Source organism: Cryptomeria japonica, chromosome 2 (genome assembly GCF_030272615.1).
Source record: "Cryptomeria japonica chromosome 2, Sugi_1.0, whole genome shotgun sequence".
Taxonomy (NCBI): Eukaryota; Viridiplantae; Streptophyta; class Pinopsida; order Cupressales; family Cupressaceae; genus Cryptomeria; species Cryptomeria japonica.
In genome coordinates, this window is record NC_081406.1 from 485,780,925 (window position 1) to 485,853,013 (window position 72,089).

Genomic DNA, 72,089 nt, shown 5'->3' on the forward strand with positions numbered 1-72,089 from the left:
TGGATAATCTTTCCTGCGCAACTCAATTACACATTAGTAATTTCAAATAACCTCATATAATATTAAAACACATGAATTAGAATACACATCAAACACTTTGCATACAATTTACATTTAAACAAATCAATATATCTTATATCCAAATAAATCCACATAAGAAATTATCATTATCTCATAATTTTGATCCATACATACACATACATCCTATTTCTATCATCATAGTAAAGTCCTACAAATCCAATAGTGGCATATATCATTTCAAATTTATCCTATTCTAGAATCATATTGAGTTCTATATCATAAAGCATATAAATGAAGCATCAACATTCATCAATGTTATCTAAATCATGGAATCATATAAGTTCTAAATCCAGACATAGCTGACATACGTTAGATCAAGATTATTCAATCAATGGATCTTTTAGGATTTCAAATTCATAACACATCAAAATGTACACCACAAGGTGCAATAACTCTATAACTTGGTTCAATTACTTTTCTCACCAATCTATCTGTCTAACACAGTCCATTCTATTGAATTATAAAGCATTTATTAATAGGGTCAAACATGGTCAACTCAGTTAATCAAAGCTTGGTTTGGGGAAGGCCTTAGATCCTCCTCCCCTAGAGTTTGACTTACTCCTGGAAGTCGTGTGAGTAGGATTTAAGAAGTAGGGACATAACATTTCCCACAATTTCAATGAGTTACTCAAAATCTTAACTTGCCTACTAGAAGGATGAAATACCAAAATCAGCTTATTATTGTAATTAACTTACTATCTTCACAAGGTTAAATTCTTAGTATTTTTATTACATTTCCCTTCGATCTCAGGTAGGTGTTTGCAAAGTTCTATCTTTCAACAACTTAGATTATTGCACCCTCCAAATCATAATCAAGGTTACACATATTGAGTTTTCTAGGAGTTCTACTTTGTTTAGGATTTGTTTAAAAGCATGTTTATCCTACTGTATTCTCGTCCATGCATGTTACTTAAGAAAATTGACATCACACTTAGCCACAATGATTCTACTTATTCTACATTCAAGGCACCTCATTAGGGTGTTAATACACTATTTGCTAAACCGTCCTAGGTGCATAATTTCTTCCACCTTTCTTAGGTGACAAGGCAAAATCAAATTTAGGTTCTTCAATTCCGCCCTTATATAGGGTAGTTTTCTACCACTAGGGATTAAAATGTTTTTATATTTCTAGGCTCCAAGGTTTAAGTTTTATAGAGAACATTATTCACCATTTCCAAACATTAAGGTACACAACAATCCCATTCTAAGGGAGTGATGGAAATTATTAATACTTATTTTAGATATCATCCATGCAATCATCTCCATACACATGCCAAATTTACTAGTCAACAATCATTACTTTCGCAATTCATTAGGTCTAGGTCACACTATTGTTATAAATTTTTCTCTTTCAGATTACTCGCAATTAATTTTACTTAGGAGGATATTCCTTCCTTTATCTTAATTTGATAAAACACATTCTTTGTTAATTCTTGTGCCTAATTTCACTCCTTGTGGTATTCTCCTGTGACACACTATCAATGGTTCAACGAACATGATAGACATTTACACAAATCACATCACTAGGGCTAGTTATATCAACCATCAAAATGACCACTTTGACACTTTACAAGATCAAAATACAAGTTACTTCTGCCCAATCCAATAAAAAGAAGAAAAATGCTGGCAATTGAAAAATATTAAAACTAGAAACATGGCAAGTGTTGTAGTTCATATAAAAACAAACATAAATTTAGTGATCCTCTCTTCATAAAAATAAATAAATAAAAGGAAAGTTCTAGCCCCCGTGTCACAATATACTTTTCAAAGAAAATCAAAATTAATATCAAATCAAACTCGAAACAAGATGACCATTCTAGCCATGCTATAGGGAGTAATCGCAGTACATCGCCCAAGATCACACGTCTTGAGTGTGTTAGGAAGTGATTATTAGACTCTTGAGATTTTAGATTCTTTATAATCCTTTATTGATTTATGAAATAAATTCTTATACACAAGAGATTGCATTCATTTTTATAAGTCATGTTCCATTTTAACCTCCACGTGCTTACTATTTCAAGCAACACTTTCCGATATAATCCACTATCTATTCAAGGTTATTAACATCCTTAATTATATTCTAATAGGTGCTTGCACTAACTCTACCATTCTCCATCCATTCCTCTTGCACTAATCTTTTTGAACACTTAATTATATGCAATCTATGCTTAATTAGAGGTTAAAGCTTAACAAGCTGACCCAATGAAACCTTAGGTCTCGATAAAAATCCTAGGTGATAGGATTAAGAAAATTACTAACATAACAAATACGATAACTCCTATTATCAAGTGCATCAAATAAATTTAATAAGGGTTGTAGACGTCTAAAACTGGTCAACGCTTGCAGAGTCACACTTTAACATTTGCGCATTGCCTTATTTTAGGGTTTTTGCGCTGCATTAACATTCCTCCTATGATTCGCACTTGGTCTTTATCATTTGCGAGCATCGAGTCCTTCTTCTACATTCCTCATTTTTCTCGCTTTCGAATTCGGTCTTGTCGATAACAATCTTCAGTCATGATTTTGGTCAATCTTATCCTGTCGCATCAATGTGCATGCTCATTTTTCATCATTTTGGACATCATCAATCCTAATTAGGGTTTTGTCCTCTTTTCAATCTTATCATCTTGCGATCGATTTGTCATCGATCGTTGTCATTTTCAATCTTGTCATCTTGCGATCGATTTGTCATCGATCGTGGTCATTTTCAATCTTGTCATTTTGCAATCTATTTTGTCATCGATCGTCGTCCTTCTCAATCATGTCAATTTGGATCAATTAGTCATTGTTCCTCGTCAATTGGCACATTTATCAATCAAATCGTCTATCAACATTGGTCCTTTGTCAGTCAGAATCATGATCAAATTGAATCGACATTAATTATCCTTCATCAAGACCTAGTTGTCATTCTTGCATTTTCTAATTCATCTTCTAGGGTTTCATGATTTATTCATTTAACCTTGTTTGTCATTTCTTCCTCTAGGTTAAATAATTTATTTATTTATCCTAAGTCTTCTTGTCACAATTAAATGTTTATTTAATTGGCTAACTAGTTCATCCCTCTTTGTGAATTAATTAATAAATGAAAAATTATTAATTAATTCACTTAATTCCTAATTTCCTCATTTTCTAAATTCCCTCTTTGTGAATTAATTAATAAATGAAAAATTGTTAATTAATTCACTTAATTCCTAATTTTCTAATTTTCCAATTTTCTAATTTTCCTAATTTCTAATTCAATTCTCTCCTATTTTTCTCCTAATTTCGTGGGAATGACATTTCAGTTTGTCATAATTTGTCATAATTGACAATCAATCAATTTTGACATAGAAATTTGTTATAATTTTGTCATAATTGACAATCAATCAATCTTGCATAGATAGTGCAAATTTGTCATTCTTGATTTGAAATTTCCATTTGAATCAAATTCATGCTAATTTTCTCTTTTCTCCAACTTGTCTATAAATTGGATGAATTTCTTCAATCCCAACTAATCACTTTTTCGAATCAATCCCTGGTTGAATCAATCACGCTTCTAGTATTCTTGCGCTATCGTCTTGTCTACTTGCTTTCACATCATGCTTATGCACTAGTAGGTGAGATCCACGAACAAAGCTATTTGAAGGAGAAAGAAGGACAATGGAGCCACATGAAGGAGACATCTGCATTTGGTTTGCTTAGTTTTCAATCTTGAATGTCTTGTTTTCATGTTTTCATTGAGTGTAATTAGGATTGTTATCATTGCATTTCAGTTTTCATGATTGAACTAGGCTAATGTTTACATTGCTTTGATGATTTCCAATTTCCTAGCTACAAGGGCAATAATAATTTCACTCAAAAGTCTCTTTCATTACAGTTGCATCTAATAGTACTTAATTAGGTCATCTTCTACTAAATAGACATTTATATAGTTACTTGGTTCAATATCAATTATTTTATAAATATCCAGTTTCCTCCATCATTTTAATACATCCTTCCTTAATAACTTAATTTATTATGGCTTCTATTAATTATCTTAATATGCTAAACCTTGATTCAATGTTACGTGGTAGCTCAAGTATCGACATTTTCATGTCTTACACACACGGTTAATAGTTCGGTACAAAATTGACACTTGTTTACTTAGAACCTCTTAGGATTTGAATAATGTAATCATATAATTTTACTAGGGACATCATTTGTTTTCTTAGCACCTAAAGCTAGCTCCTTATACTTTTACCTCTAACATTCACTTGCCTTCATTAGGTAGGAGCTTGTTGTCAAATTACTCACACTTAAGGTTAAGAGCCATTTGGGGTGGAATTATTGTCAAGTAAGATTGATAACGGTTGATAACCATTTCTGCCCACACATTTCAAGACATATTTCAAGCAACTCTGAGAGTGGACTTATTCTCTCCTACTTCACTTATGCAACTATGAAATCAAGGGGGTGTGCACTTGAAAAGTGACCAACACCCATCCTTTTAATTAAAATTTAGTAAAGAGGGAAGTTGTATCATTCCATATTACTTATTTATATATACTAACTAGCCATTTCTGACATATCACAACTTACGATTTCCTTCAATCCACAAAAAATAAACACCTTATCATCATAATATTTTGCTACCTAATTACGGTATAACTTAAGGGTGTCCAATAGCTACCAATGTCTTAAGACCCATAATTTTTTACGTTCTCCCCTGGCTAACCACATAATTCGGCTCCTTATCTATGTTCTCATAAAATATTTTATACTGCCAACTAATTCTCATTAAACTTTGGTATTATAATACTACTATACTATCTCTCTCTGAGCCATTACCATCTGCATGTTACTTCATCCATTCTTTATGTTTCCGCATACTTTCACACTTGAGTTGCCAAAATTTGCAAAGCTTCTTTGATTGTGCCTAGTATTTAAATTGTGTTACATATTGTCTTCTACCTACCGGCTAACCACGATTGGGTTGCAGTTTTCTTCTTAGTTTCCGAACGAAAACTAGTTACACATTTCTAGATTATAGGATCCTAATACTTTTACACTCCTTGAATTTCAATGGGGGTTTTTGTATGATTCTCACCTCAACTCTACTCTCTCTTTCATTATTTACTTTCTTCAAGATTATCTTCCCATAAAGGAACTAGTTGAGGTTTTACTTGCCTGTTTCCCCAATTATATAACCACGGATGAACTTAGGGTTTATTGCAAATACGTGTTTTCACCCAAGAAGTTCATGCCTCCTTTCTCCTTATTTAACTCACCTATAGTATTACTAGGGTTTTCTGACCAAGGGAATTTCCATTCATCAATTTGAGTTCTTATCTGCAGGGTTATCCAACTCTAGCTCCACTATATTGCTACCACCATTGTCTAACAAATGCTCTTAATAAGAAATCTAACATGACCACATTCTTAAGGTACCTAGTCATTAGGATAGGTCAATGCTTCTATCTGAGATAAGAGTTCCTTTTAACTCTTCTTCATTTATATCTTCTATGGCAGCCTTGATCTTTTTAACCTTCATAATTTTCACATAGCTTAAGATTCTAATTTGATCTATCTCGATTCTTATTTATCTTGTTTATGGTGCCTTCATCTAAGGTCTAACTATCTTGCTTGACTTGCCATGTCAAGAACATATCTCGATGGGTGGCATTTCTTTAGTTACCATCAGAGGTATTTTACTGTAGTATTTAACTCCTCGTACTTGATTTGATTAGGGCAATTATTGCATTTGGGTTCCAATTGAATGGTAACCTTATAAGTACAAAAGGATTAACTTTCATTATTTAAACACCGAAAATACTTCCTATAAAAAAAATTGAAAATTTTGCAGCCTTTTGGGGTTTTATTTAAGCCATAAATATTATGACAAATAAGTGTTGGTATTTTGGTAAGGTTTTGTCATTGATGTCAACACCTACTGAAAACAAGCACTTTGGAGATCCAGCAACATTCACCGGCAAGCAAGTAACTATTGCACAGTTACTGGTATATGGTTCACCGACAGAATATAATGTTTACCGGTACCTGGAATGATATGGAAGACACTTGATAATGTCGAAGACATCATATGGACACTTTGGTTTGAAGAATTGATCATTGGTATATTCATATCTGCATATTTGCTTTTACCGACAAATAGGTCTAGGGTTATCTAGGGTTACATCGGCAAGATTATATTTTCCAGATCAGCATGGCACACTATGGAGATGATTTATTATTGATATAAATGCATTAAGCTGACATGTTCAATCGGTTATTGCATCAGATATTATATTGTATGTAAAATGTTTTATTGTAATATCTTGTAGAGCCGACCTACTAAAATTGGTCTTAGGGTATGGTATAAATGTAAGATCTTATTTGTAAGATCAAGTGTGGAGTGCGAAAAAGAATTGAGTGAAGGTATATGTGAGATTAAGCAGAGGTATACATGAAGACATCATTTGAAGGTGAAGCTATTTTTTTGTAGAAGCATATCAGCATTACACCGGTACTAAATCTAGCATATGAAGATGTTATTTTTGTGTAGTACATTCTTATTGGATTTAACCATCCAATTGTAGTCAGTGTGACTCCCATTTTTGTGATTGAGCAGTGACCTCTAGGCTATTGGCCTTTCTGCATGTGCAGACCCCATTTATGTACACTTACTATCTGCAGTAATATCATCTGATTGTGGGTAAGGTTTCCCACTATGGTTTTTCCCCTTACAGGGTTTCCACATACAAATATTGGTGTTATGTGTTGTGGATGACTTTATGTTTATGTTTCATGCATTAATCCTTACCAGTATAGTAATTTACTATTAACACTATCTACCAGCATACTTAATTGGTTTACCGGTATTAAGCATTAAGTTGGTTAAATGGTTTTGGGTTTGAATTTATTAGACAACTAATTCACCCCCCCCCCCCCCCTCTTAGTTGTCTCTGGGACCTAACAATTGGTATCAGAGCCTAGTCCTCTTTTGCAGAAGTTTAACAACTTGAGGAGATCCAATGTCCACAAATTATTTCAGGAAGGATAGTCCTAAACTTGATGGAACCAACTATGGGATATGGAAGATCATGATGGAGACATATCTGAATTGTATCGGTAAAGACATCTGAGAAGTTACAAAGAATGGTTATACTGTTGCTGTAGCTGGTCAGACTGCTCCAACTACCTTAGCTAAAGATGAAGAGAAAGATTGCAAAGCAAGAGAAGCACTTTTGAGTGCATTATCAGATCAACAAATCATGGGATTATCAGATAGGTCTACTGCTAAAGCTATTTGGGATCATTTGGTAACACTAAATGAAGGAGATTCCACAGTTAAGATTGCAAAACTTGAAAGCTTCTGAGTCAGGTATGAACATCTGAAAATGGAAGAAGATGAAAGGATTTCTGCTTTTATGGAAAGAGTAAATGAAATTGTTTTGGGTATTAAATGTTGTGGAGGAACTTTGAGTGAGGATGAAATTGTTTCAAAAATCTTACTAGGATTTCCACCGGCATATAAAATGAAGGTTACTGCTATAAATGAGTTGAGAACAATGCCTAATACATCCGTAACTAGGGATACATTGATTGGAAAACTTTCAGCCTTTGAAATTGAGGAATTTGGTCCTGTTGCTACTATAAAAACTGATTTGGCATTTAAAGAATCAACATTATCTACTCCATAATTTGACAAATTAGATTGGAAAGCCTTTTATGCAAGAGAACTTGAAGAAACAAGGAAGGAGAATGAAGAACTTGAAGAACTTGAGGCACTATTTGCAAGGAAAATGCCAAAAGGTCCAGTTGGAAGTAAGTATGAAGGTAAAGCACCCTTTAAATGTTTTAACTATAATAAGATTGGTCATATGGCTTTGAGATGCCCTAATAGACATGCTAAACTAAGAGAAGAAGCAAAAAGGACATACAAGCCTAATCCTGAATATCAAAGATACAAATTTAAGAAGAATAAAGACAAATCTTGTTACATTGCTGATGAAGGTGTGACTGATGATTCTGATGAGGATCCAATAGACAATGGATGGGTTTTTGTTGCTATAACAAAGGATCAACTGACACCTATTGCTCAACTGGTAGAACAAGACCTAGCAGCTAAAGTTGAAGCAAAGGATGAATGGATCATTGACTTAGGATGCTCACATCGTATGACAGGTGACAAAGGTAAATTCTTGAACTTTCAAGAATACAATGGAGGTTTAGTAAGATTTGGAGATGACAAAGCCTGTTCAATCAAAGGTAAGGGTTCAATATCTCTTGATGGTAAGCATAACACTGACAATGTCTACTATGTTGAAGATTTAAAGCATAATATTTTAATTGTTGGTCAATTAGTTGAGAAGGGATTTCAGTTACAATTTAAAAATGGAAAATGCAAAATCATGAATAGAACTGGTTTGGAAATTGCAACCGGTAATCAGATTAGAGGTAATATCTTTCATTTGAATAATAGTGAAAAGGCATGTTTAATTGCACATATAGATGAAAGTTGGTTATGGCATAAGAGACTATGTCATGTAAACTTTGATTGCATGGTAAAAATCAGTACTTCTAAGGCAGTATAACTATTATATACTCATGTATATGTATATATGTATACATATATACATATATATATGTATATATGTATATATGTATACATATATATATGTATATATATGTATGTATATATATATACATATATATATATGTATACATATACATATATATATGTATATATATATATATATATGTATATATATATACATATATATATACATATATATATGTATATATATATATATTATAACATCAAACCTAATCACCATGAAAACCCTAACCTTCTTTTATTATAATTTAAAAATGCTTTTTCTTTTATTTATATATATATATATATATATATATATATATATATATATTTTATTTAATTCCTTCATTCTTTACTTCCTTCATTGCTATTCGAATACCCTAACCCGAACTAGGTTAGGGTTTCGAATTTTTTTATCCTTTTGTGCAGGGGCCAAAGATTTTTTTACCGAGGAGCGGCGGCCATGCATTTAGGCGAGGGTGGGGGTTGTGATGGTGGCGGCGTTCGCAGAGGCACCGTTCACTGTGGGTTTCCACAGTGGCGGCGACCACTGTGGCCGCCCATAGTGGCGGCCTTCGGGCCGCCCACTATGGATGCCACAGTGGCGCCATCCACTATGTGGACCACAGTGGTTCGGCTTTCCCGCCGGCCACTGTGCTTTGCACAGTGGGTTCGACTTGAGCCCTAGCCCTCTGGTTTGCCCTTTTTTTTTTTTTTAATATATATTTTAAAAAAAAAAATTCTTAGAATCATTAAAATATATTTTATATAAATATATATATATATATACATATATATATACATATATATATATAGATATATATATATATAGATATATATATATATAGATATATATATATATATACATATATATATACATATATATATATATATACATATATATATATATATATGATATATAAGTTTATTTTTAGAAAAAGAAAGAAAATGAATTCGTTTAAACTTAAATACCTATATTTTAACTGCGTATTAAACTTAGAGCATTCTTGAAAATCTATGCTGTTTTTATTTTTTTTGTATATTTGAAAACCATTTTAACAGATAAATCAAAGGCTGCAAATTTTAATAAATGTATATACATCTTTTTAATTTAATGCCAAGCAGCTAAAATTTAAATAAGATAGTTTGATGATCCCTCAGATTTACCCTCTGCAAGAAATTAAAAATTGACTGAAGTATATAAATTTGAAAACGCAGCTATTTAGATCTAGAAATTATTTATTTTCCAATAATTTGTTTAACCCTAGCTTTTATTTTTTGCATATAAACAAATGACAGTATTTAAATAAACTCAAACAGTCACTTTATTTATCTAGAAATTATTAAAATAAAACTATAGAGATGGTTATTTTAACTTTAGGCTTTATTTTCTGCAAATAAAAATAAAATCATAGAATTAAATAAAATGACTTTTACATTTACATGAATTGATCTAAATGCTTTTATTTTCAGCCTCCTACATGAATGCAAATCAAATTCATTTCTTTTCTAATATTTTGTTTTAAATGCATAAAAGGAAAAAATAAATCACTTTCTTATCAAAATATCCTAAAACACAACAATGTTATCTTTCAGAAATTTGGAAAACTAAAACCAAAGTTATTCCTTTCTTTTCTGTAGTATTGAATGAATAAATATTACATATCTTTAAAACATATTCCCAAGTCTTTATTGTCACTTTACAAATAGGTCTCTCCTTTCAAATAAGTGAGGACTTTAAAAGAATATTAATTACATTTACAACATTTTTCTGTAACAAATAACTCCAGCCATATCTACATGTCTTATTCCTTCCTTCCAACAACCTGCATTAAATCAAAAGCTATGACCATGGAGAGCTCACCCCCCAGCCTAGGCTAACTGGTAGCCACCCCTGATCTCGAAGAACCAAGCCCTAGATAGGTAACACATGCAAACACAAAAGACAAGAAAATATACAAATTCGAACACAACCCCAACCCAGGCTACACTGCACCACACATTTGTGATGTCTTTTCAAGGGTGGTAGTGGACCAAGTACCCTGAGGAGACTGCAAATATGGTAAAACATATAGCCACCTCATGGAAAACCAAATACATCAAGTAGAACAACCTCATATTCCTTATGCCCCCCAAGGCATTCATGCCTTATTTCCCTCCTTATGACCCCCAATGCATAAACAATCCATGCAGCAAGGGTGACATAAAATCCCTTGTGATCACTCTCATAACGAGAGCCTCTCACTCGAGGCCTATCACTTCTACCACCCACAAGACCATCCTCTCTCCCAAGAGTAGGAGGTCTTGATCACTCCCAAACACATACATTACATAAGCACCAAACACCAAATAAATTTCCAAGAAATACATGCAAGAAAACTAGTCTTATACACAAGCATTTCTTTCAAAACAACATGAAATGAGAAAACGTTAAAAGAAAGGTAGAACCAACCTTAACCTGCCCAAAGGTATGCTAGTTTTGTTGAGGATGAGCAGCCCAATTCGACAAGTCTTTTCTTTCTACACTTAGCCAAATTCTAAATCCCAAATCTATCTTTTTTTCTTTTCAAAATTCTTTGTCTCCAAAAATGGAGAGTGGGTGATTACCCCCAAAATCTCTCATTCTTGCTGAAGAAGACCCTAGTGAGAGTTCTCACAAGTTTCTAAAAACTGAAAAGGAAAGGTAGGAAAGAATGGGAAAGAGAACTCTCATTCAAAAAGGAAGGTTAACAACTTAGTCCAAGCCTTCTAATTTTCAATTTTCGATCAACTTAGGAAACCCACTTTTTAGGGTGTCTAAAGGGTCACATGGGAGTTGAAACTTGCCTAAAATTACTCCTAACCCTTAGGTATACCTTATGGGCTTTAGGAAACACTCTTAAACTACCCTTAGGTGTCCATTTAACCCCTTTTAAACCCCTCTGAAGTTAATTTTCGGGTCAAACTTAAGTTGACCACCCCTAAGATTCTCTACCTAAGACAATTATGGATTCACATTAAGTTAATTGAAAAAGCTATAGTTAAACAACTCCCTCCAAGAGACAAATTGAAAAACTCAAACATAAATCAACACATGTCTCAAGTGACACAAAGAAAATACTTTTACAAAATCATACATGAAATCTTGTCTCTTGTTGGATTTACACAAATAAACAAAATTCAATTTAACATTCATGCAACAATCACTTTCACGAATAAAATACGATACAAATGGAGTGTTGTCTCTCCAAATAGACAAACCCTGGTTTTACGAACGTACATAGGTGTAGGTTTGGTTCTCCATAATATTTCTGTGGTCACATGGATAATCTTTCCTACGCAACTCAATTACACATTAGTAATTTCAAATAACCTCATATAATATTAAAACACATGAATTAGAATACACATCAAACACTCTGCATACAATTTACATTTGAACAAATCAATATATCTTATATCCAAATAAATCCACATAAGCAATTATCATAATCTCATAATTTTGATCCATACATACACATACATCCTATTTCTATCATCATAGTAAAGTCCTACAAATCCAATACTGGCATATATCATTTCAAATTTATCCTATTCTAGAATTATATTGAGTTCTATATCATAAAGCATATAAATGAAGCATCAACATTCATCAATGTTATCTAAATCATGGAATCATATAAGTTCTAAATCCAGACATAGCTGACATACGTTAGATCAAGATTATCCAATCAATGGATCTTTTAGTATTTCAAATTCATAACACATCAAAATGTACGCCACAAGGTGCAATAACTCTATAACTTGGTTCAATTACTTTTCTCACCAATCTATCTGTCTAACACAGTCCATTCTATTGAATTATAAAGCATTTATTAATAGGGTCAAACATGGTCAACTAAGTTAATCAAATCTTGGTTTGGGGAAGGCCTTATAAATTTTGAATTGCTTCCTTTTCCCTCAGGATGCCTCAACCACTTCTACAAAAGCTCCTTCATCAATGGTGCGCGAAGGAGAATCATAATCCTTATCTTTATTATAGTTATATTTTTTCCACTCTCGCTCGAAATTATCATTGCTGGAAAGATTTCCTAATCCCACTTTGTTTTCTTTGACTTCCTGCCTATATCTCCACAAGGCTTGTTTCTTATCTTTGGGCCAGCTCTCCTCCTACATCTTTTTGTATAAATGGAGTGCTAATTTCTTGGTCAGGTCATACTTTTCTTTGATATTGTAGAATGATAACCAAGGTGGTCTTTTTTCCTTGGGAATGAGATACAGATTCACATATACTATCAGGATATCTTCTTGCGAGTTTCTCTATGAATCCAAAATAGGGCAATGCAGAATATGTATTATTAGGTTTTACCTTGAGGATAGAAATTCATTTAGGTCATAAATCCATTTATCATTAATAACTACTAAGCCTAGTTGAACTAGCTTTGAAGTGAGTACACTTTCTGCTTCATGTCTCTTGATGGAAACAATGGGTCCAATTATCACATTGTTCTTAAAAATGCCAATCCCATGCTTTCCTGACCCTATGTGTTGTTCAATAATGGCCAGCTACCTAAACATTTATAAAGACAAAGTGTGATCCAAGACGGATTGTGGGAGGTGAAAAGGTTCTTCAGTGAACCCATGAGTCTTAATGAAAGAAAAATCTGGCTCTATATACCAATCACATGGGAGAAAATTGGATTTCATCCAGGCGATTTACGTATTTGAAAAGTGTGTGATCCAATTTGTATCTATCTTAAACAAATCCTCCATTGTAGGAGCCAAGAAAGCATCTAAAAATGCATAAGCATCGTGTGTGGTAGAAAACAAGGGGGACCACACTGTTATCAGATTCTTTCTGTTCCTATCATCGTATATTGCAAGTTCCATGGATTCTTTAAAGAATTCAGGGTTCTAGTGTTGGAACATGTGGACAAGAAAAGAGGTGTACTTGAACCTATGATGACTTTTTAAGTTCGCCAGTTGTTCCACCATCTCATGTACCAAGACGTCCACAAATTCAAAACAAAAAACTTCCTTTTGTTTGCAAAATTTGAAGAGGAAACCCATCTAAAAAGGGTAAATATTTTGATCATCATCTAGGCCGAAAATGTATGCCAACATAGATGCAACATCTTTCACATCTTGATGTTTGAAAGCACCATAAGCTATTGGGAATTGGGTAAGCTTGGTGGTGGCTAGATCTCTATGCATCAAGTCATTACAAAAGCTAACAGTAGTGTCTATGTTCTTCCAATAACCCTCTAGAGCCTTTTTCTTAGAAATCGTCGTATATATTATTGTCAATCTGGGGAATACACAACATATCTCTAATGGATTCAACACATATCACTACCTTTAGATGTTCTCCTTCAATTAAAGGTGGTTCTAGGGTAGATTTCTCAGTGCACTTGTTAATGAAATCAGGGCAATGATGCACCATAGGAACCACATACTGTGGGAAGCCAGAGTGCCAAAGTTGAAAAGAAGGCCTACCTCAAACACCCTTCTTCTATCTCTGGTAGGCAGCCTCTCAGAGGGTCTTTGGCTGAATGCGAAGGTCTGGGTCAAAAACATCTTTGAACCTATCTGCAACCATGGTTGTATCCTTGACATGTGATAGAATTATAAAGCACTGAGAGGGGGGGGGTGAATCAACGACAACAAAAACAATACCACTTAAAACATAGACCGATAGAGATACTTAACAAGTTTACTTAATACTATGCATGCAATCCAAAATGATATTAAAGCATCCACAACGAGTAAAACATCCACCATAACACAATTGATTATACATGAAAAACCCAAATGAGAAAAACCACGGTGAGATGGGACTCACAAGTTAACTATATGCAGTAATAGGTAACTGGCCGGTTAAGGTCTACAAAAGTGCTCTGCTAGGAGCAAATCCTATTAAAGATCCCAAAGCTCTGTTAGGAGCTATACCCTGTTAAAGGTAATACCTTGTTAAGAGTAACCTTGGTAGAGGATTTCAAAATTCAAACTAATGGATCACCTTGTTAGAGGATTTGTACATTGAAACTTGTTAGAGCTTACCTGGTTAAGGGATTTTACTATTGTAGTGATTAGAAAACAACAGGCGACGTGATCTAGAAGTAGCATAATTTGCTTGAATAGATCCTCTTCTTCTCACTCAAAACTGCATCACCAACATATTCCACAATTCCTTCAACAACTCAACACTTCTATTTTCGCATCCATAAAAATAGTTAATCATAATGTCATTATATAGACATTAGATTTCAGGTTGGCTCAGGAATAATATCACAATTTCCTAGGTGCAGTGTATCTAGACAATCTAACATAACTCATTATAGATTTCCACCAAATTTGTTGGTTAGGGATAACTTATCACGACTGGTGATAACTCATCACACAATCAATGAATACCGGTTGGAACACCAATACCAGTTAAGAGTTAACCACATTAGACACATAAACCAATTTTCCTTCATTTTCTTCTTGATGGTCTCCACTGAATCTCCAAGTTGTTGTCAATTCATTCCTGCATATACCAGTTGTCTATATATACCATTTAGACACCCTCTAAACCATCTTAAACTAAACATCCAATACCAGTTTTGTAATATAGACTTTTAGGAGTAATACCGGTTTGTCTTAAGTAAGATGACTAACATAATGTGATCGTATGTGTGTGTATACATGTGCCATCAATGACAACATATGAAGTCATCTATTACAATCATCATCAAGCCAACAACATGTCTCTTTTATTTTGGTTTTGTGAAAGGACAGTCGAGCTTCAGAGGCATAGCATGGGTAGCAAAAGACCACTCTCAAAAAATGTTTGCATATTGATTGTTGAAAGTGATACCGAAAACTCCTATAGATGATGTCATTTTTTATGCTTCTCAAGGTTTGCACTTAGAGACTAAAAAAACTTTGTTCTTATTTCACTTCCCTATTGCATGTGCTTCATTCTTGAAAAAATAGTATTTATGAAGATGGGGTCCTTGAAAGTCATGTTGCATGGTATGATAACTTGATGGTATGATGTAAGAAAAAGTATCTGGTAGAATATCGAGAGGGGGGGTGAATCAATATATTGAAAAACTAATACAAAGTTCCCAATCTCAAACTCAGTCACACAAAGTAAACATATCTCAATCAAGATCAATATTCATAAGAATACTTGACATTATGACAACTTAACAGTAAACAAATTCAATCTTATAAATATCAACAATGCTTAATCATAACAACATATTCATCTCTCAATGCTTCTACTTAACATGCCTTATTAGAAGTTAACGAAATCAATAAATAAGATCATAACCACAAAAGCATTCACCACTTGACACAAATGTTTATACATGGAAAACCCAAATAGGTAAAAACTACAGTGAGATGAGACTCACAAGGATATCTATCTGTACTCTTCTGAAGTTCACCCTATTAGGAGACAAGCCTGTTAAAGCTTTACAATAAGTCCTGTTAAGAACTAATTCTAATTATGAATCACCCAGTTAAGGGATTTACAAATATTCCTTGATGAAAAGCACAATACCCTGTTAGGAGTAACCTCTCTGGAGGATTTAAGAATCCAAGCTAATGGACCACCTTGTTAGAGGATTTAATGAGTAGCGAAGCTTGTTAGAACTTACTTGGTTAAGGGATTTCTCTTTTGCTATAATTGTTAGAAAGCAACAGGTTTTCCTGATATGTCTGAGTAGCACTATATTTTCTTGATCAGATCCTTCTAAGCTTCAATCTACCTTCACTCAAAGTGTAGATCCATTCATTGGTTCACAAACTACTCACTCAACAGGTTTCTATCAATCTTGCCAACAACCTTTACAAACAACTTTATCGACCTTAAATACAAAACAATTAGGTCAGTAACACAACAAAAACCTAATTCTCATCAATGAGATTACAAACAAGTCGGTACAATCTTGACTGTTAGAAATCATGACAATCTCTTCACATTCTTCAAGAAAATTCCAATCGCTCCATGATCACTGCTTCATCAGACTTTGTAACTCATCACGCATTGTGCATTAGATGCAATCCACTTTGCTCCTTCCCTAGACAAAAAACAAATGCGCCAAAACAATTTGAACATATCCCCATACAATGATCACACATGTCTCCATCATTATCGCTTATAAGACAATAAACTAATAAACTTGATCAGTTAGGGTTTAACAGCTGATGGGGTTTACCAGTTACATTACATAGAAAGGTTTAACCCTTTACACCGGTTCACCTATTCAACTCACAAACTTTACATACCAGTTAGCAACATCTTCCACAAAGCTCTTCTTACCGGTTACTAGCCAATATCAAAAATAAAAATATCAGCAATAACATGAATACCATTACTGGTTCAATTGACATCAATGACAACATAGAATTAATGCACTCTCTATTGAAAATGCCAACAAACTCAAAATGCTAACAATCTCCCCCTTTGTCATTGATGACAATACAAATATCAACGCCTCTGATTGCTACTGAGATTGGTGAATAGGAATCTTGGTTTACATTACCAGGTATTCACCTTGCTCTGTCTGTCTTCTGCCTATCATGGGTTCACCTAATCAGACACATAATTCTTCTCCACAATCACATAATTCTTCTCCCCCTTTGATAGCAATGTCAAAGTGAAAGTGAAACATGTAATTCTTCTCTCACTGTGCAACAACATCATTCTGCAACTTGATGCTCCCCTTGTGGAATACATCCACTTCTTCATCAATCCATGTAAAATTTTGCAAGTAGTTGAGGGATCTGATGCAATCAAAATCATGCTCAACTAACTTCATGAAGAGGGAAAACCCCTAATTGACTTGTAAGATACTCGAAAGTGGTCTTAGGTAGAGGTTTGGTAAAGATATCTGCAAGCTGCTCCTTGGTAGAAACATGCTCCAAGATAACATCTTTACTTTGAACTTTTTCCCTCAAGAAGTGATATTTCAATTCAATGTGCTTAGTCCTTGCATGCAAAACAGGATTTTTAGAAATGTTTATTGCACTTGTATTATCACACAAAATATTTATTGGGATATTTTCATCTTCAAACCTTCCAAAATGTGCCTCATCCACATAGCTTGTGTATAATTGATATAAGATGCTACATACTCAGCTTCAATAGTAGATTGTGAAGTGCAACTTTGATTTTTACTACTCCATGAAACTAGCCTTCCTCCTAGAAAGAATGCTCCACTGCTAGTACTCTTTCGGTCATCAATATTTCCTGCCCAATCAACATTTGTGTATGCTTTCAAATCAAAATTTCCACCATATGGATACCATAACCCATAGTCAATAGTACCTTTCAGATATCTAAAAATTGTCTTGGTTGCCATTAGATGTGCCTCCTTTGATTCTTCTGAAATCTAGCAACAATACCAACTACATGGGCAATATCCAGTCGACTATGACCAACATAGTGTAATTTTTCAATCATTGATCTACATTCCTTTTCATCTACAGACTTAGATGCATCTTCCTTGGACAATTTACAACCTGTAACCATTGGGGTTCCAACTGGTTTACAGTCACTCATACCGAAAGTCTTCAAAACCTCTTTCACATACTTGGATTGAGTAATAAAAATAACATTCTTCATCTATTGTATCTGTAAGCCTATGAAATTTTTTATTTCCCCTACTAATGACATCTCAAATTCATTCTTCATTTCATCTACAAAACAATTACTCATGTCATCATTACCTCTAAATATAATGTCATCTACAAATACTTCACTAACGAGTATTTCATCTCCTTCAGACTTGAGATAAATGTTGTTGTCATCACTGGTTCTAGAAAATCCTATCTTCATCAGATGAGTATGAAGTTGTTCATACCATGCTCTGGGTGCCTACTTTAATCCATACAAATCTTTATGCAATTTGCATACCATGTCTTCCTTATCTGTCAATGCATAACCTTCAGGCTACTCTATATAAACCTCTTCTTCCAATATCCCATTCAAGAATGTAGACTTAGCATCCATCTGGTATACCTTGAACTTCTTATGAGATGCAAATGTAAGTAATGTTCTGACACCTTCCAGTCTTTCTACTAGTGCAAAATTTTCTCCATAATCTTCCCCTTCTTCTTGCACATAGCCTTTGCATACTAATCTTGCCTTATTGTGAACTACAACATCATCTTCATTTAATTTGTTTCTAAACACCCATTTAGTACCTATAACATTCTTGTTTACTGGTTGGGGTACCAAGGTTCAAGTGTTGTTCTTCTTAATTTGATCCAACTCCTCCTCCATAGATTTCACCCAATGATCATCACCAAATGCCTCCTTAGCACTTCTAGGTTCAAAGGTGGAGATCATGCAAGAGTTCTCTCTTATTCTCCTTCTAGTTAGTACACTGACATCCTTATCCCCAATTATATGTTCAGGACTGTGATTTTGTCTCACATACTTGGGAATAACATGATCATTCTCTTCAAGTTCAACTTCTTCATTATCATCTTCCTCTGAATTTATTTGTTCCGATTGAACAAGTACATTAGGATTTTCTTTACCATTTTCTGATTTAACAGTTTCAGGTTCTAAAAGAAAAATGCAAGGATCTTCATCCTTCTTCTCAGAATTGGTTCCTTCTAAAGCTTCAGGACATTCATCTACTCGAACAACAACACTCTCAACAATTCTTTGTGTCCGATTGTTGAAGCATTTATAGGCCTTACTCTTGGTGGAATAGCTAAGAAATATGCCTTCATCACTCTTAGCTTCAAACTTACTTACGTAATCACCTCTTTTAATAAAACATTTTCTTCCAAATATCTTAAAATAGCTAACATCAGGTGATCTCCCATACTAGTACTCATATGGGGTCTTGTCCTTACCTCTTTTCACCAGAACTCAATTTATTGTGTAGACAGTTGTACTTATAGTTTCTTTCCAAAAAAAAATTGCTACACCTCCTTGAATCAACATACTCCTAGAAGCTTCAATCACTGACAAATTGTTTCTCCTTGCTATACCATTCTGTTGTGGTGTCCTTGGTGCAGAAAGTTGCCGCTTGATACCATTATCATCACAATACTTAGTGAAATCCATAGAAGTGAATTCACCGCCTTGCTCTGTCCTTAGACATTTTATCTATTTGCCACTCTCTTTCTTAGCTAAGGCTCTAAATGCCTTGAATTTACCAAAAGCTTCATTCTTATCCTTCAAGAATGTGACCCACATCATCCTTGAACAATCATCAATGAAGATCATGAAGTATCTATCACCTTGAATGCTTCTTGTTCTTATTGGTCCACATAGATCTGTATGAACCAAATATAACAAGTTCTTTGCTTAGAAGGACTTGCTCTTGAAAGTTGAAGAAGTCATCTTTCCTAGTTGACATTCTTTACAAAGAGCATTAACCAGTTTGCCTAGTTGAGGTAGACCTCTTACTGTCTTAGACTTGCTTACTTTAACAATATTGTCAAAATTTATATGGAAAAGTCTCCTATGCCAAAGCCAGCTATCATCTATTTTTGCAATCTAACAATTGCTAATTTTAGGATTGAGATGAAATAGATTACCTTTGGTCTATTTCCCGGTTGCAATCAATTCACCTATTTTGTCAAAGATTTTGCACATTCCATTTCTACTCCAGTGGGTATCCTCTGTCATGAAGTTGTGCTACACTTATTAGATTGTTCTTTAGGCCTTCAACCCAATAGACATCATCAACATTTCTCTTTCCATTAAGAGAAATAACTCCCTTACCTTTAACCATACAGGGTGATTCATTGCCAAATCTGACAACACCACCATCAAATTCCTTTAGGGAAAGAAATTTTCTCTGATCATCGATCATGTGATGTGAGCAACCACTATCAATGATCCAATCATCAGAGTTATCCATTCTCGATACCAGTGCCTTCTAATCTGATATTTCTTCCTTAATAGCTACAAACACAATATCTTCACTAGCATCATTATCAGATTCTTCATCAGTAATACCACTGTCAATAGCTACAAGACAATCTCTGTTGCCTTTACCCTTGTACTTCTTAAATTTGTCTCTCATGTATTCATTTTCACCATTAGGGAAATTTTCTGCTATATGACCAATCTTGTTGCATGCAAAACATTTTAAAGGTAGCTTACCTCTATATTTACTAGTGCCTCTAGGGAGTCATTTTGCCAACAATGCTTCAAGTTCCACTAAGCTGTCTTCATCATCAACATCTTTGCTGGATCTAGATTCATAGCTATGGCCGGTATCTCTACTTATTCTCATAGATGAGTTAGAGATAGAAGCTTTGAATGCAGATGTTGATTTCTGTACACTACCATCATAGCCATTTAGTTCAAAAGCAGTAAGTTTGCCAATAATAGAGTCAAGATTTACCTTTGTCTTGTCAATGGATTTCATCTCTTGAATAGCTGCAACTCAAATAGCATAGACCGGTAGCAGGTTTCTCAGTACCTTACTGATTACTATGGCATCTTCCGCTTTCCCTCCTACACTCTTTATCTCTCCAACTATCTCTTTAATCCTTTGACCATACTGCTAGATATTCTCACCTTCAGACATTCTCATGTCATCAAATTTTCCTCTTAAGCTCTCTTCTTTGGTAATCTTGACATGTTCATCACCGTTATAAATCTCTTCTAATTCCTTTCATACTTCATATGCAGTTTCAAGACCATGAACATCTACATATTCAGCATCAGATAGGGAATTGATAATAACCTCTAATGCCTGGTGATTTTCTTGTTGTTCTTTCTTCTAATCATCAGTCATGGATCTAGTAGGTGTAATATACTTATTTTCTATATGATCCCAATACTGACTACCAAGACTCTTAATGTAAATCTTCATTTTGTTACTCCATATTCTATAGTTATCTTTGTTGAACTTCGGACCTTCTTTCTTCATCATGATCTACAAGATCTTTTCATCAAGTTGTTAGGCTTTTAGATTAAGAGGACCTGAGATGCTCTGATACCAATTGATGGTATGATGAGAGAATAAGTATCTGGTAGAATATTTAGGGGGGGGGTGAATCAGTATATTGAAAAACTGATACAAAGTTCTCAATCTCAAACTCAGTCTCACAAAGTAAACATATCTCAGTCAAGATCAATATTCATAAGAATACTTGACATCAACCGGTTTAATTGCTATGACAACTTAACAATAAACAACTTCAATCTTGTAAACATCAACAATGCTTAATCATAACTCAACATATTCATCTCTCAATGCTTCTACTTAACATGCCTTATCAGAAGTTAACAAAATCAACAAATAAGATCAGAACCACAAAAGCATTCACCACTTGACACAAATGTTTATATGTGGAAAACCCAAATAGGTAAAAACCACAGTGAGATGAGACTCACAAGGATAGCTATCTGAACTCTTCTAAAGTTCACCCTATTAGGAGCCAAACCTATTAAATCTTTACAATAAGTCCTGTTAAGAACTAATTCCAGTTAGGAATCACTCGGTTAAAGGATTTATAAATATGCCTTGATGAAAATCACAATACCCTGTTAGGAGTAACCTCATTGGAGGATTTAAGAATCCAAGCTAATGGACCACCTTGTTAGAGGATTTAATGAGTAACCAAGCTTGTTAGAGCTTACCTGGTTAAGGGATTTCACTTTTGCTGTAATTGTTAGAAAACAATAGGTTTTCTTGATTTGTCTGAGTAGCACTACATTTGCTTGATCAAATCCTTCTAAGCTTCAATCTACCTTCACTCAAAGTGCAGATCCATTCACTAGTTAGGCAACTACACACTCAACAGGTTTCTATCAATCTTGCCAACAACCTTTACAAACAACTTCATTGACCTTAAATACAAATCAATTAGGTTGGTAACACAAAAAAAACCTAATTCTCATCAACAAGATCACAAACAAGTCAGTATAATCTTGACCGTTAGAAATCATGACAATATCTTCACATTCTTCAATAAAATTCCAACTGCTCCATGATCACCTCTTCATCGGACTTTGTAACTCATCACACACTGTGCATTAGATGCAATCCACTTTTCTCCTTCCCTAGACAAAAAATAAATGCACCAAAACAATTTGAACATGTCCTCATACAATGATCACATGTGTCTCCATCATTACCGCTTATCAGATAATAAACCAATAAACTTGACTGGTTAGGGTTTAACAACTGATAGGGTTGACCGGTTACATTACATAGAAAGGTTTAACTCTTACACCAGTTCACCGGTTCAACTCACAAACTTTACATACCAGTTTACAACATCTTCAACAAAGCTCTTCTTACCGGTTACTAGCCAATATCAAAAACAACAATATCAACAATAACATGAATACCATTACCGGTTCAATTGACATCAATGACAACATATCATTAATGCACTCTCTATGCAAAATGACAACAAACACAAAATGCCAACATAACGGAGAGTTAACTTGATGAAACAAACAACTCACACATACATGCAAGATTAATTCATGTGTCATGTGCCTTACTACCAGATAACTGAAGAATGAAATGATTATGCCCCTTAATGCCACAATTTGATAATCTTTTGAAGTGACCCATACAATCTTTTTGGATTAAGGACTTCCTCTTTATGAAATATTTATTAAAACCTATAGAGAATGTCGATACAAGAGATTACTTAATATCTGTGGCAAAAGGAAAAATTGCGGTCGTATGTGTGGCAACAACTCGTAATTCGCACATTCTCCAAAAAGACTGCATAGGAGGAATGATTAAAATTGATCTGTGTGGCAATAAACTTCATTAATCACCAACTTGTGCTAATGCAAGAACCATTGATATTACTTTTGGCATATTCCTTTCTATAAATACTTCTTGAAGAATTAGTTTTGATCATACTGAGAATCGGTCCTTATTAGTTTAGGCATAAGCATTGTGTGTAGCAAACAACAAGGGGGACCACACTGTTACCAAATTCTTTCTGTTCCTATCATCATATATTGCAAGTTCCATGGATTTTTTAAATAATTTAGGGTTCTGGTGTAGGAACATGTGGAGAAGAAAAGAGGTGTACCTATACCTGCGATGAATTTTGAAGTTCGCCAGCTGCTCCATCATCTCATGTACCAAGACGTTTGCAAAGTCAAAAATGGAAAACTTCCTTTTGTTTGCAAAATTTGAAGAGGAAACCCATTTGAAATGGGTAAATATTTCGATCATCATCTAGGTCGAAAATGTACACCAGCATAGATGCAACATCTATCACATCTTGATGCTTGAAAGCACCATAAGCTATTGGGAATTGGGGAAGCTCAATAGTGGATGGATCTCTCTACATCAAGTCATTACAGAAGCTAATAATAATGTCTCTAATCTTCCAATAACCCTCTAGAGCCTTTTTCTTAAAAATCATTGTATTATTGTCAACCTGGAGAATACACAACATATCTTTGATGGATTCAACACTTATCACTACCTTTAGTTGTTCTCCTTCAATTACAAGTGGTTCTAGGGTAAAGTTCTCAGTGCACTTGTTAATGAAATTAAGGAAATGATACACCATAGGAACCACGTACTGTGGGAGGCCAGAGTGCCAAAGCTCAAAAGCAGGCCTACCTAAACCACCCTTCTTCCATCTTTGGTAGGTAGCCTCTTGGAGGATCTTTGGCTGAATGTGAAGGTCTAGGTCAAAAACATCTTCGAAACTGTCTGCAACCATGGCTGTGTCCTTGACATGGCTCATTTCTTTTGGTTTTGTGAAAGGACGGTCAAGCTTTAGAAGTATAACATGGGTAGCAAAAGACCACTCTCAAAAAATGTCTACATATTGACTGTTGAAAGTGGTACTGGAAACTCCTACGGATGATGCCATTTTCAGTGCTTTCTCAAGGTTTGCACTTAGAGACAAAAAAAACTTTGTTCTTGTTTCACTTTGTTGTTGCATGTGCTTCATTCTTGATAAAACTGCATTTATGAAGATGGGGTCCTTGAAAGTCATGATGGATGGTACGTTAAATAAGGTTTAACTTGATGAAACAACTAACTAAAACATATGTACAAGATTAATTTGCATGCCACACACCTTACTGCTAGCTCACTAAAGAGTGAAACTATTATGCCCCTTAACGCTGCCATTTGATAATCTTTTGAACTAACTCGTACAATCTTCTTTGATTAAGGATTTCCTCTTTATGACATATTTATGAAAACCTATAGAGAATATCAACACAAGAGATTACTTAAGCTCTACCGCAAAAGGAAAAATTACGGTCGGACGCATGGGAACAACTTGAAATTCACACATCCTCCGAAAAGACTACGCAAGAAGGATGATTAAGACTGATCTATGTAGCAATTAAATTTATTAATCACCAACTTGTGCTAATGCAAGAACCATTGATACTACTTTTGGCATAATCCTTTCTATAAATACTTCTTGAAGAAGCAATTTTGATCATACTAAGAATCAGTCCTTAGCGGTTTAGAATAGGAGTGTGTATCTTCTTAGAATAGGAGTAATGGATACTCCTGTTAGGCTAGTGAGAACAGGCAGTCAAGTAGCATTTCTAGGAAATATCTCAGACTATTGTTTGCAGAGGATGATGGACAACACCAACCCCATAATCATAGTTGTCATTAAGTGGATCTTGGGGGAGGACTTTGTAGGTTCTGAGGACTACTATTGTGTAAACACAAACAATACTTCATAGCTTCCCTTCTCGACATTGCTATGCCTAAATACCTTGTTCTGCATCTGACAGACCATCTTTTCTATGATAAATACTTAGGTGGATTGGATGAGGTAGTCCATTATGCAGACCCCATTTGGGGTATCCCCACCACTTTAGATTTGAGGCTATTCATCGACAATGGTGAGGTGGTCTTATGGTTGCCTTTAGTTTCTGGCTTTAAAACAATGTCCATAATAACACACCACTACTGAGCATGGCAAAACACTGATTTTATGTTGAAAGTACACATGTTGATTGAGGCAACTAGATTACTGTGGTACTCAAATTTTTGGGACTACATCTTTCTGAGAATTTTGACCCTAGGGAACCCTCCAATCGTCTAGGTGGTTATGTGCTTCTATGATTCAGACTCAGACCTATATTTTGATCTTGGTGATGGAGACGATGATGATGATGCCAACTTTGATGAACATGAACTTGAGTCTGAGGATGCTAACTAAACAAGATAACTTCCTGCAACAATATTTCTCTCTATCCTTTTGCTTTTTTATTCAAAAGATAAAATGGCCTAAGAGCGTTTCTTTGACTGTATATATGTAAAGAAACCATAGATATAATATTAAAGATATTTTTCTTTCAACTATTTTGGCTTTTGTGACTCAAAATGTTTGTCGTTTCTTTCTGTTTCTTTTCTTGGGTTAAAAAACAACCTAACTAAAAAGAACATACAAAACAAGGACAAAAGGGACCTCTAAAAAACATAAAGCAACACTATTCATAGTATTTGCCCACAATACAATGATAAGATCTAATAATAAGCTTTTAGGTGGATCTCGTTTATTGGGATCTCTAAAATATTGCCTTGCAAGTCCTCTAACATAATGGCATTAAAACCCTTGCATTCAACAATGCGGAATAAACCCTCCCACAAGGTGTCAAATTGGGCATGGTGTCTTGACTTTGCTCTGCGTTTATTATATTTTAGGACAAGGTCTCCTTTCTTAAAACCAAGGTCTAAGCTCTTTTTGTCAAACCACTCCTTGACAATCTGCTGGCAGTTTTAGAAGGAGTCAAAAGTCATCTCTCTTTCTTCTTGTAGCTCAAAGATCTCTGCCATCCTTACTTCCATAGGCTCATTTTCCTCCAGATCTAGGGATTTCAAGAGCTGCAGGGCTGGAATCTTTGATGAGATTGGAAAATGTGCCTCTTTCTCATATATAGCTTATATGGAGAGTTCTTCAAAAAAAAATTGGGGCGACCCTGTCCGCCCAGAGTGTGCTCTTCAAATGGCAGTGCCATTCCCTTTTATATTTTTCTCCAATTTTTTTTTATAAGATGGGTCAGGTTCTTGTTTGTAGACCCACCCAAGCCATTACCCTATGGGTAGTAGTTGGAGGAGGTCTTTAAGTAGATTCCATTATCTAGAGTGAACTTGGTGACCCTATATCTAGTGAATGATTTGGCATTGTCTAATATGATGGTCTTTAGCGAACCAAATTCCATAACTAGCTCCTTAAGGAAACCTAGAATTTTAGTTTCGGTGGATTTTTTTAAGAGCACTGCCTCTGTCCAGTGGGTGAAATAATCCATGGCCATGATAATCCATTTGTGATTGGTAGAGGACATTAGATTAATCATTCCTATGAAGTCTAGCCCCCATTTAGAAAAAGGGTCATCAATTATTATAGGCATGAGCGGCATGGCTGCATTCCTACACTTTCCAATGCAGAGCTGACATTCTTTGCATTATCAGACAAGGGCGTACACGCCTCTAAAAAATGATGGCCAATAATAGCTTGCACAAAAAAAAATTATTGTAGTGGTTTGGTCCAAGAAATGACCTCCTGCAAGGCCACTATGGAACTCATGCAAGATTTTTCCAGCTTGCTGCTCGTCCACACAACATAGTAAAACTCCATCAAAATTTTGTTTGAATAAGACACCTTCCAGCAACCAATAGCTGCTATTCTTGAGCCTATAAAACCTTCTCTTTTTGGTAGGGAGGTCTAGAGGGAAACCTCTAGTTTGCATGAAAAATTTACGGTCAATGATCCAACCCTTTTCCTCGCCTCTGTATGCATTAACACAACCTCATCTTGAGGCTCTCCTAGATCTTCAGGTTCCTGAGCTAAGTACTCACATAGACCCTTTCCCTAAATCACCTTAGTGGGCTTGACATCAATTTCATACTCGAGGATCTTAGTGATCCAATTATCTCTCTTTTCCATGATCTCCCCTTCCATGATGTATTCACAGACCACAGGATGAGCTACGTAAATGGTCATCTTATTAATAGCAATGAAATGCCTAAACTTCTTTAGGCCTTTTACGATGGCGCAAGATTTCTTTTCCAAAAAATTATATTTGGTTTCATATGCTTTCAGTGTTTTAGAATGGAAAGCAATCCGATGTTCTCCCTTAGACTCTGCATCTCTTTGGGTTAACACAACAACTATGCTAAAATCACTGGCATAAACATAGATTACAAAATATTTGGACATGTTTAGATTAGCCAAAACAAGGGTGGATGAGATGGCCTGTTTAATCCTTTCAAATCCTTCCTTGGCCTCTAGAGTCCATTTGAAATGCATTTTTTTAAGCATGATGGTGATAGGCCTCACCATCCTTGCGAAATCCAAAATGAATCTGCTGACAAAGTTGATGCTTTCTAAAAAAGACTGAATGCCCTTTTTGTTCACTAGCAAGGGGATCTCCTTAATAGCTTTCACCTGATCGAGGTCAATTGGCACTCCTTCTTTAGATACCACATATCTTAGAAACTTTCCTTGAGGAACCTCAAAGATGCATTTCTTAGGATTGAGAGAGATACCAAACTCCTTGCACTTATGAAAGACCAACTCTAGATGATTGAAGTGATCTTCTTTGTGTTTTGAAAATATAGTCAAGTCATCTTGGTAAATTAGGATTATCTTGTTTATCAGTTCCCAAAAGGCTATATCCATGGCCCTTTGAAAAGTAGCACCAACATTAGATAACCCGCAAGGCATCTTTTGATAGGAAAGTTTCCCTCACTTGGTGGTAAAAGTGGTTTTATGTTAGTCCTCTAGTTCGATGAGGACTTGGTTATAACCAGAGAAACCATCAAGAATGGAGAACATGTTGGACCCAACTATTGTATGCAAAATCTATTCCATTGAAGACAATGAGTAATGATATTTCTAGGAAGCTCTGTTCAGGTCCTAGAAATCCACACAAAGGTGGATGTCCCTGTTCTTTTGGATGAGTACCAAGTTTGAAGCCCAAGTGCTATGCTTAATTGGATATATAATCCTAGAATCAATTTGTTTTTGCAGCTCTTGCGACATTAGGGATTTAATCTTTGGGTTGACTGGACATTATTTTTGTTGGACAGGCTTTTCTCCTTCCTCTAGTTAAATTGTATGTTGGATTACTTTCGGGTTGTAGTCCTTCAGATCCTCATAGGACTAGGTGATTACCCCCACATATTCATCACAAAAATGGATGAGCCTTTGTTTGTTGCGTTGGAGAACCCCTTTCTCTACCTTGAGCTTCCGACCACCACCAAATTGGAGCTCGATGTAATCCCCTTTGTCCATTGTGAACTTCCTCTTGTCATTTTTGGCATCTTCATAATCAAAAAGGTTTTCAAGAGTAATCAAACCTTTGGGAATTTTATTCATTTTCAATTGAATCACTTTGTCACCATATGCCTTAGAAACCTTAGGTTGCAATTGATCCACGAACTCCCTTGATTGTTGGATGAGCATGGCTATATACTCATCACTTTTAAAAACTTGCCAATGGGTATCATTGTCCAGTATAGAAGGTCTCACAACTACCTAGACTGAATGCTTGTTTCCCAGTAATTCTGACACTGATCCTATCATGGCCATGTAGTTAGTGGCTTCATTTTTCTTATGGGGAATAACTTGAAAATCAAAATATTTTAAGATCTCAATCAAGTCCCAAACTCCATGGCAGTATGAATGCATACGGACATGCTTTGCAACTGATATTCCTCAAACCTAATGAATGACTATTTCTGAATCTCCCAAAACTCTTAGTTGTTTGACCTCGAGGTGCTCTGCAAGGCTCAACCCATGAACCAAACCTTCATACTCGGCCTTGTTGTTGGAACAGGCAAACTGAAGATAGAAAGACCTCAAGGTATTCTCTCTGCAAAGCAAAATAAGACAAATTCCTGCTCCGGATCTAGTTTTACATTTTTCCCCATCAAAGTGGAGGGTCCAGAGCTTAGAGGTTAGGTCTTTGTTTTCTTTCTCTCTATCTTCTAGGTTTTTTGATACTTTGGGAATAGGTTGGTCTTCATAAAAAATCACATATGTCCCAAGTTCAGTAGCATGATAATTTCCATAAGGGTCCACATCAATGAATTTATTCAGGAAAACTTCCTTCTCCATGGATCGGTCCCCAGTTACCTCTTCATCTTCTAGTAATTCTATACATTTCATCTCTTCTCCTGAGATGGACGTGTGGGTAGCTTCAAAATTTATCATAGCTTCATCGACTATGTGTTCTACATGGAGAGGTTTGGACAATATCTTTAACTTGGCCCCATGTTTATTCCTAATGATAAGGTGAGACCAATCTGAGGAAAGATATCCCCCAACCTTGGCAGTGAAGTCTTGAGACAAACAGAGGCCAAAGACAAGGGGAATGTCAATAACCACTACTTCTCGGGTCACTATGATGCTAGGGAAAGAAAATAAGGTGAGCGGAAAGATTTTTATAATGCCCATAGTTTGAACACTGTTTTCATCTAATTGCATGACTCTTCTACTCATGGGCTCATATTTTAAATTTATAACTTCTGTGATTTTCTTAGGCATTATGGTATTACTAACACTAGAATCAATCATGGAATTATGAAGCAATTTATCCCCAATTATAAGGGTCAAAAAGAAAGGATTGGGCTTCAGTTTACCTTCCTTTGTGTCTGTAGAAACCTCAATACCCTCCTTGGTAAGAACCATAGGGGTTCGCAATTGATTCCCTGAAACAGGTCCATCACTCTTCTTTTGCAGTTCTTGTGCCACTGACTCGGCAAATCACTTTTCTGTTTCACTGAGTGCCTCCTACAAATGATCTTTTTTTTTAAAGAATAGTGAGGATATCCCATAAGGATACATTTGTGGGAGCTTTCTTGAACTTCTCCACTATGTTGAGGTTTGTAGGAATGAGAGCCTTCGAGTCTTTGGCCTTGTAAGGCATGAAACTTTTTACCTTTTGCAGATTGGAGGCCGCAACAGGCTGCTCTGCTGCCTTCTCTATATTTGCTTTCAATTGTTGATTCACTAGCTCTCCAGTAAACTATCACTTGGAGAAGAGGTTATAATTGGACTATACTTGTGGTACCTTTGCAGATGAGGTGGAGACATCATTTGTAAGGACATTCTCTTCATCTTTCATCCATGAAAAGAGGGTGTGATCTGAAGCGATCTCAACTTCTTGCTCTAAAGACATGCCCTACATTTGGGTAGTAAGTGAAGCATTATCCATACCTGGACAAGCATATACCCTAGCATCAAGACCCATTCCTTGACTCCTTTGCTTGGCTACCTTTTGTTTTTAGGTTCCCTCATGGACAATTCTATGGCATGTGAGTAGAATTGCAAGGGAAACACCATGTGATGCCTCGCCAGGAAACCCCAAAGGGTTTAAGTTAAAAAAACTCAAATAGAGTGTAAATATTTTTTTTTTAAATAATATTTAAGAGCGTTAATGATAAGTTACAACATTAAGATAATTTGGAGTTATCTGAAACTTAGATAACATAGCGGAAGGCTAAATGAACCTAAGGAGTTTCCCAACGTGATTACGTACCTTACACCTAACTCAACTTGCGTCAATTGATCTAATAAGATGGATAACTTAATTACAGGATAATGCATGAAACATGCTCATATGAATGTTCAATGAATTGACATCTTAGAATTTTAGGAAGCGTTCATTTATTTTGGGTGGATAGGAGGCCATCGCGAGGTTATTTACTCAATGCACATTAACACCTAATTAATTTAAGAGGCCTCCCTTAAGGTTCAATGCGATTAATATATCGAAGTTCATTCATTGGTTTTAAGATAACCACCCACAACTGATATCTTTCTTTAATATTAAAAGTATGGCTAATAAGATGAGATTCATTCATTAAGGATTAAACTTCCATTAGTAGAGTGAGGTTCCATCATTTGAATTCAAGCATTACCAACTAATGAGTCATAGTTTCTTTATGGAGGATAGAATGCAAGTAGCCATAGAGTTCATTCATTGAAGTTTTAATAATGCTAATAAATGGACTAAATTCATTAAGGAGGAAAGGTATTAGGAACACATGAGTTCATCCTTTAAATTAAAATATAGTTAGCAAGATGATATTCATTATTACAGGATTAAAATATAAGTTCATAGTGACGTTCCTCCATTAGGATTAGAATATAAACTAAACTTATTGCATGTCACTCTTTTTGGTTAAATGAAGTTAATATGAAGAGATACATTTACTAGAATTAAGATATAAACAACTATATGAATACTCCCCTTTTTAGTTCAATTTTAGCAATCATAAAGAGATTCTTTTATTAGGGTTATAATTATGGATAAATAGTTGAGCTCACCCAATTATCAAGTTAATTTGGTAAGGATTATTTGTTAAGATTACAACATAAATAACTAAACAAATTCATCCAATATAGTGTAGTATGATTAACATGGCGATACTCATTTAAGAAGATAAAAAGTAAATACCTATATGATGTTCATCCTTTAGATTTCAACTTAGAAATTACAACATTAGTACTAACTTTGTTACTCATACACATTCGATCAATTTACCAACTTATATCAAGCTAAAATAATAAGGCATCCCAATGAGATTCTTTCCACCATTATTTCCTTTAATTAACATAAACCAAATTCTTTTCCATAATCATACTTACAATGTTTTATGAACCTGATTACTACATTTATCAAGATGAATAATTTTATGCACTTTGATTTAGCTTCATTAAATTCCCATTATACACTTATGAAAAGCAGCCATACATGATAACTTAAAGTACGAAATAAAAGAGACAAGGCATCGCATAACATGGATATGATCTCGGAGTTCACCCCTAAAGGGCTACATCTCTGGGTTTGCTCAACTGCAAGACCCCTCTAACATTCACTATAGTTGGGAATACTTAATTACATGTCTTTTACATCTTTTCCATGTAGGTGAACACAACCAGTATACAAATGACCACTTGGGTCCATAAATCCTAAATGATGTCCACATAGAGGCGGATCCAACTGAGCATTCTAAAAGAAAGTACAAGGTCCACTATCCAACAGTACTCTATTTTAGAGACCTAAGACTTAAACAGGTGCCCCAATTTCAACAACGACAGGGTCCCAAAACAATTGCATCAAAGTTTGCCACCACTTTAAACAAGGCAAATACGGAACTTAAACTTACAACAATTTTTTTTGATCAATACGATATCAAATTTACATTCATTCTACTAGCATATCGTTGAAGTAATAACAAAATATACGAAGATAATTTTAGATTCATATTCCATACACTCCTATGCTTTAGTATTCCATTCCTAAAAACTTCCGGTTGTTCTTTATCATGCAAACGAAAGACAATACATATCCCAAAAAAAAACTTCTTATTAAATAGTATTACCAAATGTTAACAAAAGTATTTTATTTCAAGATCATCAAATAAAGACATTATTCAATCTCTTTTCCAAATATTACTTCCCTATTGGAATTGGTTCCAAAATTAAATGTTAACTAATATAAATTTAATAAGCCATGATTAATGAATTTTTAATTAAGCAACAAATCCGAATAAACACAAACTTCGTTATTCAATATATATATATATTAGTAGTATTTAGCAATTAAAATCTAATTTCCAATCAAATAGATTTTTCTACAAATATATTACAACTTCTGTTATTCATACCCCATGGCATTTTTCTTTCATTTTATAAATGTTAATATTGCATATATATATATATATATATATATATATATATATATTTTAAATATATTAAAAAAAACATAAAACAAATTTCATTTTAATTGGGAGCCCTAGCCTACGGGTCCCACCTCCCATCACGGGAGTGGGAGGGACCAATACGCAGGTCCCTGCGGCCCACAGTGTGGATGTAGGACCTACGAAACCACACTGTGGTCGCAGGTTCCCTGCGGCCCACAGTGTGGACGTAGGTCCTGCGAGCCGCACTGTGGTCGCAGGTCTCCCTGCGGCCCACAGTGTGGACGCGGGTTCCCTGCGGCCCATGTTGTGGACGCAGGTAGAACTGTGGGCTGCAGGGAAAGGGAAGAGCGGGGGGGAAAAATGGTGGCACGAGTTGAGCCTCGGCTCCTCCACCTGCCAAACCCTAACGCCCCATTTGATAATATTTTTATTTTTTTATTTTTTTATATTTACAATCATAACAAGAGGGATTTTTGGCAGTCCTTTTTTTTTCTTTTAGTTTCCTCACTACAAAATGTTCAAGAAACTGTAACAAACCCTGAATCCTTGAACAACCAAGCTTTCAAAAGAAACTAAAAACTAAATCTTATGAACATACATGGGTAATATCATTTCTGTTTTCCAGCATTTCATGGAGAACATTCAAACACCAAATTTGTTTTTGATTTAGCAAATAAATAAAAGGGTAGGTTGGAATCCTACCTCATAACACATTCCGGGTATGACTTGAAGGAGAGCTCCACCTGCAACTCAAAGCAAAGCTCCATTTTTTTCCAAAATTCCCCCATCTCCATTTTCCAAAAGATCCCAAAAAGAGAACCCCCCAAAATATTTCCAAAAAACTAGGTTAAATGAGAAACCCCCTTTTTTGACCTAATTTTCAATTTCGAATTTAGGCATTTATTTTTAAAATAAAAGAAAATGAAAATGGAAATCATTCCTTTCCATTATTCAATACATCTTATTCACTTTTCTTATTAAAATTAAAATGCTTCTATTTCTTATTTAATTCTAATTTTAATTTCTCCATATTACTTTAGCCAACATTTATATTTTGAACTATTAACAAGGGTAAGGTATTTAAATTAATTTAAATTTCCAAAAATCAATCCTTTATACTATATCAACTTAACAAGTAAAAAGAATAATTTCCTTTAAATAATAAAATTTACCCTTTTCTTTTCCAAAATGCGAAAATGATTAATTTATTTCTATTTCTCAAATGACTTTAAATCCTTCCTTTCTAAAACGCATAACTCATTGAATTCGTTATTTTAAAATTAACTATTAATTTAACTCACTATAACATAATAAAGCGACCTTTTTAATAAATGACTAATCTCATGAAAGAAATCTATTTATTCTAATTTTCTCAACTACTAATGCGTAAATGAACACATTAATTCAAGTTAAATACTTTAAGCTTGCTACAATTATAATTAAAGTGATCTCTTTAACTTAACAATTAATCATATAAAAGAAAACTACCTATTTTAAATTTCTAAATTACAAATGCATACATCCTCACATTAAATTGGATTAAATACTTAGGATAACAAACTCCACTTACCCTGCGCAAGGCACGCAAACTGAGGAAGTCCACCAAATCACATGACATGCAACCCAATGAAAAGAATGCCCCACGAACCACACACGACGCTCACCTGACCATGGATAAGGCGAGACGAGAGTTTTATGACCCCCAAATCCGAAATCTAAGGATGGAGGAGGTTTACTCAAACCTGCGAATTGATGAACCTCGCCCTAGGTGCTGTTGTACCTGAAATCTCCTGCACCCATGAATCATGCAAGCATACATATACATATACATATTCGATGAAGGCGTTAGCTCAAGATTTATCACAAGGGTTAGGAAACAATTACATTTACACAAGAATCAATGCAAGAGCACAATAATAGGTATGCACAATCATTTATATTATCTAAACTACACATTGCATCCCGGTCATCCTACCATTTAAGAATGCCACATAGGAAGTCAACCAAGGTCAAACGGGTTTTACAAGTTTGACTAGGGTAGGGGCATTACACACCATGAATTGGTGTAGTCCACGAATGTATTTTTACCAACCACCAATTGTTTATTTTTATTGGGGGGACATTTTGCAAAGGGGTAGGCATAGGCACGATTTGGTTATTTGCCTGACTTTGATTGGCTTTTGTGCTGCCTTGATATGGGTTTTTTTGGTAAGGGGGTCTTGTGTTTTAAAAATTCTGAAAAGAAGGGTGTGTGGGCATGACTTGTTGCCTCTTAAGGTTGATGATCTCATTTGAAAAGGTTCTAAGAAAAAATTTCATATCATTCACCTCTGCAGCTAGAGTGGAAGGGGTGGGAGTATTTTCCTACTGAGCATTAGGATAGATATACATAGATTGAGTTGTATATGTGCTCAGAGGTGATGGTTTGGGAATTTGGCTTGATAGGTCAACAAAGATGGTGACTGGAGGCTTCGGTGGGAGCTTCCCTGCATCAATTAAGTTTTTCTCTACCCAAACAGCTAGCTCATAAGCATCTAGAAGAGTGTTACCTCCCAAAGATTGGATCATGATAGATATGTTGGAGTTGAAAGCTTTCAAGTATAATACAAAAGCCATGTCTGTGGGAGGACGAGCAGACATAGGTATTCGTTGTCATGTCTTCTGGAATCTGGTATTAAAATTTATCACTACTTCTTGGGGGACCCTTCTTATAGTAATCAGTTGCTACATCATAGATGACCTATCACCCTTCTCAGTGAATCATTTAAAGAAATGGTCTCCCAACTGGTCCTAGGTTCCTATTGAATTTGGCATGAGAAATCTGTACCAATCTTGGGCTTTCCTTTTGAAGTAAGCTATGAGCAATCTTAATGCTATGTTTTGTTGCATGACATTGTGTAGTGCACACATTAGCCAAATCCTGTAAATGTTCCTTTGAGGTCTTAGAATCATCTCTGGTAAATTTTGGCAAAGCTTTTAACGTAGATGTGGGGATATAATCCCATTGAGTAGGGGGAATGGGTGGGAAAAGAGGACTCCCACTATTCCAAGTGATGAAATTTCTTGGAGGTTGGGATACCATTGGGACATGAGCTTCCTGAATGGGGATTTGCACCCAAACTCCAGATACTGCCTGGACAACAACTAGGGGTGGTAGCAATAAATTAGAATTTTTTGTGGTTTGACTCTTGGTAACTAGCCTATGGCTCATACACCCTCTAGATAGGAGAATATTGGTCCCACCAAGTGTGCCATAAAAAAGGATTGTTGATCGATAAAATAGATTCAATGAAAACAACCTTATGGGAAACTCAGTGATGGGGATCTGTGCATGTTCACTAAGTGACCTCTAGGATTTTAGAAGTTGACTCTTCATATATGGGGGGGAGAAAAGGGAAAGAAAAAAGAACTTAAAGCAAATTGTTCTATAGTGATGCGCTGAAGATGATTTTATAATACTATAAGCATAAAGAAAAATTCACATATGTGAAGCTCTAAGGCCCATTCAACAATATACATGCCCAGGAAATCAAGATTGAAAAATAAACAACTGTTCATTCAACATAAAGCAATAGATGCTATCCATCCACTAGATAACAAGTTCAATAGACATAGTTCAATCTGCAGAGTCTTGTAGAATATATTATTGAATTTGTAACAAATTACAAAATGCACAAAAAATATCATTGCATACTAAAATATAGTAATCATAACGGCCGGAGGCACAATTTGACTATCACAATTTCAGATGCACAAGTGTGAATTTAAGGCATAATCCTACAACAATTGTTTATAATCCTTCTAAAAATCTTGAACCCTTACAAGAGAAAAAATAAACACTTATATAGATGAGGACCAATGGCCTGATGGAGAAAAAAGAGAGAAAAACCATATGCATCGCTGGAGGAACCATTAGCAATTGTGAAACAACCTAGTGAGATGTTGGATTAAGAAAACTTCAGCCTCTAGCACAACTGCCACCAAATTTTCTAACGACTGATCAAATTGGAATGATCCACAACCATAATTCAGCCACATGTTGTTGGTGATGAATGCCCCATTATCTCAAAAGCATGCTAAAGCCACTTGGTGGTTTCTTCAAGTGCAACATGGTAGTAGAAAGGAGCGTCTTGAGGACAAAACAAAACTGCATAAGATGTCTAGAGAGGATCTTCCATGTGGCACAAATGTAAACTCCATTTAGAGACATGGGCCCACCATGAGAGAGAGATAAGGCAACTTGCCATGCATCAACATCTCTTATCCCCTTGGTTACAGGAAAAAGAGAACTTGAACAATGCAAGTTGTGCCACCATGTGGAGGACGTGAAAAAGAAAAATAGAACTTCGGCTAGGGAAAAATTAAAACTAACTCCTGAAAGGGGCACGGTGGAAAAAAGTCTACAAATGGTCATCATAAGAAAATGTATTATTAAAGGCTCAATAGTCTTGCCAAGAGTAGTTTGACATTTTGAAAAGAAATGATAACTATTACAATGAAATCATCTAAATCATGTAAACACACAAAATTCATAAAACAAGATTTTTTTTTAATTTTTAATTTTTCTTTTATATAAAACTATGAAATGAATGTATTTAAATATCTAAACTAGATCTAAAACTCAAAATCAAAAATATGCAAGTCGAGTTTGTTAGATACAATGTACCACTAAGAGGAGGGTGAATTCATGGTTCTCAAAATTTTCCCTTTAACGACCAAGGTGTGTATATCGATTATGGGATCTAACACAATGCAGTCTTCCCAGTTAGTGCGGAGACCAACACAAAGGAAATCACACAAGGGAACATCACATAACACCATCATATACAAGGAAAACCCAAGATGGAAAAAACCTCGGTGAGCAATACTATTGGAGTCTACTGCTCCAATCCAGCCTCACAATCAAAACTCTATTACAATGTTTAGGGCACCAACGCAAGGAGCACCAATCCCTAACTTGTTAATGGGCCACCACCCAAAGGAACTACAATCCCTGCACCAAGCTACAACTCAGTGATCACTATTAAAACATCAATTACAAAAGTACTTATTCTGTTACAAGTGAATCTTGCAACCATTCCAAATACCTTACTCTACTAGTGAGATACCTTCTCTGCTACACCGATACACTTCTCCAGCTTCTCTCATCTACTGCTTCTCTATAGATAAACTCTAATAGTACACCTCTCCTCTGCTTTTTCTTTGCTAGATCTCCACCTTACTCTCTACTCTTTAGTAGTACTACACTCTGTCGGTCCACTGTCTGCCTTCTCTGCAGCTCTCTTCACTTCTTCTCTATCTGTATAACCACTACTGGTTTTGCACTACTACCGGTTGAACACTTCAACCTGATTCTTCCTCACTCTCACTCTCTTCTTAGATACTCATTGAGCACTTGGCTGAATTGCTCTCATATGTAGAAGTAATACTTAATCACTTCACAATAGCACACTCTTCTTCCATTCAACAGCAACCTTCAATGAATTTGGCTTCATTATTTATAGTCTGGTTTTCCCGCCAAAAACCAATTCATAAACATGGGTGGTTAGGGTTTCCGTATCAACCTCAAGGCAAACCAAATCCAATCAGATCTTGTTCGATCTGATCTCCCAGACAGCCAACTGTACAACTCCGCCATTAACGCGCCTTCCAATAAATGTTTTCCATCTTTGGCGATCATCTTTTTCCCTTATCAGTTGATTTCTTGGTCAACCACCAAGATCGGTCTTGTTGTTTCCTTCATCCACCTTGATCTCCTCAATCACTCTTAGCTAGCCCTAAGTTTTCCTCTAGACCTCAAGCCGCAAATCTCTACAACAGCTTTACAACACGTCCCGTTATTTGTGGGATCTTCCATTAATGTCGACCAACTCTGCAACTACCCTGTCGGTGTAAATTCCTTCTTCATCTGAGTGCAGGTCTGCCACCTTGAATCCATGTGGCATTCATGTCGACTAGCTGCTAGCTTGACTCTTCATGTTGGTCTAGATAGGATCATTGACCAAACACTCTACCAGTTTCTCTTCTTTGTTGGTTTACTAACCCTATCAGTTAAACCCTCAAACCAGTTTGTCATCAACCTTGCACTCTGCTTCTCTTCCGGTGGAAGCAGTCAACACTCTTGCTAACCTGCCTTATGTACATCTTCATCAAATGGGGAATCTTCTTCATCTACACCTTGTCCATATTACCAGTTGACTTACATACTGGTAAACACTCTTGATCTGTACTAGCATCTCAACATGCCTTCTCAATCAGTTTAGTGCATATCCTGATTTCATGCACTCTATACACACCTCTTCTTCCTTATCTCACAAAACTATAATGCATACAATGCATAATAAGAGATAAGTTTCACTTACTGGTGGAGTGACACCTTGTCTTCTGCATCCTGCAATGTACTCATGTGAATTCCCTATTTGTGCAGCATATCTTTAAATAGGCATATGTTATCCGGTGTGGACACATTCACTATCAATCATTACTTCTCATGATGATTGCATCTTCATCTGGAGGGAGTCCTATTGTTCTGCAACTTCACAGCATACCTATGATCTATTCATTCTTCCCTACTATGTTGATGTGATTTAGGTAACATTTTGCCTCTTCATCACATACAACAACTCTAGCACCTTGGCCCTCCAGCTTGTACACCGGTCATCAGCTTTGTAGGTTGACAACTACTCACTTGGTTGATCTAACTTCTTCATGTCACCACATCACTTACCAATTGACATCCTTTCCTTACCAGAACTGAACACCTTCCCAACTCATCCACACAAGTCAGGCATTAACTTGTGTACCGATGACTCCTGGGGTCATCATTCTTACCTTACCGATGTTCTGCAACACAAGGTGATATCAAAGATATCTCAACCTATACTCCTCCTTGATAGTGTTGCACATACATCTCTCATACCATTAATCATCCCATACCGATTGAGATCAATGACAACACAATGCCAACAATCTCCCCCTTTGGCATTGATGTCAACTCATGTAGTTTCCGGCATACTATATAATCTTTCCCCCCTTGATATGATCCAACTGATTCTCACACATGTAGTATGTGGTATACTATAAAATCCTTCTCCCCCTTTGACAATAATGGAAAAGGGCACTGCTAGGGTATCATTCCTCCTGGTATTTTCTAGGCACTGATAAAATTCTTTCTCCCCCTTTGTCTTTACCGGATATCTCTCCTTTGATACCAAATGTTACAAATTATTACATTTTCTCAAGTCACAAAACTTGAGATGGAGGACTCAACCATCAAATGACACCAATTGAGAATGCAATTTTTATACCTTTTCTTAAACTACTCAATTTCAGAGGGATGTGCCAGTGAACACTACTCACCTGTCAATCAAACTGCATCATCTCCCGTTTGATCCCAAATTTCTTTAAGAATCAAATGTGATTGTACTACCAATACAACTAGCCAACTAACAAGTAGGAATCAAATGTGATTGTACTATGAATACAACCAACCAAATGATAGGTAGATACCCCTTACAATGAAATTTTCTTGGTTATTCCTACTATAACTTTTCATCATCTGCAGTTTTGGGCAGTCCATGCACTTACTTTTCCAAGTTCAAGCATCCTAGCTTTGCATCATAGCCACATGAACTCCCCCTAAGTCATACATCTCAGGTCCTCAACTCTAGTGAGGTCTAATACCGGGGCTCCAATTATCTCCATACCGGTTGAGTTGTGCACTTATGATAATCTGATAATCTTTCAGTTCCATTATATCCACCATAGCCTATGGCATGATCTTGGATGAACACAATGCCATACAATGTCATCATCATCATAAATCTTAACCGGTTAGCCCATAAACATGCATGCCTGCATGGTCAACCACTAGGACAACAAATATAATTCAAGTCCTTTCCAATACCACCTGAGACATGAACTCCACATTCCATGCTATCGGGGCTATTGAAATGATCTCCAACTTTATTGTCTTACATAACTTGCAAGTACTTGTTTAGAATTCATTCCGGTAACATCTTGTACATACCGATCTCTTGTACGAGTCTAATATCACTACCGAAGCACCTTCCTGTGACTCCTGACCTTTGTCAGCACTGTATCTGATTCCAGTTGTTATCTTGTCATATATTGATACAGTAATAGTGATCCAACCTCTGATATTGGAAACAACTTGTTCTTCCATCTTGCCTTCATCACTAAGGGGGTGAATGATCAATTCAGTATATTACTCCCCTTAAGATCCTACATCTCCTTTAGGCCTTAGAAGAGATCACTTGTGCAATGAGTGCACAGTGCTGGTCCATGGTCTTCTTCCTCCATACGTACTTGGTCTCATTCTTCTTCCCATTTTCCAGCTTGGGAGCAGGTTTTTCCTTCTTCTGCTGATGGGTCCTTCCATTTCCTAATTCTCCATCATAGCTAGAAGTAGTGCTATAGTAGCACACAACATCCATCCCCACTTCATGTTTGTGTAATCTCTTGACATACCGGTTTGACCATCTTCTTCTGGTCATGTTGCTATGACTGGCAACTGAAACCGGTGGACCTCTTGCTCCTATAGGAAGATTTATTCTTTGGTTCCATGTGGGTCTCTGACTTCCATATGCTCTATATCCACTTTTCTACAGAGCATAGTTGTTATACTGGCCTCCATGTGACTGCAGGTTCCTCTTCCTGCATTCAAACTCTTTATGGCCAAAACCATTATAGTTATGAAAAACAATATTTGCATAACTGAGAGAGGGGACATGCATGTATCTATTCCTGGATACATTTTTCTTATTTGCATGACATCTATGAGATCCTATATTATTCCTTCTAGATCTCTTTCTACATTCCTCTGCCCTATGTCCATAACCATTACATACAAAGAAGTAACCTGTAAAGGATGGCATATGACTTACAAATTTATTCTGCCATGCATGAAGAGATCTTACCGGTTTAGCATCCCCACTCCTCCTTCCTTGAGAATGCATCCTTGGTTATCCATTCTAGGGAGCTCTTCCCTCTAGTCTCTTCTTCTCCCACACTTGCTTTGCCCTGTGGGTGGTAGCATTTCTTTGTCCTCTGCCAGTAGGAGGTCTTCTTTTTTGCTTATTTTCTTTCTTCTAGTGAAACTGTCTTCTCCCATCTTCTCTTTACCTTTGGGATCTGCATTGTTCCTCCTTCTTGCAGCACCAGTCTTCATTCTTGTCTACAATTCTTCACTGGTTGTTCTTAGGTCAACCTTCTTTCTGGGAGCATTTTTGAATGGGAAGGTTTTTCCCTTGTTCTCTCCATTTGAGGAGACAAACTAAATGTCATTGTGGGGGACATTCTTGCTAGTGGAGCATTCACCGACACCACTTCCTAAACCTTCAGTGTCCTTGGCATATTTTTTCTTCTTCAACATTTTATCCAAGGCATCACTACTACCATCAAACCAAATTCTTACCTTGAGCTCATCTTGACATTTCTCAAGGTCATTTTGAATAATCTCCAATTCTCCAACCAATTGTAGATATTCTACATTTTTTACTTCTAGCCTTGATGCTAGATCTTCACATCGGCACTCCTTGATGTCTTCCTTGTGGGACTTCAACTCTAAGATATATTTCTCAAATTCTTCAAGGAATTTTGTCAGCTGGTTCTGCTCCACTATAGCAGTATTCTTGAATATCTTGTATTCCTTTCTTACTCTATTGAGTTCTTCAAATGCATTTACAATCTCTCCTTTAGGATCAACTTTTGCTTCCTCTTCTTCTTCACCTTCACTATCACTCCCAAACACATATTGTCGGTAGGAGTGTTTTGCATTATCATTTTCAGAAGTGTTCCTTTCATCTTCTGATTCTTGAGCCATGAAGAGGTGGGTTCCTTCATTATCATTGCTACAGCTGCTAGCAGATCTACCTTCGTCATCTGAAGATTCATGAGATGCATTTCTTATACTGTCTTCACAAGCTGATCCTGCAGTAGTAGGCTCATTTCCATAGAGCTTCTTCAATCTCTCCCATAAGCTTTTTTCTATTTTGCATCTATCCACCTATGAGTAGACATCACCTATTAACCCACAGAGAATAGCATTCATACATGTTTCATTGCACTGGTTTCTTCTTTCTTCTTCAGATCCAGTGGGAGGACTACCATTCCTAGGGAGACCATTGATAACCGACATCCATACATCAAACCCTAGAGAGGATAGGAAGACTTCCATTCTACAACTCCAAATGGAATAGTTACACCCATTAAATACTAGAGCAGGGATTGACACTAAACAAACCATTGTGTCCTTAAGCCAGAATCTACCCAAGCTAGACAAATCTCGTCTAACTAGGAACCTACGCTCTAATACCAATTATTAGACACAATGTACCACTAAGAGGGGGGTGAACCAGTGGTTCTCAAACTTTTCCCTTTAACAACCTAGGTGTGTATACCAGTTATGGGATCTAACACAATGCAGTCTTACCGATTAGTGGGGAGACAAACACAAATGCAATCACACAAGGGAACATCACATAACACTAGCATATAGGAGGAAAACCCAAGATGGAAAAAACCTCGGTGAGAAATGATGCTAGAGTCTACTACTCCAATCTAGCCTCATAATGAAATATTGGTTACAACATTTAGGGCACCAACCCAAGGAGCACCAACCCATATACTGAGCTCCAACATAGTGAATACAATATATAACAAATTAATACAACAATAGTAACCCTGGATAGAAGTGAATCTTGTAACCACTACATATACTCTACCCTATCAGTTTTGCTCCTCCTTCGCCTTACCAGTTAACTCCTACTCTTCCTTCTATCTCTCTCTTTCTCTCTACTCACCTTCACCTATTGCTTCTGATACACCGGTTCTACCTCTGCCTGTTGGATGAATAGTCAGATCATACACCTGTTGCCAATTACTCTACTCACTAGTTTATTCCTTCTCTACTCTTTACTTGTCATATCTTTTCTCCCACACATGCATATAGCTACTTCACTCTGGACTACCTTCTTGTTGGTTTGAACACCATCGGTTCCCCTCTGCACTTATTCTATCTTTTTGCTTTACCAGTTACTTTGGACTTTACCGATTTGATTCAGAGTTAAACCCTCTTACAGGTTTAACCACACTCTTATTCAATCACTATGATCTTCAATGAATTTTACTGACTGATTATCCTTTTGGTTCCACCTACTTCACTGGCATCACTCTTCCATGTAGGATCAACACATTTCCATCTTTGGTCTGCATACTTATATCTAGACTGTCTCGCCTAAACATGAGTTTAAACTTTGGTGTGCTAGGGTTTCCACCATGCATTAAATCCACATCAAATCCCTTCTATGATCATTGTGACATCATATCCAATCAGATGTCATCTCCTTGATTGATGATCTACATCTCATCAATCAGCATCACCATTATCTTTACCTTTCAACATGCATCTTCTATTTTTAGCCATCTGTAGCATGATTTTTGTCTTTATGTCTTGCAATCACGTGCATGATATGGTTGTTGGCAGTGGGCCAGCGTCCCTTGCATGGATTCGCGACATGGTTTAACAGCCTCCTATGGATTCTATAAGTCTAGTGGTTGTATCGAGTATTGAAAGGTCAATCTTTTGGTGCAACGACAACCCTAGCTTGTAACAAGTGGTATCAGAGCTTGGTTACAGGTTTGAATCATGCAGACCATGGTGAGTGATGCTGGGAGGGGGATTTTTGGTAGTGGGCCAGCATCCCTTATGTGGATTTGCGACATGGTTTAATAGTCTCCTATGGATTCTATAAGTCTAGTGGTTGCATCGGGCATTGAAAGGTTGATCATTTGGTGTAACGGAAACCCTAGCTTGTAACAATAGATTCCTTTACCCACTTTGATCTGCTAGAACAATCTATCCTGGATCTCTATTGTTTGTTTGATCTCAAGCCGCAAACCTCTTCCATCATCCCTCAAGCTTCGTAGTTGCCATTAAATGTTGGACCAACTGCCAACAACCTCACCAACACACCACACCGACTTGTGAATGCATGCCACTTCAACTCCACGTGGCACCTTTGTCAGCATCCACCATGTCTCACTATGTTGGTTTGACTTGGTTGCCAACCAATACCACACAACTGGTATATGCTTCACACTACCGGTCCATCTTTTCATATTGACACTCTAACCCTGTTGGTATATCTTGCCTTACCAGTTACTCCTAATCGGTTAACCTTCATGTCTTCTCTATCTTTCCGATGAATCACATTTTCTCGATCATCAACCATGTCGGTCCTCAGCACCTATCTAGGATGACTCACCATGTGCATCTTCATCAAATTGAGAGCACTTCACTTTTGTCTCTTTGTTCACTTAGTTGTATGTCAGTATCCTTGTTTATCCATTGGGACTCTTGATGAATTCATGCTATCAACCTCCAACCATCTCCATTGGTGGCAACAACAATCTCCATCTAAACCTTAGTAACTCCAAGTGTGCAATTGTAGAGATTCATCTTCATCTGATCGATTCTCCTCTCAACCGGTTTTCTAAGATGGCAAACGCATCGTCTCAGCTCTTCCTTCTTTGTTCCTGCAGTATATCTTGACTTCACATGTTGATCCTATGTACATCTAAGATCTCAACCTCTGGAGTCTTCCTCATCTTCCACTTTGGTCATCCATTCTATGCATCCAATCACCTGCCTTTTCTTACTCTGACTATCTAATACCAGAGAGTCATGATGTATGCCATGTATGTTGTGAGATAAGCAAGGTATTACCACTTACTGGTGGGAAGAATAGACAACTGCACTTCAATTGCTAAACACCAATGGAGGAAGATCAATGTCACTTGCCAGTAATGATGTGACTTCACTAAGGAGAGGATACATCTTCAACTTGACATATGTCCTAGTACCTTTTCCATATGTCATATTTTCTCACTGAAGAAGCACACTTTCTATCAACCTTCTCTTCATCCAGTGGGAGTCGTACTAGTTGACAACATACTAGCATACTAGTTGCATGTTTGACCCTTCATTATTTCATACTACAAAAAGCTCTACCGATCACACACTTGCCGGTTCACATCACTCATCAATCACTTCTCTCCCAATCTTGTTCAGTATCAATGGTCCACTCTATCGGTTGATACCACTGACAACATATCAACTATTATCCCATACCAGTTGTCATATTGTACCGGTACAGTTGACATCAATGACAACACAATGCCAATATGATTCACCCCCCCTCTCAATTTTCTTCACTGTTGTTGCCAACAATTGGTATCAGAGCTAGATCCTCCAGAAGAAGCTTAACCACTTGAGGAGATCCGAGATGGCATCTGGAACTAGAAGTATTATCTTTAAGAAGGATAGTTTGAGATTTGATGGAAGTAATTATGCTATATGGAAGAACCGAATGGAAGTGCACTTGAAATGTATTAGAGAAGATTACTGGAAGATTACAAAGAATGCCTATTCTCCTCCTTTGAATGGACCAGTTACTACAAATGAGATCAAGAAAGTTGAACATGATATTAGAGCGAAGGAAGCATTGCGTAGTGCCCTGAGTGATTCAGCTATGAAAAATATAATAGGACTTCAGACTGCACATGAGATCTAGGAGAAGATTGAAATCTTGTATGAAGGAGACAAACAAGTGAAAGTTGCTAAGCTGCAGAGTTTGAAAGGAAAGTACGAGATGCTGAAGATGGGAGAAGATGAGAATATACACTCTTTCATGGCTAAGGTGAATGATCTGGTCCTAGGTATCAGATGTGTCAGTGGAATCCTTGAAGAAGATGAAATTGTTGCTAAGGTGCTGAGATCTTTGCCTCCTACTTATAAACATAAAGTTGTTGCTATTGATGAGATTCAGAGTGTGACTACAGTAACAAGAGATATGCTGATTGGAAAGATTGTTGCATTTAAACTAAGCAAATTTGGAGAATCACATGGAAAGTTTGAGACAACATTTAGAGCATCAATATCTATATCCGAAAAGAAGAAGTATGATACTGATGAGTGCAGAATATCAAGATATGAAAGAAATGTTGGCATTAGGTTGTCATTGATGTCAACTCATATGGCATGGTCACTAGTGAGTAAGTAGTGGTGATCGGTATGGGTGAAGTAAGATATAATGATGTCAACCAATATGTGTGTAAGCAGACAGAAAGGTATGTTATCGGTACACATGAAATGCATCATCTACTAGTAAAGCAGGACCACCGGCAAGTCAAAGCAAGCAAGCAAAGAAGAACAAAAGGATGTGAGCCAATATACACAAAGAATTTTAATGCTACCAGTAAATGGACTTAGTAGATGGACCAACATGTTTGATGGAAGGAAAAGTTGATCCATCGATAGAGAAGAGGTCAGCAAATATGAAGGTCCACCTGTGAAGTTAGGCTCTATCGGTAAGATGAGTTGAACCAATATTTAGTCTTGGTTGGTGAAGGATGTCAAATTGACATAGAAGACAGAAGATGATGTCAAACTAGCATATAAAACCAAGCATAGGTTTATGTTGACAAGGATGACAGGTGGAAACTAGGTGGCGAGCATGCAAAGGTCAGTGAAGTATTCATCGACATAGTAGTCAACAAGAAGGTCAGCATTAATGAAGAACCTGAAAATCATGGGAGGATGGAAAATGTTGCGGCTCGAGGAAGACAAGGTGGCAAGGTGATTGAACTAACCTTGCAAGATGTTTTTATCTTTGTACTCATTTGCTCGAGGAAAAAGTCAAGCAATTAATGGTGATTGATAGAGCAACGTAGAAAAGAATGTCATAGACATCCAAATATAGAAACACACATTGGAAGGTGAGGTGTTGGTGGTGTTGATTCATGACATGCAGATCATCATTCCAGAAAAGAAGATCTGATCATATTTGATACAGATTGAGTTGGTGAAGGAAAACCCTAGCATGCCACCGTTTGAATGTTGCCTTTGGAAGGAACATTCATAAATATATATATGTGAACTCAATATTGAAGAGGATTGATTCTAGATGCAAGGTGTGAGAGGAAAGAGACCCTAAGAAAGAAGAAGGACTATCTTCCTAAAAGTTATTTCTCAGAGAGTTAGAGTGTATATTAGTAGGTTGAACCGATGAGAGGGCCTAACCGGTAGAGATAGAGTAACTGGTAAACTATTACAGGCTTCACAGTCAAAGTGTATTGGTAAGGGGTGATTGGTTAGGAAGGCATCTAAGTGTGAAACTATGAACTGTGGGGCTTAGAGATAAAGAAGAAAGGTTGGGAGTAACTAGTGTATGATTAGAGAGAGTAATATGATAAGCGATAGTGTGAGAACTAGTGGAGAAGAGTAAGCTGATAAACGACAGACATCCATTGATCAAGTGTTACAAAAATCATTTGTAACTAGGTGCTTTCATTATATTAAAATTGTATTGCATTATATGACACTAATTTGGTGCTTGGTGCAGGGGTTGGTGCTCTTTGGGTTGGTTCCCTAAATTAGTAGGGGTTGGTGTTCCTTGGGTTGGTGCCCTAAATCATTTCAATTTGTTGTTTCATTTTGAGGTTGGATTGCAGCAGTAGACTAATAGAATTTCTCACCAATTTTTTTCCCATATTGTGTTTTCCTCATACATCTGGTGTTGTGGGTTATGCATTTGTGTGTTTGGCTCTTTTGTTATCCACTCTTATCTTACTAGTTTGATTATTTAGTGTTTAGGTTGTTAACCATTACTCAATGCCTGGTTTAAAAGGAAAAGATTTTAGGAACCACTGAGTCACCCCCTGTCAGTGGTACATTGTGTTCAAATATTGGTATCAGAGACTAGGTTCCCAGTTGAATAAAGCTTTCTCTAGCTTGGGTAGATTCCGGTCAAGGAACACAATGGCAAGAAATGAGTCTACCTCCTCAAAAGCTCCTATGTTTGATGGATATAACTATGCCTTATAGAGAAGAAGAATGGAGACCTATATTTCCTCTCTTGGTTGTGATGTGTCGATGTCTATCAAGAATGGATATACTATCCCTAGTGTTCCTCCCACTGATCTGGATGCTAAGAAGGAGTATGAGAATAATGCAAAGGATAAACATGATATCTTAAGTGAGCTATCAGATAATGAGTTTTTCAAAGTCATGCACTATGCATTCGCCAAGGAGACTTGGGATAAATTTTAGAGGCTATTTGAAAGAGATGCCAAAGTCAAAGAGGCCAAGATGCAATCACTAAGAGGTCAGCTTGAAGGCATCAAGATGAAATTGAAGAAAATATTACAGGCTACCTTCACAAAGTAGATGAAACTATGAACACCATCAGAGGACTTGGAGAAGAATTTAATAATGAGATTATTGTCAAGAAGGTACTTAGATCTCTCACATCTAAGTATGAGACTAAGTTTTTTGTCATTGAGGAAGAAAAGGATTTGAAAACGTTCACAATGGATGAGCTATTTGGCTCTCTAACTGCCTATGAAATGAGGACAATCGATGAAGAATCTTCAAGGAAAGAGGCAGCTTTCAACTCCATTAAAAAGGACAAGGAAGAGGTTTCTTATAAAGGATCCAGTGAAGACTTAGATGTAGAGGTAGAAAACTTTGTCAAAAATCTCAAGAGAGGATCTGGTAAGTATAAAAGAAAGCTACCACTCAAATGCTTCAATTGTGATAAAGTTGGACACTTTGCTGCAAAATATTCTTATAATGAAACCAATGGAGATGAGCAAAGAAGTTTTGGTAGATCTACCGATAAAGACAAAGAAAGGAATGTCTACTGGAAAGGAAGAAGAGGCTACTAGAAGAAGAAGAACCTGCATACTATTGAGGATGATGCCACATATGAAGAAAGTGCATCAGAAGATGACTACCATGAGAATGAAAGAGAATTTAATCTCTTTATGGCTCTAGATGAATTGGTTGGTGAAGATGAGGAAGAAGAAGATGTTGAAGTTGAAGTGGATCTAGAAGGTGAGGTCATAAGTGCTCTTGAGGAGTTAAGTAAGACAAGAAGAGAACTCAAGAGGGTCAATCTTGCTACAATAGAAGAACAAGGTCTCTTGAAGCAATCCCTTGATGAGTCCAATCAAGTTATCTTTGACTTAAAACTCCAGTTGGAAGAATCCAAGAGGATATGTGAAGTTACATCATTTGATCTAGTGAAGAAGGAAAAGGAACATCAAGATCTGGAAGCATAAATAGTGAAGCTCATAAAAAAGATCAAAAAGAGTACGAATGAACTGAAAATTAGGAGCAAATATGAGGGTAGCACAAAAGCCTTAGACATGATGTTGAGAAAATAGAAGCAATCTAAAGATACCAGTGACATAGGATTTGAAGGAGGACAAAGTTCAAATAGAAAAGACACATCCAGTAAGGAGATGCAGTTCACTTCTTCTAGTGAAGGTGAAGAAAAGAAAACATTCATAGTAATTAAGGATACTGGTAAGAAGACTTATGCAGAAGTTATTAGAAGCCATCACACAAACCATTATACATAATCAATGAATTAGAGGCCACACTCAATGTACCAAAATGCAGATCTTAGGAGAAATGCAAGAGTTTATCATGAAGGATTCACTAGAGTTAGTAGCATTAAAGGAAGACCCCTGGTGAGGCACACGTTTGCAGGACCAAGGCAACCTAACTAGTATATTCCAAACTTTCATGGTTATTGTTACCAGTGTAACAAATTTGGACATAGGTTAGTTGATTGTAGATTAACAAATAAGCCAATTATGAGTTATGAAAGTAGAAATCCATTTAATGCACTTTGGGATATGAATGTTGTTTGTTATCAGTGCAATGGATTTGGTCATAGAAGTTTTGAATGTGGGAAGAGTAAACCGGTGTCCTACAATAGTTTCAAAGATTTATCTTTCAATGTAAATGTGAAATTCTATAACTGTCAAGAGTTTGGACATATAGAAAAGCTTTGTAAGAATAGGAAAATCATGTAGAAGAGGAAAAATCTAAATCACGAACTAGTAGCCAAACCAAAGCATAAAATTCCAGTTGATAAGAAGAAGGAAACTCAACCGATTTGGGTTGAGAAAGAAAAGGACAAAATAGAATCAAGATTGATAGTGCATACTGCCCTACATGTTGAAAGAAGAAATCTATGGGTTGTAGATAGTGGTTGTTCCAATCACATGATTGGTGATAAAAATAAATTTATCAAACTTGAAGACTAGAATGGTGGCTCAGTAAGATTTGGAGACAACTGATTGATCAAGATAAAGGGAAAAGGTACTCTAAACATTGATGGAAAAATAAAAACACATGTGAATTATGTGGTAGGCCTGAAGCACAATTTGTTGAGTGTAAGTCAGATGTGTGACAAAGGTTATAAATTCACCTTTGATTCTACTGGTTGCTAGATAAAGAAGGAGAGTAGCGGTCAGGTTGTAGCTGAAGGTAAGAGGAAAAATAGTAATGTATACAATCTGAAAGAATGTTTTGAATCCCAATGCATGTTGGGACAAGTGGATGAAAGCTAGTTGTGGCTCAGAAGATTAGGCCACATACATTTTGATAACCTAGTTGCAGTAAGCAAAAAGGGTTGTGTGAGAAATATTTCACCCTTCATCAAACTGGTAAGCACTTTTTGTGATGAATGTGTGAAAGGAAAGAAGACTAAGGTGAGATTCAAGACAAAAGAACACAACACTTCAAGACCACTTGAACTGGTGCATACAGATCTATGTGGTCTGACTAGGACAAGAGCTCTTGTCAGTGAAAGATATTTTATGCTCTTCATTCATGATTATTCAAGAATGACATGGGTCACCTTCCTACAAGATAAATCACAAGCATTTGACAGATTCAAGATCTTCAGGAAGATGGTAGACAAGGAAAGTGGGTGCAAGCTGAAATGCCTAAGATCAAACTGGGGTGGAGAGTTCACATCAAACAAGTTTGAAGATTAATGTGAAAGACATGGAATCAGAAGGCAATACTCAGCCCCCAGGACACCACAACAAAATGGTGTGGTAGAAAGGAAGAACATGACAGTCAAGGAAATGGCCAAAACCATGTTGAATGAGGCAAGTTTGTCAAACATGTATTGGAACGAAGTGGTTCATACTACTGCATATACCTTGAACCATATTCAACTAAGAACAAATAGTAGAATGACACCTTATGAGTTATGGTATGATTGGAAACTATCAGTCAAGTACTTCAAGGTATTTGGAAGCAAGTGTTTATCAAAAGAGATATGGATGGTTTAGGTAGTTTTGATTCTAGGAGTGATGAAGGGATCTTCCTTGGTTACTCTACTAACAGTAAGGCCTATAAATGCTACAACAAAAGACTAAGAAGAGTCATTGAGAGTGTGCATGTAAGAGTTGATGAGGATATGCATAAAGGAAGATGAAGCACAAGTGAACCGGTATGATGATTTTAGTGATGAAGGTGAAGAAGCTCAGTCAAACAATGAACTAAAAGAAGCATCCACTATAGTCCCTAACTGGTATGTGCAGATAAACCACCCAGAAGAGAAGATTTTAGTAATAAGAATGATGGTGTGCAGACTAGGAGAAGACTTGCCCGGAATGATGAACAAGTCAATTTTTGCCTCATGACTGAAGTAGAACCTTAAAAATTCAATGAGGCCAGCAAAATTCAGAAATGGATGGATGCCATGGAAGAAGACTTGCAACAGATTGAGAAGAGCAAGAGTTAGGAATTAGTCCCTAAACCGGAAGACAAGAATATCATTGGCACCAAATGGGTCTACTGGAACAAGATGAATGAAGAAGGTAAAATTGTTAGGTATAAAGCTAGACTTGTGTGCAAGGGTTACTCTCAAGTAGAGGGCATTGATTTTGAAGAAACATTTGTACTGATAGCTAGATTAGAAGTAATTATGATGTTTCTATCTTTTTCAGCCTACAAGGGTTATAAGGTATATCAAATGGATGTAAAATCTGCCTTCCTAAATGGAAATTCGGAAGAAGTGTACATGGAGCAACTAGAAGGGTTTTAGTTACATGATGATGAAACCTTTGTATGCTGGTTGAAGAAATCCCTTTATGGTTTAAAGAAGGATCCTAGAGCATGATATTCAAGGCTAGATAAGTACCTGAAGGAGCAAGGATTCAAAAAGGGGAGTGTTGGTAACAATCTATACATCAAGACAAATAGAAATCACATGATTATTGTGGTTGTGTATGTAGATGACATCATTTTTGGAGGCAACAAGGACACTCTTTGCAAATATTTTGCTGATCAGATGCAGTCAGAATTTGAGATAATAATGCTTGGAGAATTGACATACTTTCTTGGTTTGTAGATATCACATCTTGATAAGGGAATGTTTATCTCACAAACCAAGTATGCAAAGGATATGCTAAAGAAGTTTCAAATGAAGGACTACAAACTAGTGAGTACCCCCATGGTGAACAGAAGCAAATTAAGCAAGAATGATGAATCACCAGTAGTGGATCAGACATTGTATAGATCCATGATAGGGATTTTTTTGTATCTTACTTCTTCTAGACCAAATATAGTGCAGGCAGTGTGCATGGTGGCTATATTTCAAGCAACAACTAAGCAGTCACATATGAATGTTGTAAGTAGAATTTTTAGGTACTTGCAAGGGACACTCAATTATGAATTATGGTACCCTAAACAAGGGGAATTCATCTTGGAAGAATATATTTATGTTGATTGGGACGGTTGCATTGATGATTGGGAGAGCACAAGTGGTGGTACATTCTTCCTAGGTGACTGGTTGGTCTCATGGCATAGCAAGAAGCAGGGTTCAGTCTCCCTATCAACTGCTGAAGTAGAATACATTATTGTTGCTACATGCTACTCTCAAGTACTTTGGATGAAGAAAACCCTCAAGGACATATAGGTGGAAATATCTAATCCTATCCCCATCTGATGTGATAATTCAAGTGCCATCAACATATTAAAGAACTCGGTGCTGCATTCAAGGACAAAGCATATAGCCATCAAGTATCATTTTCTCAGAGAGAAGGTTGAAGGACATGAAGTAAAGATTGAATATGTCCCTATAACAGAACAAGTGGTAGACATCCTCACCAAACCATTATTGTTAAGCACTTTTGAGTACTTATGACACAAGTTGGGAGTTGTATCACCTACCTCATGCACTTAAGTTTGTAATGAGATATATGGTTTAGGGGGAGTTCATAGAAGTATCTATATCTCTTGAACCACATGTTGATCATAGGGAAAGTTTAGGGTTGTATGTCTTGGTACCGGTGGTAATCACTAAGATAAAAGTTTACTAAGGGAGGGATAAGTATGAATCAAAGGGGGAGAAATCTACTAGTGTGAAGACTTGTAGTATGTCGACATCAATGCCAAAGGGGGAGATTGTTGGCATTAGGTTGTCATTGATGTCAAATGGTATGGCATGGTCACCGGTGAGTAAGTAGTGGTGACCAGTATGGGTGAAGTAAGACCTAATGATGTCAACCAATATGTGTGTAAGCAGATAGAAAGGTATGTTATCGGTAAACATGAAATGTATCATCTACCTGTAAAGAAGGACCACCAGCAAGGCAAAGAAAGCAAGAAAAGAAGAACAAAAGGATGTGAAGTGGTATACACAGAGAAGTTTAATGCTACCAGTAAATGGACTTAGTATATGGACCAGCATATTTGATGGAAGGCCAATTTGATCCACCGATAGAGAAGAGTTCAGCAGATATGAAGGTCTACCAGTGAAGTTAGGTTATACCGGTAAGATGAGTTGAACCAATAGTTAGTCTTGGTCGGTAAAGGATGTCAAATAGACATAGCAAACTAGAGATGATGCCAAATCAACATAGAAAACCTAGCATAGGTAGATATTGACAAGGATGACAAGTGGAAACTAGGTGGCGAGCATGCAGAGGTTGGTAAAGTATTCATCAACATAGTAGTCAACAAGTAGGTCAACATTAATGAAGAACCCAAAAATCATGGGAGGATGGCATAATGTTGCAGCTCAAGGAAGACAAGGTGGCATGGTGAATGAACTGACCTTGTAAGACAATTAGATTTTTGTACCTGTTTGTCGAAGGAAACAATTGAGCCATTAATGCTGATTGACAGAGCAATGCAAAAAAGCATGTTGTAGACATACAAATATAGAAAACGCACATTGGAAGGCGAGGTGTTGGTGGTGTTGATTGATGACATGCATATCATCATTCCAGAAAAGTAGATCCGATCAGATTTGATACAGATTGAGTTGGTGGAGGAAAACCCTAGCACGCCACCATTTGAATGTTTCCTTTGGTGAGAAAAATCAGAAATTTATATGAACTTGAGATTGAAGAGGATTGATGCTAGATGCGAGGTGTGAGAGGAAAGAGAGCATGAACAAGAAGAAGGACTATCTTCCTAAGAGTTAGTTCTCAGAGAGTTAGAGTGCATATTATCAAGATGAACAAGTGAGAGGGTCTAACTGGTAGAGACAAAGTAACTAGTAAACTATTACACTCTTCACAGTCAAAGTGTACCGGTAAGGGGTGATTGGTTAGGAAGGCATCCAAGTGTGAAACTATGAAGATTGAGGCTTAGAGAGAAAGAAGAAAGGCTAGGAGTAATCAGTGTAGGATCAGAGAGAGTAATCTGATAACCGGTAGTGTGAGAAACAATGGAGAAGAGGAAGTTGATAACTAGAAGACATTCATTGATCAAGTGTTACAGAACTCATTTGCAACTAGGTTCTTTCATTGCATTATATTACACCGAGTTGGTGCTTAATGCAGGGATTGGTGCTCTTTGGGTTGGTAGCCTAAATCAATAGGGGTGTGCCCTAAATCATTATAATCTATTGTTTCATTATGAGGCTAGATTGGAGCAGTAGACTCCAACAACATTTCTCATCGAGGTTTTTCCCATATTGAGTTTTCCTCGTACATCTGATGTTGTGGGTTATGCATTTGTGTGTTTGGCTCTTTTGATATCCACTCTTATCTTACCTTTTTTATTGTTTAGTGCTTAGATTGTTAACCGGTACTCAAGGCTTGGTTTAAAAGGAAAAAAATTTAGGAACCACTGATTCACCCCCCTCGTAGTGGTACATTGTGTTCAATGAGAGAGAGAAGAGAGATGGAAGAGAAAGAAAGAGAGCTAGATGATATTGAAGCATTGATTTCTTGGAGATTGCCTAAAGGAGGTGGTAAGTATGATGGAGAATTGCCTTTGAAATTTTTCTCTTGCAATAAGATCAAACATTTTGCTTCTGGCTAATTATGATAGGCATGATAAGTTTGATAAGAATGATAGGAATGATATTTATGAGAAGCATGAGAAGTATGATAAGCCTTACAAGTCTAACCGAAAGTATAGGAATCAGAAGAAATCCTATAATGTTGTTGATAAATGTGTTACAGATGAAGAATCTGAAGGAGATGAAGTTGTATTTCTTTCCATTGAGGAATATGGACCTATACCTATTGATTCCACTAGCTGTATTGTTGAGGAGAAAAATTTAGCTACAAAAGTTGAAGAAAAAGATGAATGGGTGATTGACAGCAGGTGTTAACATCATGTGACTGGTGATAAAAGAAAATTTGTGAGTATGAAAAGATATGATGGTGGAATAGTGAGATTTGGATATGACAAAGCTTATGTGATCCATGGTAGAGGTTTGATTTCTTTTGATGGTAAGAATAATACTGAAGATGTCTTGTATGTTGAAGGTTTGAAGCATAATATTTTGAGTGTTGGATAGATGGTTGATAAAGGATATGATCTGCAATTCAAGAATGGAAAATGCAAGATCCTAAATGCCTCTGGTATAGAGATTGCATCAGGAACTAAGATTGAAGGTAACATTTTTCATTTGAATGTCAGTGAGAAAAGTTGTTTGATTGCTCAGATTGATGAGAGTTGGTTGTGGCATATGAGAATTTGTCATGTTAACTTTGATTGAATGATTAAGATCAGTTCTACACAAGTTGTTAGAGATTTTCCTAAGATTCTTAAGCCTGATAATCTGGTATATAAAGAATGTCAATTGGGTAAGAAAACAAGAATTTATTTAAAGAGCAAATAGTATACATATGATGAATTGCTAGATCTTGTGCATACTGATCTATGTGGACCTAAAAATGTTAGAAGTGTGCAGCATGACAAATATTTTATGTTGCTAATTGATGATTATTCTAGGATGACGTGGGTTGTCTTCTTAAAAAAAAATCAGAAGTATTGGACAAATTCAATATATTCAAAGCAAAAGTTGAGACTGAGTCTAGATTGAAGGTGAAATGTCTGAGATCTAATAGAGGTGGAGAATTTTTTTCAATGAATTTAATTCATTTTGTGAGAAGAATGGGATTAGAAGACAACTATCTACTCCTAGAACCCCTCAACAGAATGGAGTTGTTGAAAGGAAGAACAAAATTGTCTTGGATGTTGCAAGGACTCTGTTGATTGAAGGGAATGTTCCAAAGATCTATTGGATAGAATCTATTAGCACTGTTGTTTATACATTCAATAAAGTTCATATCAAAGGTGATACCGGTAAGATCCCTTATAAGCTATGGTTTGGTCATGTTCCTACTGTGAGATATTTCAAAGTATTTGGTAGCAAATGTTATATCAAGAGAGATGAGGATATAGGAAAGTTTGATGCTAGAAGTGATGAAGGAATTTTCTTGGGATAATCAACAAAGAGAAAAGCCTACCAGTCCTACAATAAAAGACTGAGAAAGATAGTGGAAAGTGTAAATGTGAAGGTGGATGAGAACCTTGGAAAAGAGATTAGAGCATGTAGATATGATGATGGACAACATGTTGTTCTAGCCCCTATTCAGACTGAAGAACCAAAGTAGATTGATCCAGTAGAGAGAGTTAACCCAAATGTTGTTGTTATCGATGAAGAGGTGCAGGAACCTAAAAATAAGAACAATCAAAAGACCCCAAGGTATGTAAGATTGAATCGTTCTAAAAATCAAATTATTCATGATAAAAATAAAGGTGTGATGACTATAAGAAGATTAGCTGCTAAAGAAGTATGTTTGATATCTACAGTTGAACCTAAGGATGATTTTGAAGCTTGCAAAGATGAAAATTGGATGAGGTATGAAAGAATAATTAGATCACATTAAAAATAATAACACATGGGAGCTTGTGCCTAGACCTAAGGATAAGAATGTTATTGGTACTAAATGGGTATTCAAGAACAAATTGATTGAAGTTGGTGAAGTTGTCAGAAATAAAGCAAGACTAGTTTGTAAAGGATATTCACAGAAAGAAGGAATTGATTATGAGGATACTTTTTCTTTGGTGGCCAAACTTGAAGCTATTAGACTATTGCTTGCATATGTTGCTTATAAAGATTTCAAGGTATATCAGATGGATGTCAAATCTACCTTTTTCAATGGTGATCTTGAAGAAGAAATCTACATTGAGCAACCTGATGGATTCTCATTATCAGATGATGAAAACATTGTATGTAAGTTGAAGAAAGCTCTTTATGGATTGAAACAAGCCCCTAGAACCTGGTATGCTAGATTAGATAAATATTTCTTGAAATTGGGATTACATAAAGGTATTGCTAATAGTAATTTGTACTTTAAGATTGAGAATGATAACATCTTGATTGTTGAAGTCTGTGTTGATGATATTATCTTTGGGGGAGATGATGATTTGAGAATGAAGTTTGTTAATGATATGCAGAAAGAATTTGAGATGTCTATGATTGGAGAGATAAATAAATTCTTAGGTTTGCAGATTTCACATATCATAAAAGGTATATTTATATCTCAAACTAAATATGTGAAGGAATTGCTAAAGAAGTTTGGGTTAGATGACTCTAAACCTGTTGGAACTTCTATGGTCATTGGTTGTAAATTGTCTAAGAATGATGAATCTTTGAAATTTAATCAATTTGCACAGATATATGGTTGGTGGACCGTTATATCTTACTCAGACTAGACTAGATATTATGCATGATGTGCACATGGCTACTAGATATCAAGCTAATCGAAAAGAGAGTCATGCCACTGCTCTAAAGAGGATATTTAGATACTTGAAGGGTACTATGGACTATGGTTTGTGATATCCGGGAATGATGATTTCATGTTGTGTGCCTACACTAATGCTAATTGGGTTGGTGATGTAGATTATTAGAAGAGCGCTACTAATAGAGTATTCTTTTTGGGTAAGAAATTGGTTTCATGGGCTATTAAGAAACAAGATTTAGCATCTTTATCTACTACTGAAGCTGAGTACACTGTTGCTACTAGTAATTTCACTCAAGTAGTTTGGATGAAGCAAATGATAATTCAAGTGCTATTAACATATCAAAGAATCTGGTGCAACATTCAAAGACTAAACATGTGATAATAAAATATCATTACTTGAGAGAGCAAGTCAATGATGTCATGCCCAAAATTTAGGGCAAAAAAAACGGAACAAATTTTTTTTTAAAACATACTAATTAATTAACAAGTTCACTCACACGACAAGCGTTATAGAAATTTCCATAATTAATTTCGAGTTTGTTAAATATTATCTGCGGAAAACTAACTGGTTTAAATTTTATCTCCTCGAGATACCTAGCCATTAGGCTTATTAAATCAATCACGCTAAAGGAATAGGAGAGGAAAAATTAATTTAATCTCCAAAAAGACATATAGTCTAAACATCCAATTTAAATTTTAAATACTCTAATTAAATTACACGGGACATTATTAAATACATTTAAAATTATAAAAGCTAGGCTTACCTCCGATAATTTATTTATTTCACTTTACTTGCTTCAAATTATAACCAGAATTATATAAATATATATATATATATGTATATTTATATATACATATATATATATATATATATATATATATTTATAATTAAATACTTAATCCAAATTATGACCAGAATTTATATATATACATATAAATATATATATATCCATATATATATATAGATACATATATATATATTACATATATTTTAAATATTTTAATTCTAATTCAAAAACATAATATCTTTCTAATATTAATCCATATTTCCCCAACCCTAATTAGGGTTCTATTTTCTCATATATATATTTTCAAATCTAATTAACATATTATTTTTTTTAAATTCCTTTGCCCTAGCCCCACCCGGGCTAGGGTTTAATCCATATTTTTTTACAGAGAATTTTTCATGTTGGGCCGAAGACCCCAAGGCGGCTATGGTTTTTTTTTTGTTTATTGCAGGTTCGGAAGTGGAGGCGGGGAGGCCGTGGCACCACTGTGTGGGCGCACAGTGGGCGCCGCGGCACCACTGTGTGTCCACACAGTGGGCGCCGCTAGCGGCTCCCCACTGTGTGGCCACACAGTGGCGGCCGCGGCCATCCACTGTGTGTCCACACAGTGGGAGCCGAAGCGGCTCCACTGTGTGTGCACACAGTGGGCGCCGCGCGGCCCTCATTGTTCGTACACACAGTGGGGTCCGCGTGGACCCAAAACAAATCTTTTTTTTTTGGTTAAAAATTTAATTTATTTATTTTTAATATATATTATATATAAATATATATATATATAAATATATATAAATATATATATATATATATATAAATATATATAAATATATATATATATATATATATTTATATTTATATAAATTTATAATCATAGTTAAAAAGGGGGAAATATTTCAATATATATATATATATGTTTTTTTTTTTTTTAAAACAAAGATTTACATGCAAAAATTTTAAACTAATATAACAAAGGGAAAAGCATTAAGTTAATTCAGGAATATATATATATATATATATATATATATATATATATATATATATATATATATATATATATATATATATATATATATATATATATATATATATATATATATATATATATATATATATATATGAGAAGCTCTTTAAACAACTCTAACTAAAATACAATTTAGAAATACATTTTAAGAAATACAATATACCCACTAGAATAAAAAGATTCATTGATTTTTCCTCAAATAAAATATATTCATAAAACATCTTTTTTTTCCTTAAAGTACTTAAGATCTTTCAGCATAAATAAACTCCTGTTTTGCCACAAGTAAAATATAGATAAAATTTAAATGAAATCTATTCTTTTTTTTTTATAATACAAAGAAGCTTTTGCATTCAACTCAAAATAACTTTTCTTTTACTAAAAACCAGAAGTAGAAATAAAACAAGCTTTCTTTTTTTTTTAACAACTCTAAGATATTCTACCAATTTACAGGATGTTTCTTGAATAGCCACAACAGTAAAACTTCAAGTCTATTTTCAATAATTACAACTTGCTTCTCTTTTCCATGAATGAGGCATACTTCTATAACAAATATAAAACAAATATCTGCAACTGGATTTAAGTATCTTCTGTATCTTTCTCATGGATCCTATTCTCTTTCTCCTGACTTTCCTGCATAATAGATAAACACAATATGACCACGAAGTGCTCACCTCCCAGCCTAGGCTAACTGGTAGCCACCCCCGAGCTCGGAGAACCAATTCCTAGACGGGTAACAAACAGGCAAACACATAGAAAGCAATGCATACAGATATTCCAGACACATTCCCAACTTGGCTTTCACAGCACCACACTTTGGTGATGAACATTTTCAATGGGTGGTAGTGGACCAAATCCCTGAGGAGAACTGCAAGTATGAAATAAACAAGAAGCCACCTCATGGCACAATAATAATATCAAGAATCTCAACCCCTTATTCCTTATGCCCCCCAAAGGCATTCTAGCCTTATATCCCTCCTTATGACCCCCATTGCACAAACAAGCCATGCAGCAAGGGTCACAACAAAGATCCCTTGTGATCGCTCTCAAAGAGAGTCTCTCACTCGAGGGTTGTCACTGCTACCACCCTCAAGATCCTCTTCTCTCCCAAGAGTAAGAGATCTTGAGAAAACTCCCAAACCACAGCAATTCATAAAGAAAAAATACCAAAAGATTTTCTAACACAAACTTTCAAGAACACAGATTTCTTACACCAACAATTTCCAGACATAAACAAGAAGAAGACATTAAAATGAATAACTGAAACCAACCTTAATCTGCCCAAAGGTTTTATGATATTTGATGAAGAGCTGCCCAATCCACAAATCTTTTTCCTTCTACCCTTAATCAATTTTTTCTATTTTTTCTATTCCATAACATTATTTTCTTTTCAAATTTTCTTCTGTCTCCAAAAATGGAGAGTGGGTGATTACCCTCCAATTCTCAAAAAATCTTGCTTAAGAAGCTCACTTTCTGAGTTCTCACAAGTTTCCAAAACTAAAAGGGAAAGAAAGCAAAAATGCAAAAAGACTCCCATTCCAAAAGGAAAAATCCTAATTAGATTTAAACTTCTAATCTTCAATTTTTGCACAACTCAAAAAAGCCAATTTTTAAAGCGTTAAAAAGATCATTATAAAGTAGAAACTTGCCTAAAATTACCCCTAACCCCTAGGTATACCTTATGGGCTTTAGGAAACCCTATTAAACTACCTCTAGGTGTTCATTTAACCCATTTTAAACCCTTCTGAAGTTTATTTTCGGGTCAAACATAAGTTGACCACCCCAAATATTATATTCCCAAAGTATTTATGACAACACATTATTTTATTTAAGAAGAACTATAATTAAACACTTTCCCACCAAGAGACCAATTAAAAACATTTAAATTTAAATCCACACATGTGTCAAGTGACACAAATAAAACACTTTTACAAAATAAAACATGAAATTGTCTCTTGTGGTTTTTTAAACAATAAAATTAAATAACACTTAACACTCATGTAGCATATACTGTTACGAATAAAATACAACACAAACGGGGTGTTGTCTCTCCAAATAGACAAACCCTGGCTTACGAACATACATAAGTCTAGGTTTGATTCTCCGTAATTTCCATGGTCACATGGTAAATTTCCTGCGCATCTCAATTTACACATTAGTACTTCCAAATATCCATATATAATATAATTCAATAATATAACAATGCACATCATTACTTGCATACAATTTTCATCTGCACAGATTGAATACATCTTTTACCAAGCAATTTTACATAAGAAATTTCATCCCAATTCACGTAAACTATCCATACATCATAGTTCTATATTCAAAGAAAGTCCTGCAAATTCAAATAATGACATCTATCTTTGCAATATCATTCTATCTAACAATCATGTAGTGTTCTATCTCATAAAGCATGTAAGTAAATCATCAAATCATAGCAATGTTATCCAAATCCTGAAATCATATAAGTTCAAAGTCTCAAAATGCATCAAAATAAAGTATCCATAATAGTCTAAATATAAAATCCACTGAATGTCAGGCTGAGTCGAGGTGAGGCCTCACAAATGAAGAGAAAGTGAAGCTGGATTATGTATCTACAATGGAACAAATTGTTGATATTTTCACTAAGCCTTTGCCTGCAGAGACATGTATCTATTTGAGAGACAAGCTAGGGGTATCTACCCCTCCTGATGATAATTAGATGCATTGATTTACATCAATCTGGTGGACTTCAAAGCCTTATCTTTCTATCCGGATTGGTGAGTTGGTGTTGCTCCTCTGGTGGAGTAGTTTGTGTTTTAGGGGGAGAGATTCCTCAGATTCATGTTTCTGTTTTGGGAGAGAAAGTTTGGTTTTCTATTTTGAGATCTTTGGCATTGTTGTCAAAGGGGGATAGAGATCATGTGAAAAACTACATTATCTATCTTGATCTTAGGAGGAGTTTGTTAGAGATATCTTCTTTCTTTGCATTGATTATTTTTCACATTCATATGTTCCCATGAATGTCAAAGGGGGAGATTGTTAGATATTGGGGATATTGTTGGACATTGTTGCTGCTAGGATATGTTGTTGTCATTGATGTCAAAATATTCTTGTGATTTGCTCCAGTTTTTGCATATTGAGAAGATCTTATGAACCAATTTTTGCAGTTTTGTTTTGTTGATCAGTGCTTTGAAGAGTTCAGTATATTCTCTGGTATATTTCGGTGTGATCAAATCTTGTGCTAAGTTTTTGGGATATTTTTTGGGATGAGCTAGTGTATCTTCATTTCAGATGTTTGTGATTTGGTGCTCTGTGAGTTATCTTTCTTCGTGACAATTGTTGATTGGCTGTGTTATTGAGTTTCTGATGTTGATCGATGAAGATTTGATAAGTGGTGTTGGTGTAGATATTGTTGATGATTCTAACATGCTTCTTGGTGTTTAATAATTGTTTCCTATTTTTTTTTATGATCCACATTGATCATTGTGTGAGTTATTGGTGGTTTTCATGAACTAGTGATGATTTTCATGTTATGCGGTATTTCTAGTGGTGTAGCGTGTTGCGGTTGATCTTGGCGTGATTTTCGGTGGAGTTGAGAATTTGAATTAGGTCCATGCTATGTCATGTAAATTATAATATTGGTCAGGTGGTCTATCTTTGTATCGTGTGATGCAATTTGGTAATTGTGAGTCGAGGGTTTAGCCGACCTTGTTGTCTAGGTTGATGAATTGTATATATAGGTATCTTATTCATGTAATTTGGTGATAGAGGTTGTGTCTGCAATATCAGATATTGGTGTATGTTTGAACCATTGATTCATCCTTTGACATTGTGATTGAACAAAGATTGGTGTTGTAGAGAAGACATTTGTGCTTAGTTGGAACTGTAATCAGGCATTTGGAGATGCTATTCTTTCAGTTCATTTCTTTTGGATTGTAGTTTGAATCTTATTGTAAGTTAGTGAAACTTTCCTAAGGGTTGTAGCCTTTTGGGTCATTATATTTGAGCAGTGTCCCTAAATGCATTTGCATTCCCCATTGTAATATTTACACATACTATAACAAAGTATCATCTTACTGTGGGTAGGTTCCCACCATGGATTTTCCCTTAACCAGATTTTCCACGTCAAAAATATTGGTGTTGTGTGTTGTGGTTTCAATTTTCCTATCTTTGTTATTACTATAGTTTATCAGATTTGTTTGTGTGATTAAGTTTGTAGATCCGGTGAAAATTGATTCACCCCCCCCCCCTCTTAGTTTTGTTCATTGTTGTTGCCAACAAGAGGTTCTATTTCTCTTGATGGTAAGTATAATATTGATGATGTTTTATATGTTGAGGGTTTGAAGCATAATCTTTTGAGTTTTGAATAGATGGTTGATAACTTATATGATTTATAATTCAAGAATGTGAAATTTAAAATCTTGAATAGCTTCAGTATAGAAATTGCATAACTAAAACTAAAGGTAATATCTTGCCTTTGAATGCTTGTAAGAAGAGTTGTTTGATTACTTAGATTGATGAAAGTTGGTTGTGACATAAGAGGATGTGTCATGTTGATTTTTATTGCATGGTTAAGATAAGTTATATCCAAGCTATGAAGCCTTCTAATCTAGTGTGTAAACAATGACAACTGTGAAAGCAAACAAGAATTTCATTCAAGAGAAAATAGTATACATCTAATGGGATATTAGATATTGTGCATACTGATTTATGTGGTCCTTCTAGGGTGAGAAGCTTGCAGGGTAACATATACTTTATGTTGCTGATTGATGACTATTCTAAAATTATGTGGGTCACTTTTCTAAGGGAGAAATCTAAAGCACTGGATAAATTCAAAATATTCAAAGCTAGGGTGGAGACAAAGACAGTATTGAAGTTGAAGTGTCTAAGATTTGACAGAGGAGGATAATTCACTTTTGGTGAGTTTAATTCCTTTTGTGAAGAGAATGGAATTAAGAGACAGTTATCTACTCCGCAAACCCCTCAACAAAATGGAATAGTTGAATGGAAGAACAAAACTATTTTTTATGTTGCTAGGACTATGATGATTGAAGGAAATGCTTTGCATATCTATTGGAGAGAAGTTGTTAGCATTGTTGTGTACACATTCAATCAGGTGCATATAAAAGGTGATTCTAGTAAGACCCCTTATGAGTTATGGTTTGGTCATGTTCCTATAGTTAGATATTTCAGAATCTTTAGAACCCAATGTTATATCAAAAGAGATGAGGATATAGGAAAATTTGATGTAAGAAGTGATGAAGGAATATTTTTGGGATATTCTACTAAGAGAAAGGCCTACTGGTGTAACAACAAAAGACTAGGAAAATAGTGGAAAGTGAAAATGTGAAGGTTGATGAGTGCCATGAGAAACAAATCAGATCATGTGGATACGAATATGATGATTAGGATGTTAGATCAAAACAAGTGCAGACTCTGAGCATAAAACAAAGCGATCTAGAAGAGTCAATAAATCTAGATGTTGCTGGTGGTGAAGAAGTTTAAGAGACTAAAAATTAGAACAATCAGAAGACCCCCAAGTATTTAAGATTAAATCATTCAAAGAATTAGATATTTGTGATAAAAATAAAGGTGTGATGGCTAGGAGAAGAATTGTTGCTGAAGAGACATGTCTAATTTCCAAGATTGAGCCTAAAGATGTTGTTGAAGCTTGTAAAGATGAAAATTGGGTAAAATATATGGAAGAACAATACATGGGAACTTGTTCCAAGACCTAAAGACAAGAATGTAATTTGTACTAAATGGGTATTCAAGAATAAACTAAATGAAGATGGAGAAGTTGCTAGAAACAAAGCAATAATGGTATGTAAAGGATATTCATAGATGGAAGGTGTTGATTTTGAGGAGACTTTTGCTCTGGTAGCTAGAATTGAAGCTATTATATTATTTCTTGCATATGTTTCTTACAAGAATTTCAAGGTATATCAAATGGATGTGAAGTCAACCTTTATGAATGGTGAGTTGGAAGAAGTCTACATTGAACAATCAAATGGATTTTAATTGATAGATGAAGGAGACATGGTATGTAGATTGAAGAAAGCACTGGATGGACTTAAACAAGCCTCTAGATATCGGTACACTAGATTGGATAGGTATTTTATGAAGTTGTGATTTTGTAAAGGTATTGCTGATAGTAATTTCTACTTCAAGATTGATAATAATAATATTTTGATTGTTGAAGTTTTTGTTGATGACATTATTTTTGGAGGAGTTGGTGATTTGAGTAAGAAGTTTGTTGATGATATGTAAAAATAGTTTGAGATGTCTATGATAGGTGAGATGAAATTATTTCTAGGATTGCAAATTACACAAACTGATAAAGGCATTCATATCTCAATCAAAGTATGTGAAGGAATTATTGAAGAAGTTTGGGCTATGTGATTCCAAACCTGTTGGAACTCCCATGGTAACCGGATGCAAGATGTTAAAAGATGATGAATCTTCGAAGGCTAATCAAACTTTGTATAGATCTATGATTGGTGGACTACTATATTTGACTCAAACTAGTCCAAACATTATGAATGTTGTATGTCTTGTTGCAAGATTCTAGGTCGATCCTAAGGAAAGTCATGTTACTGCTATGAAAAGGATATTCAGATATTTGAAGGGAATGGTTGACTATGGTTTGTGGTATTCAAAGAATGATGATTTCATTTTAAGTGCTTATACAGATGCTAATTGGGCAGGTGATGTTGATGACCAGAAGAACACTACAAGTGGTGCATTCTTTTTGGGAAATAAGTTGGTTTCTTGGGCAAGAAGCAGGATGTTATTTCTTTATCTACTGCAGAAGTTGAATACATTGTTGCTGCTAGCAATTGTACTTAGGTAATTTGGATGAAGTAGATGTTGAAGGATATTAGAGTTGTTTATAATCAGCCTACTATTATACATTGTTACAATTTAAGTGTTATCAATATTTATAATAATCTGGTGTTGCAATCTAAGACAAAACATATATCAATCAAGTTTCATTTCTTGAGAGAGAAGGTGAATGAGAAAGAAGTCAGATTGGAGTATGTATCTACAAAGGAATAGATTGCAGATATCTTTACGAAGCCTTTGCCTATAGATACATTTATATATCTGAGACATAAGTTGGGGGTGATTTCCCCTCCTAATGATAACTAGATACATTGAGATGCATCAATCTGGTGGACTTCATAGTCTTATCCTAATATCCAAGTTGATGACTAGGTGCTACTACTCTGAAGAGTATTCAGTATGTGGTTCAGTTTGTGATTTTTGGAGGAAGAGTCATTCTGTTTTGAGAGCCTTCCATTGATGTCAAAGGGAGAGAGAAGCATGTGAAAAAATGTCTTATCTATGAAGAAACCAAATGGACATTGAGAAGGGGGTGAATCGGTGTGTTTTAAAAATTTAAACTATGTGTGCAAATACTAAAACTACAAATTAATTAAGAACACACACACACACAAATTAAACCACAACACTAGATTTATGAGGAAAACCTAATGTGGGAAAAACCTCAGTGAGAATAGTTGTTGGAGTCTACTATTCCAATCCAACCTCATAGTGAATAATATTATTATGTTTAGGGCACCAACCCAGGGAGCATCAACCCCTGAAATTTAGGGCACCAACCCAAGGAGCACCAACCCCTAATTTTATGAGCACCTACTCAAAGGAGAACCTACCCCTTCTCGGAGAACCCAATCATAGATTTACAATAATCAACAAAGTTTACAATGCAATGGTAAAACCTTGTTACAAATAAGTTTGTAACACTTATAAATTTCTCATATCTTGAGAATGAATTTCTTTGCCTGCAAAAGTTCATCCTCTATTTCTTCTTCTTCCTTTGTTTACTTGTCTCTTCTCTCTGCTACAAATTCACCTTGCAAAATACTATATTCTGGCTCTCTCTACTTTTGTAGATTGCTCTATTTTCTCTTGGCAATAATAACACACTTTCTACACTCCACACTTATAGTCGACTAGTTGAGATATCTTTATTTCCACCTCTATCTCTATCTCAACAACCACACCTACCCATATCAAATCTCATCATACTTGCTGCTCGATTCAATCGACTATGTACAGCTCTGATATTTCCTCCATTGCAAAATTTGAATATTCTATTCAAGTCGGTTGTCTTGGAGATTTGCACCTCTAGAGATTTTATTTTGAGCCGGATATGATCTCAGATTTGCCACCTATAGTAAATGCATCATATCTTTCTTCAAATCATTCTTTGTACTTAGATTACTAAGTTTAGTAATCTTTCTTTGTCTGAAGTGATCAAGAATCCTTCCTCGAGCCACACAACTAGCCAGCAACTCGATCGCCATTAATGCATTCTCCATCCTCGGTCAACCTACCCTGAAAGGATTGACAACTACCTCCATCATCACCGACTTCTACATATCAGATATCTTCTTCTACCACCAGGGAGCCACATGTCTCCATTTCCTTCATCCATATCACTCAGTCAAGGTTAGTTAGCTGCCATGTAAAACTTTGTGACTATCGACATGCATAGATGTCATCAGAAGTCTTCTTAATCGACATTCAAATCACCTAGTCAACCTTAGTTAACCAGAGTCAACCTGCCATGTGGACTATCGTACTACACAGAGACATCAAACTCCATATTGTGACTAACTTTCATGTTATGTGTATCTCTGATATGTCTACTAGATGGTGGGATCCACTAACTACTTTCTCTTCATTATCTTGCATCATCATTCTCAAACCCCTTTTCCTCGTGCGGGCCCACGGGATGCACTATTTTCAATTTGTCTTTACTTGCAAGAGTTCCATCCTCTAGCTATTGGCATCATGGGATAGTGGGGAATGTATCTCCTTCACTTGTGTTATTCTACAAGGACATTTTCAAGTCTTTTTTACCCATGTGGGCTTGTAGGATGTATTAGCCATCTTGCTTCTTGATGCCCCACAGACACCTTTTCATCTATGCTTCCCAGTCATGGGATAGCGGGGACACCATTTACTTTGTTCTTACTTACCCCGCATGGATTTTTGTCCTTGACATTATATAGTACAGGACAGTGGGAAACATCTCTTGCTTCTCCTTGTGTTACCCTGTGTGATGATCACTTCTCACATTTTGAGGACACAGGATAGTGGGGAGCCTCTATCCCTCCATCTATTTCTTATCCTGTAGGACCAATTTGCTTTGGTTTTCAGTGATGTGGGATGGTGGGGAGCCTCATGCTTCACTGTTGTGTTATCCCACAAGATATTTTTGTTGTGGTCCATCTTGTTGTCGGATAGCGGGTGCAACCTCTTACCTTTATCATTGTTACTCCACATGGTTATATCACCCTAGCCTTCTATGGTGCAGGGTAGTAGGATACACCATTTTCCTTTGACTTTTTTATCTCTCAAGGTCTATTTCCTTCACTTGAACACACCATGGGATCCCACATGCATACATCATCATCTTGATGGACCAATGCACAGCCGCTAGCTGGATGTCAAAGTGCATGATAAGGAGGGCCCACTCGACACAAATTTATTGACGCCAAGATATGGCGAGTACTACACCAAAGATTAATTTTGTTGGTATAACAATGAAGCCCAATGAATCAAGAAGATGGTTTTGCCAAATTGCCATCTTACACTGAAAAGCATCATCGCTGAGAAAAAAGTCTTGTCTCACCGAAAAACTGCCATCGAAGGGATTTTTTACCTCTATAACCTACATCGTTTATGTAGCATAACATGATGTGTTATGCACGATTGCATAACCTACAAGTTACATGCTTCTCATGTCTTTGTGTTATCCACACCTACTACCTGGTTCTTTGCAACCTCTCTTCTCATGTCTTCATGTTATGCACACCTGCTACCTACTTCTCTACAACCTCTTGACATCCCTATTACTCTTGTTGACATCAATGACAACAATGCCAACAATCTAAGGTAGAGAGCTATGTGTGCATGATCTCACAGGGAGATTACTAGAGTTGATTTCTTTCTTTGCATTGATTTTTTTTCACATTTATATGTTTCCATCAATTCCAAAGGGGGAGATTGTTGGATAATAGAGTTGTTGGAATGTTTTGTTATCATTGATGTCAACATATTCTTGTGTTCTTGTGCTTTGTTTTGTTAGAAATTAGGATCTTAGGATACTAATCATTATAAACAAGATCATGAAGTAAATGAAATGAGAAACATGCATGCATATATGTACACATTACACAAGATATACATGGGGAAAACCCTTTCGGGTAAAAAACCCCATAAAGCATCATTTAATTAAAACACTTACAAATATAGTCTATCATAAAATAGACATGAACCTGGGGACACTCCTCCAATACTTCCACATGGCCAATAATACCTCATATGCATAGTGATACAACTCACCATAAAGCTCCAAATTCACTCACTTCTCAAATGAGAGAGAACCTCCTTAAATATAGGAGGAAGGGTGACTTCACTAGTCACGCCTTTTCAATAACCCCCACTTATAAATAATTAATAATCTAATAGTTATTAGATTATAATTATTTCAAATGGGATATGCTTATAAAGCATATAATATATAAAGTTTTATAACCTTATATTAGAACATTATATATAAATGTTATAAGGATGTGATCCCTAATAACATTATGTTCTAACACTCCCCCTTAATGTTAATAGGGGATCACATGTCAATTTCCATTAAAAAAAAAAATGAAGCAGCCCAGTAACGTAGGTCTTTTTTGATAGTGATAAACAGGGACACAAATATATGCCAACATGAAGATCATGCATTCCAGACTACATGAAAGTCATCTTGTCATAATTTATAATCCCAGTGTTTTAAAAATGATTCTGTGAGGTCTTAAAAATTATATTGGAGCTATGGTCCCCTCAAATTAGCCTCTCCCCAGGTTCATTACATAGTGCCCATAGGTCTTAATACAATGCTTTTACAAGTGGAAGTTTTACAAGGAGAAGAATTTACAATATGCCCATAGGACTTAAAAAAAATCTGCCCGTAGGTCTTACGATACTGTGCCCGTAGGACTTAAAAAATAAAGGATTTAGCCACTAGGTGGTGTCATTGACATGCACACTCCCCCTCAATGGCATCACCTAAGGCCAAGCATTATTTGAATTTGGAGCATATAATGCCTAAAGGTCTTATGCCT